The sequence below is a fragment of the Neolamprologus multifasciatus genome, chromosome 1 (genome assembly GCF_963576455.1).
Source record: "Neolamprologus multifasciatus chromosome 1, fNeoMul1.2, whole genome shotgun sequence".
Taxonomy (NCBI): Eukaryota; Metazoa; Chordata; class Actinopteri; order Cichliformes; family Cichlidae; genus Neolamprologus; species Neolamprologus multifasciatus.
Window position 1 is genome coordinate 17,084,491 of NC_140439.1, and position 56,903 is coordinate 17,141,393.

At 40.9% G+C, this 56,903-nt stretch overlaps 1 protein-coding gene across 1 annotated transcript; it reads left to right on the top strand.

The window, feature by feature from the left end:
* The first annotated feature begins 11,466 nt into the window (after positions 1 to 11,466).
* On the top strand, positions 11,467 to 54,474 carry acsf3 (acyl-CoA synthetase family member 3). The gene is given in 10 exon segments (XM_085158302.1): positions 11,467 to 13,939; positions 17,120 to 17,275; positions 21,035 to 21,189; positions 22,696 to 22,723; positions 22,725 to 22,842; positions 26,615 to 26,712; positions 27,226 to 27,352; positions 44,113 to 44,247; positions 44,477 to 44,588; positions 48,321 to 54,474. Coding segments are annotated over 10 exon segments (1,764 nt in total). The 5' UTR covers positions 11,467 to 13,219; the 3' UTR covers positions 48,436 to 54,474.
* Positions 54,475 to 56,903: the final 2,429 nt, after the last annotated feature.

Genomic DNA, 56,903 nt, shown 5'->3' on the forward strand with positions numbered 1-56,903 from the left:
CATCCAAAGAAGAGCTTTGAATGTCCTTCAAGAACCCTGGAGAACTATTCCTGAAGACTGCTTAAACAAATGATGAGAGTTCAGACTGTGTTGAAGGATAAAGGTACCAAAAAAGTACCATACCAAATATTGACTTTAAGCTTGCTAGAACTGGTTCTTGTCTTACATTCTGCATTTCCATGTTTGTACATGTTTCAATAAGTCATTGCATTTATTTCAGATTTTCTTAACAACATGTAAGGAAATTAGGGGTGTCACTCATGTAATTTTAAAAACATATGATTTAATTTTAACAGCAGTATTCAAACTTTGCTAAATAATAGAATGTGTGTAACTTATAGACTTATGAGTCCCCTGATTTTTGTCTCTTCCTAGACACACAAACACACATAGACTTGCCTTCCCCAATTATTTCTGCAGTATTGTTCTCAGTGGCTTTGTGCGTATCATTCAACTCCCCCCCCTCTCCACAATACATCTGCCAGTCCTGATCCATTGTCCCGAAGCGTGCCACACAAACAGGCCTCAATTAAGCAAGCTGTGCCGCCTTTCTGTAGCAACATGATTGTTTTGATCTCATCTCCATTGCAGCACCTGTCTCGGACATGTTGGAGTCCTTTGATGGGCCGTAACTTAACCCCTGTTCAAATCAAACAGGGTTAAAAATAGCACGTGCCACGCAGGTCACATTCAGCTAATGACTTGCACAGCTGATATCTCTTTACTGTACAAATTATTACTGAAATAATACTAGCGCCATTTTTTTTATTGACATCATCATACATGTCTGTTTGCACATATAAATTACTGCTGGTTTCAGGGCGCCTAATGAAAGCTATCATGTTATGGTCATACTCGATGTCCAATAGCTAATACCAGGCTAAAAATAATTATCACATAAGCCAGTCAATGTCCACAGCTTTAAAACAGAACCTTTAAGTAATCTGACCTCATTCCACTGTTATGCATCATCTAATCAATCATTACTGCCATTTTAAACATTTGGCAGACAAGAAATGGAGCGAAAGAGAAATGGGGGACTAGCGAATAGAAGACTGGGAGTAGCTAATTTACCTTAGTTCAGTTCTTTTGTGCCGACTGATAGAGTCTGTGTACTGTTAGCATGTGTAATTTCAGCTACTAGACAGCAGGAAACCTGGAATTAATTTTATAATGTCAATCTGTTTAAATAACATGGTTTAGTGTCATGGCTTTTTAAGGATGTGTGGCTGACCTGTAGTAATGTTCTCTTTTATCAGTACTTTAGGGACACTTTACGTCTTTATTAGCGAGCCTCCAGAAGAGACATGACAGGAAAGGATGGAGAAAAAAGGACTCAAACCAGAAGAAAATTACAATTCACGATCATTGCTTTACACCTCAGAGGAACCCGTTTCTCTGTAGATCTTAACAGAGGTAGATTTACTCTTTACTTGTGTTCATTAAATTGGCCTGTAAAAGTGTCAAGTCCCAGAAAAGTACATCTACTTCAGGCGCCTATTGTATGACCTGTGTTTAACAAGTGTTATAATGAAATTCAGCGGAGAAGAAGAGAAAAGATTGCTGACAACTGATATCATGTTCTGTTTTTTGCTGACAAAGCAAAAGATGATTTTAAATATCAGCAATATTTAAATCACAATATACCAAAACACAATTAATTCAACAAACTCGTACCATTACAGTTAAACAACCTCCTCTCTTCTTTATGCCATGTGAACATCTATAAGTTTTATTTATATAACAACTTTTCGAGGCACCTTTCAAAGACAGACATGATGAAACAGACTGTAATAAAAGTTTCAAAATTATACATCATAGGGAGGGGAAAACTAGCAGCACAAGCAATAAATAGACACATTTAAAATTAAAAACAAATAAAGTAAAAGCAACATGAAATAATTCAAAATAATCAGTAAGAAAAGATGATGAAACATAACAGGAGACAACATAAAAGTAGCTTAAACTGGAAGCACCAAGAAAACCGACTTTTAAAAATACGTCTTTTGGAGAGATATAAAAGATCACGGGGAACTTGTCGATGTGATCTCCCTGGGGAGCTTGTTTCAGAGAGTGGGTTCCCCAACAGAGAAGGCCGCTCACCCTTGATACTAACTGTCACCTGAATTATTTGGCCTAAATAGGACCATGCTATGTTACTTCGGGTTAATACATTTTCATTTTTTCTAAAAGAATATTTGCACTTTTCCAACTCAGAAGGCAGAAAGTGGATGGAGTGATTATATAGACTATAATAAAATACTGTCCTAAAATCCAGGAAAGTATGCTGCAACTCAAGGTTAAACTTTCACGAACACACGAAGCAATAAGAACTGCACTTCAGTTATTCCATGCTAGTATGTAAACCAGTCTCTAACCTGCACTTTGTTTTATTAATATGTATGTTTCCAACACTCAAAGGTCTGTACCTGAATCAAAATAGTCTTTTTAAACTGTAAAATGTCCACATTTTGATTTTGTTTGTAAACTCATTCAGGTAATTAAACCATACCTGAGTCTAGTTATTGCAAACCAGCATTTTAATATAAAAACATATGGAAATAAAAGCAAGCGAAAGACCAGACAGGAAACTAACTAAAACTGCTGTTTAAGTACTGTGGATCAAATAGCAGCTTGTGAGCATTTAATGCAAATTTCATGCAAAGCCACCCTGAAATACAGAAACACACAAATATAGAAATTATAGCAGCATCTCGGTGAAACAGAAGCCACTGCGTATTTCTCTTATGATTACATGACAGAAGCGCGAACACAAAATCAAATCTGTGTGTGTGTGTTTTTTATGTGTCAACATCTTCTGATGTGCATTTCATATATGCCTGCATAGATGGAGCACAAGTAAATATTATCTTGTGTACAAAAAGATACTGTTAATCTGTTCTCAAACTTCATGGTTTAAAAGAACCACAGCTAATTAACCGCACACCAGAACAGGAATACATTTTAATATTGATCCCCTTATGTCCCTGGTGCTTTGTCTGTGTGCATACGTGTGTGTGTGTGTGTGTGTGTGCGCGCGCGCGCGTGTGTATGCATGTGTGTGTGTATGTGAGTGCAGGCAAGAGTATGATTATGAATATTTTAAGAGCACATTTAACATGGCGAAGCCGAAGCAGGCTCGGTGAGGGATTTGCGCCTACTCTTCAGCTAATGACCCCAGGCGCTTCCAGCAAAGCTTCTTCATATTTTAAAGAAAGTCGATAGAGCTGCAGCCCAGTCAGCAGCATTAAGATTCATACAGACGCCACAGGGACCCTGAAAAAATTAATAACACGCGTGTCTAACAATCCTTCCTGCGATTTAGTGGAGCACCCAAGCTCTCTGCCTAAAATGCAAAGTAGTAATGAACACACAGATAAGATAAATTCTGAACACGCGTCCCCTACCCCTCAAGTCATTGCACAAACGCACTCTTACACCCACTCTTTCCTGCATTCCCTTTCAACAAACACACCCACCGCCACTTCTGACCAAAGGTATCCAAACACTCTTTCCACCGTGCTGCACTCTGTGATTTTACCATCTGTATTTCATCTGTCTCACCTTCACTTAGAAAGAGGAGAAAGCACAAATCCATTGGTTTTAAGAGACCCTGTGTGTCACAACTGAACTCTCTCAAGCTATAATGAATTTTCAAGACTTCTCATCTGCAGATGTGCAGAGGCATTGACAGGTGCTCTCACTTTAAGGTTAGTCATTGTCTAGACTCCATCTCAGCAGCTCTTTACCCCTAGAAGTGTTTGCTGTGCTGCTGGTAGCCCTTTTTATCATCCAGCAAGACAGAGACACACACATGTAGTGTGTTTCTACAGAACCTACTCCTTTTTTATTGTAAAATTGTAAAAATTGTACAAATAAAAATTCTGGTTGACATTAGATTTTTGGTGGGCTTTAAACTTAGCACTTTAGTAAAAGTACATAGGCTCACCATATAGTTTTCTTTATTTTTACCCTGCTTTGTTTTGTTTTTGTAAGTGTAAAAAAAAGTAAAGGCAAGTATATAAAGTAAATAACTAAAATAGAAGAAATCTGAAGGCGTTGATTATTTCCACAAGTATCAGAAACAGACTTCAACAAAAGCTAATGAGGCTGCCCTGCGTGGATCTCTTTTTTCTGTATGTATCGTGTGAGTTATTTTTTTTCTTTCTTGTAAAGATTGTAACAAAAACAAGTAGAATTTTCAAAGACAAACAGTTACAGAGCACTGAACACAAAAATAAATAAATAACAACATTAAGTGCTATAACAGCTAATAAAATGATACACTAAGACACAATGACATAAATAAAAGGAACATTATACTTTGTAAAAGAGTGCATTTGTTGTTTTAAATCATTTTCCCCTGAGTAAACTCCATAAAATTAACAACAAAATAAAAATCTTCACATTTACTTTGGTTAAAAGAAAGAAAACAAATTTTGTCATTGAGATAAACTCTAACACAATATCTCACATTTGCAGTCTCTGTGTAGACTTTAAGTTGAAAAATCTATTGAATGCACATAAATAGGCTGAGTTTCAGGACTACCGGTAGGTGAGGTGTTGCACTGCAGTGGGTTTCCCTAAGAGTCAGGACACACAGTACAGCGGCAGGCTCTGCCCTCCCTGGGAGGCTAGACAGCATATGGCACTGTCTCCCAGAGAACAACACACCACCCAAGCATCCTGGCAGCCTCCGTTTGTGCGTTTCTCCCTGTGTCTATGTTATGTGTGTAGGGCAAGTGAGGGTGTGTGTAGCTGCTTATGCTGTGCTATGGGCATGTTTGTAAGAGATGGAGCAAGACAGATGGCTGCCAAGTAGAAAAATGAATTCAAGGCAATTCTATTGGAAAGCATGTATTGGAAATCTTTCTCTTACTCAGTCACTTAAACCACACAGATATCAACATGGCAAACATTTTACAGACTTGAAACAATGCGAACAGCCACCTCCTGGTGTGAACTCTACTTTTATCCAAGTTTCCTTTTCAGCATGTTTCTAAACAAAAAGGTGACTGAAGAGAAAATGATTTCAGTTTACATCTGGTTGTAATACAGCACAACAGCATGCTACGCTTGTTTGAATGAGACGATTTAACACTTTGAATGTTCGCAGGCAGCGTAATGTTGACGATGCAGGACAGAGGGAGTGAGGTGAATGAGAAAGCCGGGCCGAGGCCCTGATTCTCCGTCTAGCAGAATAGTTTCCATTTCCATATGAGAGAGTTAAAAGGGAAAGAGGAGAATCAATAAGGCATTAGTGGAAAGCTATCAAAAAATTCTTGAGCAGTCTAAAGCCTATTACAGCCAGTAGGTCAGGAAGTTAGATAGAATTTATTTAGAGGGTGAGTAAGCTTAAGACTACAGTTAAATCAACTTTATTCTGTCCATTTGACCACGCCGTCTCCCTCGGTTATTCAGAAAACGTGTAAATTCCAGTTTCGGGCATTTTTATGTTCCCTTTTCTGTTCTACAGTGTTTGCCCCCCGGATGGAGCTCGATATTTTGAGTGAGAACATCTATGCAGACAAACATATCTGCTCTCCATGAGGCATGAGTCCAAGTCGTGGTGCCAAACCACACAATGCACATCCACCGCACACAGCCACTTTAAATCCTCTGGTGGAGATATCACTCTCTAAGGCCATGATGAGAGGCTCATATAAGCAGCTCATCAGCAGCCTGTTTGCCCATATGTGCCTCACACCCCTTAGTCCCCAGTGAGTCCTGGCTCTGTGCAATGAAACCATCTCATCTGCCAACATGGACAACTTGAAGGAAAAAAAACAATCCCTCTTCTACTTGGGCAATTTTGCCCTTAAATGGCTAGTGTTATAATCTGCATAGATAATGAAGTCAGTCCACCAAGTCAAGGGCCCACTCCAGAGCTGGCCAGCAGAAACAGAAGAAATATAAAACGTGCACATAGGGGTGGGCGGTATAAACGGTATACGGTAGAAATGATATAAATTTGGCCAACGGTAGAGATTTTGACTATACCGCTCTGCCATGTGATTGCATTTGCCCCTAACCTCCAGAAACTCTCACGTTAACTTTCATCGAGTGGAGAAAAGTTAGCGCTCATCCTCCAGCTTCACTGTGCTAATGTTATGCTAACATAGCTGTGTAGCTAGCGATCATATACCAGCTAGCCCAACTTTAGTAACCCTACAAACGTCACTGCTGTTTAATTTCCTGTCTTCATTTATGTTGGAAGTGATAGCAAAGCTGTACGTTTGAATTTTTCAGAAATCTCTCAGTCAGAACATGCTATATATATTTAGGTGGAAACTAGCGAGCTAACTTCCTTCTAACTCTGTTAAATGTAATAAATTCTGTTTTCATGGATGCCTGGATGTTAAACTTAATTGTTACACCTGGTAAAGCAGCAACGCTGATCATTTTATTAAAGATGAAAGAATTTAGACAGTTTTTAACTCTCAGCAATGATGCCAAAGTGTTCGTTTGACTTTGGGACCTGAAATGGACGGAGTTTTGGACCCAGATTACTCCGCGAGGCTCCTGACTACGGTAGCCGTAATACTCCAACAATCCATCAAGCGGTGCAGCTCCGTAGCTTACCAAAGTCGTACTAAAACATTTTTGACAGATTTCTGCGCGCTGTGTAGCACATAAAATCGGTTCGAGGTCAGTAAGCACAACCAGAATTCATACATAAGGCACACTGTCGATTTTTGAGAAAATTAAAGGATTTTAAGTGTGCCATATAGTGTGTAAAATACATTATACAGAAGAAAAGAATATATCGCGGTATATATCGTTACCGCACATGCTTCAAATTATACTGTGATATGGATTTTAGGCCATATCGCCCAGCCCTAGGTGCACATTCAATAAAAATTAGTTAATGAGACAGATGCAGACTCAGGATGACAAACTGAGGCCAGTATAGAAAAGAAGGATGCACAAATTAATTTCACGTCATCAGATAATCAAATCTGATGAAACACGTCTGACTCAGGGGAGGAAAAGAAGCAGAAGAAGCAGTGATGACATATGCTATGGGAAGCAGACAGACAGGAGAGCAGGGTCCAGTGTCATATCTGCAGAGTGTGTCTGCAGGTCCCGCGCGGCAATGGTTCGCTTATCCCCTTGCCACCACACATATGTTTGGGACATGGAACAGTTGGATGTGGCCGAGGGCAAAAATGGGTCAGACTGACACAGATGGAGAAAAAAACTCCCACTGGGTCACTGTCAGATGACTAACACCCACAGAAAAAAAAAGTGAGAATGTGTGTGTGTGTTTATATGTGTTCAAGTGAGTGATTTATTCAACTTTTGACAGATTTTAACAGCTTGCCAACAACGTTGCTCTCGAAACAAGGATGAAAAAATACTAACACAACAAGTTTTGAATTCAAATTGGGTCAGGCAGTTCTCGAGTAGCCGAGAGAAGAACATGAACCTGCAGAAAACGAGGGGATAGCAAGAATTCCTCGTGTTTCATTTGGCCTTTTGCCGTCTTAATGTCTCTTCCCTTCTCTGCCTGCCTTCACTTTACCTAATGTATAAACATAAACAAAAAATATGTGATCGATAACTTGACTGGGTGCCCATAATGTCATTAAAACTCAACAAGGCTCGTTGTAAACACAATGTAATTTATTTTTCTCCTTATTCTTTTTGGATCACTACTAACAGCCTTGGATGGAAGAAGAGCTGACATTTGGGATAAACTGAAACATTTGGGGTTTTGCCACGACGTGTTCAGCGCAAGAAAAATCAATTGAGACTTCAGGAAATCCCCCAAACCTTTCTGGAATGATGGAGAAGAGCTGGCATTAAATGCAGCTCAGCTATGAAACAGCAGACGATATGATTTGTGACAAGAGTTTAAAAAAAACTACAGAGCTTTAAACAAATTAACATCAGGGAATACTGTCTATCGGCTTTATGATCACATCTCCCAAAGATTTTATCGAAAATTCTTCTTCCATTTGGAGGTAATCTTCCTAACCTTTGCCATCAATCCATGATGTCACAGCTGAAATGAATTCAAAAAACCTCAGATAAATGCCCTCAGTTGTCAAAACCTCCATTAGAACTGGAATGTAAGGCGGTAATTGTAGAGTTGAAAGGTCCATTTGTTCATTATCAAAACGGTAGTGAGATTCCTTTCAGAGTAATCCTTGGCTTTTCGATTTGCCAATTCAACGCTATTTCCCAACACAATAAGACATGCTGATGCCGCTGTATGAAGATCACTAAGCTCAAATTCCTATGTCCTTCAGAAAGCTGTGTCGCTGCCTCTTAAATGTGTCTTTTTCTCAATTTGCTTTTTCTTATTTTGAAGCTTTCAAATCTGTTTTTGTCAAGCAAAAGCTTCCAGTTGCATCTGCTGCTTCTATCACAAGCCTTTAACTTTCCCTTAAAGTGAACCGCACCATCGCGCAAGGACACCCATGTCCCTTTGCGCAGGACACAAGCAACGTCGTCGACCGTGCATTAGCATTTGGGTGGCATGTGCTCCATGAGGCAGTCATATGTTTACATCCAATCTCTTGGATGAAAGTCAAGTTTGCAGCTGCAGCCTCGGAATAATTCATCGCTCGCCTTTTTTACCCAGGAGGAGCCACAGGTAGTTGATGAAGTGGCAGTGCCAAGACTCCCAACTGGCGAAGACGAAGCGCAGCTGCCAGGAGTCAGCGTGGCCAGATGCCGCTGCTGATGTACCATGTGTTCCAAGCAGGGCAACAGTGTGTTTGTGTGTGAGCTGGGGTGGGAGGGGAGAGAACGGCAAGCTTGCCAAGACATTCTCACATTGATGCCAACCTGACACATGCCTGGGTACTCCCCACGGTTTGTGTTACCATCTCAGCCACTCTCACAGATCTGTGGGGGGTCCCCTCTTTTCTCTTTTCCTCTGATGCCGTCCCTTGCCAAGATGAGAGTTGGCGCCTGCTTGCGGCCATCCTGCCCATCAGTGGCGAGATCCTTTAAGGTGTTCTTTTTTGAATGGCGCGCTGGCAGGAGGCCACCACAGCAGAATGCCAGCCTCTGCTTACTATATACTGCATCTAACCCTCGTTTTTTGCAATATAGCCAAAACCGTAACTCCTTACGATAGCCGTGTCTCGTCCTTACATGACAAGCGTGTCTTTATTATCCTCCCCTGTTCATCCATCCCTGCATGTCACAAGTAGCTGTAAATAAATCTCTGGCTCAGATTCCCGTCCCCACATAACGCACGTCAAAGACATGGCCAACTTCCAGGAAACAAATCCAAAAACACGGGTCTTCTGCGCCTTATTTCATTACATCAGAGATGACATTCGGTCATTTTTGAGTTGAATCCTTCGAAAATCTGGCAGCGCCATCTGCGTCAGAAAAACACTGAAGACTCCAAATTCCCTACAAATAAAGGATTCTCTGGAAATTACATAGTTGCTGGGGTAGCATAGCATTCCCTTCAATAGCATTTTCCCCGCGAATGGGAACGAGTGGTCTTTGCCACTATTCCTGAGAGTGGAGGGGAGCACTGAGAAACAAAGGCTCCAGTTTTTAGGAACATGCCATCCTCGTTTGCAGTGTAGGGGGTTTGGGGAGGGAAGTGAAAACTTTTTGAACGTGTGCCATGTCTGTACCATTCTCTTATCTGAGGCCCGCGACTGCCAGCTGGCGGCTGAATGTGCCCACTTGCACTGTGATGATGAAGCCAGCCAAGCTAGTTGGCACACTGCGTGGTGGGACTGGCACGTGATCTAAAACACAGCACTGTGTGGAGCGGCTGCGTATACGTCCCGCTCTCCCCTCCCGTGTCCTCCTCTCTGGCGAGCAGCTTCTCCACTGGATCTGCAGGTCCTCAGTAAAGTGGGTGGAGGTTATGCCAACAACTGCCAAGCTGAGTTAATAACCACGGGATGACAGAAAAACACAGCTCATGCTAGTTTGTTTATAATTAAGGATTTAGTTATCTGAAACTAGCTGTTTTTTGCCCCGATATTTAACTCATTCCTTATTATTGTTTTGCCCCTTTAATCATCAAAATGGGAAAATTAATTGAGTTTTAAAGCAGCAGTACAGTGATAGGCAGAGACAAGATCATAGGTTTTGCGTTGCTTTGAATTTGTGATTGTCATTTTATTTTATGTAAGTTTTTATTTTGTAGACTAATAAAGTAAGATCATTAAAATCATTTAAAACATTGTTCAAGGGTTATTAAAGCTGCGTATTTAAAGTGTCAACCACCCTGCAGAAACTGGCTTTGTGCTGTGTACTTACGAGACGGGAACTGTTTAAACCACTATTGTTTCAAACCGGACGCTTAATGCCGTGGCACTGTCCTTCACTCCAAGAAATGCCGACTGTTATTGTAGGTAAGGTGAAAGTGAAATAGTTCATAGAGAAAGGTGTAGACCGTGAAACTGGGTGTTATTTTACAAGATATCGTTGTGTTTGTAGCCGTCAAACGCGGAGGTGTACCGTTCATGTCATGGCTGATGTCCGGTCACCTGTCCTCGGTGAATAAAGTGAAAGTCAGAGACGTTCAAAGTCACCTGGACTGAACACAGTGGCGTTAAGATGAAGAGGTTATTTCGGTCGGTGGTCATCCTCATCATCGTCCGTCCTCCTGTAACTTCACGGTGTTGCTGTTTAAAGCTGTTTAAGTCGACAAGTGACTGAAAGATGTTAATGCTATTAAAGAGTCACGATGTTGTTAATCATCGATTAAAATAATGTTTAAAATAATAGTGCAATATATGGTAACTACTATAACAGTGAAATCTTAATTGACCGATTTTTTAGAATTTTAGAAAAATCCCCACCCTGGAGAAGTAATTTCTGTTGAAGTCAGGAGCATTTTCAAGCTTTTTCTTTCTACCAGTTGGAGCCATTTCAAATAGATGCATCTAGAGAATTCCTTGAGTAATTTTAAGTATTCGGTTAAATGTCCGCTACTGTGACGGAAAATCTGTGAAATCTGTAGCAAAGTTCAATATAAAACACCCAGGCCTTGAAATTGGGAACACTGATTTCCACATATGAGGTGCACTCTGTACTATGAAACTATTCAAATCATAATTTCTTGAAGATCAAATCAAAATCAGTTCTTTATGCTATTATGTCATTATTGTTGATGAATTTTCAACCATAGTTTTACAAAGAAAAAAAAGAAAAAAAATTGTTATTTTTTACGGAAGCGTAAAGCTGCCACCCAGGCAAAAGAAAAATACAAGTGTATCACGTTATAACGTGAAAAGTTTATTGTTCTAACAAGATACTTTTCCTGTTTGTACAATATACTATCATGTTTGTACAATATACTTTTCACGTTTGAACAACATAATATCACGTTATTACAATATACATAATTATCACGTTCGTACAATATATTTATATTGTACGAACGTGATAATTATATTGTACGAACTTGATAATTATATTGTGATACACTAGTATTTTTCTTTTGCCTGGGTGGCAGCTCTACGCTTCCGTAATTTTTAATTCCAGTTGTAGTTATTATTTATTTGCGTTCCTGAAAAGAAAAAAAAAATAGTTTTAGTGTGTGAATGTTCCATAATTTCTCTGACTTGGCTCATAGGGAAACATGAATTAGATTTTGTATTGCCTGATTAATAATAATATATTTTTCGTCATGTTTTCTTGTTTTTATGACAAAAAAAACAAGTTACTGTGATATTCCAAAAATATAAAACCACCTAAAAAAATCTAGAAAGGCTTTTGTCTTGTAGTAACATATCTAAAACTTGTGGTGGTGTTCAGCCCCCCTTCCCATAAATATTTTTTAGAAAGAGTCATATGTTTAGTTTAATATTAGTTTAATTCACATGTTTATTCATGATCCCAGAGTGTATATTCTTGTAGTTTAAAGTATTTGGCCAGCTGACATGGATTGACCCATAAAGCACTAACTATATAGAGTACAAAGGTTAATGTTCATTGTGTCTCAGACTGCTGTGTGAATGAGATAGATCCTTTATGAGTTATATTTTTTGCATTGCCACCACCCTCTCTTGGATGTTATAGTACCTGCTGTTACTGCTCTACCATGTGGTGAAGCAACCTGTCAGAAAGCTCTGAGTGGTGTCCCAGTACAAGTCCTTGAGGATTAAAGGCCTCAGGACAAAAGTCATTCAGAGCTTTTTTATAAGAGTGGTTGTGTTACTAGTCTCAGGTATTTGAAATTGTCCAGCGTCTGCGGTTTCACAGCGTGTTTTTCAGTACTCTACTTATTTTGAAATAATACATTAAAAAATGTATCTCACAAAATGGGTCAAAACTTCTCAGTTAAAGCATTTTTTTGTTTATTCACAGCATTTTACACGTCAAACCAACACCATTTGAAACTGTCTGATAGTGTCTGAGGCTGATGTCACTGTCACAGTTCTTGCACGGTACAATATTAAATAGCATTGTCTATGCTTAGATACTAAGGTTGCAGACACACTATCTAACACAGTGTGCTTGTTTACTGTAAATACCAGGCTGATAAGAAATCTCAGTGCAGCCAGTGTAAAAATGCCACGTTAAAATGTCAGCCAACACAGTGAAAAAAGGCGCGTTTCTCTGACAACAACCGATCCAACTGCCTAATTAATGATCTGAAGAAAATGTTGATGTCTCACTAAAAATTTCATTATCATCATTCACGGGTTCAATTTCTTATACGCTGGTGACAGATGTGCTAAAGTCCTGTGTGTTTTTTGAGTGATGCCACATGGTCTCACTCCCTTTCTTCCTCTATCCCAGATGTGTTCTGCTACCAAAATTTGGCACTGAGTGAAACGGTGCTCAGTAGTACTGATGTAATTCAGCCAGTGACTCTCTGCATCTCTGAGTGATTCCTGTAATTATTTTGGAAATAATATATGAAAAATTCAAACACTGGTGGAACCAGATCATCTTCTTTGTTGCTTAATTAAACAGTTATTTATTTTATCAAGCTGACCACATCAGTGTGCTCGTTTTGTATTCGTAACCATCAACCAGCAGATCTACAAAAACCCAAAACTAGTGGTTAATCGGGTGGTTAATTGTCACAGAAAGAATCCCTGGTGATCAAAGTTAATCATACAGATTTGGCTTTATGACTTTGTGTGTTGCTTCATCAAACTAAGCGCAAATGTTTTTCACTTCAACCCACAGATATTCACTATGAGCAGATGTAAGATACTGATGATGGAGCCGTAATGAGCTTTTAACTGTGGAGAGTATAAACAACTAAAAGTCAAACATGCTGCCAGGATGTATAACCGCTGCTTGCCACTATTTGAAGTGGGCTTTGCCGCACTGGAAACCTGCCTTTTCCTTAACTTATTGTCCATTAGAGCCAGGGCAATGGATTTTAAGACAGGCAGGTCTGAGAAGGGCTCATAGCTGGACTACAGCACCTTCATCAAGACTAAACCAGAAGCCGGTGTTTGCCAGAGCTCCAGTGTATGGAGAAAAGCTTGCAGTCATAGACAGCAGTGGTAGCCACAGCTACAAGCAGCTGTACTGCCGCAGTTTAGGTCTTGCAAGTAGAATCGGTACAGCTCTGAACTCAGACTTTGGAGGTCTGGAAGGAAAACGCGTCTCCTTCCTGTGTGCTAATGACGCCTCCTATACAGTAGCACAGTGGGCCACTTGGATGAGTGGTGGGACGGCGGTGCCACTATACCGAAAACACCCACCGGCAGAACTGGAGTACATCGTTTCTGATTCCCAGACTTCGCTGCTACTGGCAGCAGACCCCTACATTGAAACCCTCGAACCTCTGGCACAGAAGGTCGGGCTACCGTGTCTGAAGCTGCCCCCTACTTCTGAGCTGGATGCTTTATGTGAGGAAGATGCACAGGAGAAGGAGACAGCCATCACAGACTGGGCTGATCTACCAGCTATGATCATCTACACCAGTGGAACAACAGGGCGACCCAAAGGGGTTCTGCATACACATGGCAGCGTCCAAGCAATGGTAAATTATGTCTATTAATTACACTGGAGCCAAAGTAAATTAAGCTATTAGCTATTTTTTTATCATAGGGTTATGGGTCTCTTAAATTAGACCTTTAACAGTGCATTCATGGTTTGCTGTAAGCTATGTTAATGTATAACTAAAATCAGTTTATGTCAGTTATTTATTAAATGTTTAGATGGTTTTATTTGTGTTCTTCTAATGTATAAGTCCTAATAACAGTATTCAATAAAAAATAAGTCCTATCTTATTGTAAGATTTCATAATTGTTGCTTGGAAAGATTATTTTTTTAAGGAATGAAGGTTTTTGCTGGATTTCTGTTTACATTTTTATCTTTAGTAAAGTCAGTTATATTTATACAACTGAAAATTAGTCATTTTAAACAAAGAAAATGTTAATTAAGCTTCATTTATTGGGGAAAAAAATGACGAATCATTTTGTTTGGCATTAAACTACAGAAGTGCATCTGTTTAAATCATTTGATGTTTTTGGCCATCAATGTGATTTCATAGAAAATAAAAGTTTCTTTGAGGTGGGGAGACGTGAAGGTAAATTTCTGTTTATGTTATTTTGTACAGGCAACCAGATTCAGTGTTCTACATGCATGTTGGTGATGCTCATGTGCACAAATGTCAGAATTAATTTAATGATTCAAAGAGCCATAACACAAGCCAGCAGCCATGTACGACCGGGAGACGTCTTTTGTTTTTTGCCCTGATGGCATTTAGTTCTCTGACACTGTTCATGATGCTCATCTCTTTAAATACAATTATACTCAATATGTTGGACACAGCGCACCTTAATGATCACATTCACTGCAGGCATTTTTAAAAAAAACAACAACCTGACGTTACCTCTCAAAAAAACAAAAAAACAAAAACCAGACAGACTCACTTAATCATTCACTCACTCAGTTTTCCAGACTGACCAGATTCAAGCAAAGTTCTGCCTCCTTTTAGAGTGATTTAATTTTCCACACTGCCAGGCATGTAGGTCAGTTTCACTTAAAATTGCACAGAAAAACTTCAGGAGATCTTTAATGGCATAAATTAGTGATTATTCAGGAAGCGCAGTGGGGGAAAAACGAGGGTGATGCTAATCAGGGATTATGTCTCCTGGGGGTGTCTAAACAGTTCTTTAATTTAAGAAGAAAATCATAGATACAGTTTATAGATCTGTTAGTTTTGTGATGTTCTCACTGAGATTTGTGTCAATATAACCAATAATAGATAAGTGAATATGAAGTTAGATGTTTTTTACCTTAAAGATATTTAAGTCCTGGTTTCACAAAGTTTAGACCTTGAAACATTTGAACAAAATTAATAAATAATAATACTTTTATTGGTGGCATAGTTTAAAAATTGCGGGTGTGTATTGTTTACATGACTATGGCCATTTCTATCTAATGCTAAGCAGGTCCTTAGTCTGATGGTTTCATTACTAGAGTGATTGTAGGAAATGTTTTTGTCTTTCAGTTAGGGCTGTGCGATATGACCAAAATCTCATAAGAATTCTATCGTCCGATAACGATATAAATCACAAATATATAATATTTTCTGTAAGTTCTGTGAATCTCGGGCAGCTCGTCTTGCGGGAAGTGTTTCCAGCTGCGTGTCATGTAGCTGGAGTCGAGTGTTTTAACCGATGCATGAAACGATACATTTTTAGACATAAGTTGTAATTTTCTTTGTGAGTATTTATTACACGGCGTGCTGCGGGGAAAAGCCTGTTCTAACGTTTGAGTCTAAGGTTTATTTTTTAGCACCTGGTTTCTCTTTTTACTTCTCCTCCGTAAATAATCTGCACTTTCACGTGATTCAGTTTATTTTGAAAAGTCTCAACAGGATCTTGAGCTTTATTGTGAAAGCTTTATGTGGAACATAAGCGGACACGCGATGCTCTTACCGTCGTTGTTGCTAACGACAACGCATAAAAACAGGCGCTTGTCCGTCTGTAGTGTGGTTATATTAAATATAAGAGAAAGAGAGAACTTTAAGAAATTAATATAGCCACTACAGTGACCATCAAAACGATGAAAAAATATTGCCGTAAACAGTTTATTTTGTGACACCACGAAACAAACGATAGCGTAAAATGAAACGATAGACGTTTTTATATCGTCATCCGATATATATCGTTATATCGAACAGCCCTAGTTTCAGTGTTGAAGCATCATATAAGAAAAGGTTTCGTTCAAATGAAATGTTTTGAGCAAATCAAACTAAAAAGAGAATTATGGAAAGTAATAATCATTTTTATAGTTAGCTAAAGTTAATAGACTAAAAAAACTAGATGCTTTAACTTTTTTCAGAATTTAGTATTAATAAAGCTCAACACGGTGTTATGTCTGTTTGTCCACTTATATTTGAGTCACTGAAAATGGGGGACAGCAATACATTTAAAGATGAAAATCTGCACTTCAGTCTCATTTGTGGTCATCTGTGGTGATGTGAATAGACAAAAATTATAAAATTGTGTCAGTGTCAAAGAACTATGATAAACTTTAGAATATGTTGTTCTTTTTTGTGTTTTGTTTGCCCAGCACAGAGGGAGAAAATACTGTTGATGAGGTGTATACAGATTTCTACACCAGCAGCCACCTCAGTGGAGTGGAGTGGTGTTAGGTTATAATGATTTTTAGTATTATTGTGCTTTTTGGCTGTAACCAGGTTCACAGGGATCTCTTGACTTTGTCAGACCTCATACGTGCACAAGTGGAAGTTAGCTGGGTGCCAAAAGTTCAGCAAGTAAACAACATCACAAAAAATACAGTAAATCAGACACGTAATTTTATGTTATTTTTAATAAAATGCCTTTTTAAAAGTTATTTTTCCCAATTTTAATGCAGTAAACTAAACAAATACAATAAAAGGGATCAAGATCAAGGTTGTTAAAACACAGGGATCCTGATACTCCTGTTACTAACAGCAACATGTATGCTGAGGATAAAACCTTTTATTTGAACCTCGCTGTTGTTGGTCTCCTCTCGTTTAGCACACTGTAACAATGGGGAAGAATTCAAATAAGTTACAAAATCAATTTTGCCATCTGGAAGTGCACCAAACGACAGCTTAGGGGAGATCATTGTAACAAATGTCTGTAACAGTGAAAGCTGACTGAGGTAATTTATTGTAAAGACAATATGACATCTTAACAACCCGCTCCGGCCCACCCCTCAGGTCCGGTGTCTGGTTTCAGAATGGGCGTGGTCCAGAGATGATGTCATCCTGCACACCTTGCCTCTCCACCACGTTCATGGCGTCGTTAACAAGCTGCTGTGCCCACTCTGGGTGGGCGCCACCTGTGTCATGCTTCCCGAATTCCATCCTCAGAAGGTCAGAGATGCATTCTTCTTCTTCTTCTGTCTCTCGGCACAGTACACAGTATCTTTTATTATCCCCTGTGAACAAAAGTGGCTTTTTTTAGGGTTCCATCTAACTTAATCATAAGGCAAAGACAGTTTTCAGATTGAGAGGTCTTCTGCAGACAACCCTGATGGATTAAAAAAGACCATTACCTCTTTCCACATGAATCCCTCTTCCTCAGTTGGTGCTTCCCTTTCCCTTTGCTCTTTTGTTCTTGCTCCTCTCTTCTCGCTTCATCTCCCCTCCGTCTGCATCTCCCTCTCTTTTCCCCTCTCACACTGTCAAAACTAAGTGTTTGGGGCTCAGTGATGAATTGCCCTGTGTGGCTTTGTATCTGACCAATGCCGACACACGGCAGGGGCTTAAGCAGCAGATCAATCGATGAGCTGACATTGAAGGATGATAGTGCTTGTTTGGCCCTGAGAAGGGAGGGGAAGATGGGGTGCTAAGTGTGTGTATATAAGTGTAGCTGTATTGAAGTGTAAATGCACAATTTTTAATGTATATGTGTGTGTGTGCCTTTCTGTTTTTTGCTCTCTTTGTTTGTACGTCAGGAAGTCTACCACTTCATGACACTTAAGGTGAATGAAAAAGAAACGACCTTAAAGAAAATGTGTATCTGTCAACATGGGTATTGCTAGACTAATATAGCTATCAGTATTCAACTGTTATCCCTGACCTTGTGTGCCAAACCACAAAACCCTTTCTCTCATCTTCAGAGAAAAAAGAGAGCCTTTATTCTCCTCCTCCTGAAGTTACAGTACATTGATGAAGTGATCGATCGTCTTCTATCCCCTAAGATCTCTGAAGGGTACCCTAGGCACCAGAGGCCAGCATTGATTTCTTTTCTTCTGATTTTGCCTGGAGATAGTGTCGGGAATTTTCAGTGCAGGAATTGTGATCAAGTAAATCACAGATAAGTCTTTTTCAAGTATACTGTATTAGACTGACGGGAGCAGATAGCGTTCCTGGGTTTCAAACAGCATTGCTCGGATTTTTTTTTCTTTTTTTAATTTATTTGATTTCTTATTGACTGCTTCATCACAGCAACTACTCAAATGCAATATTACTGTCATTGTTTTTCCTCAAGAGGGATGGCTAAGGCATCAATTTTTAAATTCTAACAGGCAAGGGCATTTTTTTAAGTAGCCTGATTGATGGGAATGCTGCTTGGAAATACTCACAACTGCCTGTTCTGTAATTCAAAGTGAAATTGACTTTTTTGAAATAATGTTTCACGCACCAGTTGTCTAGTTCAGACAGATAAAACATTTTGAAAGTGTTTGGCTGTAAGAATCCATATGCCACTCTGTAAAGCAGGTTGCTCTCTGTTACAGTCAGCCTTCTCTAGGAAGAGTCAACTATTAGGATAAGTCTTATATAAGAACTGATACTACTTATCAATGTCAATAGCAGGAACTTTTATTATCTGCTCATTCAGACACACTGGCAACCTGAACACTGATGTTTTTCACCTCTGCTTCACATGAAGCATTTACGACACCGATAATGTGACACTGCTGTCAAGGACTGTGGTAATCTGCCTACAGCTGAAGCTATTATCCACGAGGAATATAAAAAAGCTGTCTGTTTGTAGGAACCTGCAAACACTAATTAAAAACTTAGCTAACTACATAGCTGATACTACTATGTTAATGACTTGGCTATTAAAACAAGGTCTACTCCACTGTAAGGTCAGTGAAATGCTCGAACATTAAAATACGATGCAGTTGCTTCTCTAAGATCACTGCTGATGTCTTCCCACCTTGGCATTGTGTTAACACACACCTGAGTGCTCCAGACCAGCAAGCTACCAAATGTCTGCTTAATCAAGTGCATTTGATTAGCAGCATCTGGCTGCTACTTACACTCTTAATTCCTGTGGTTTTGTAAGGCCGGGCTTAGTTTTTCGCACACTGATTCTGCTGTTTGGTTTTGTTTTGTTTTTTTTAAATGAAACAGTTGAAGATCATATATTGTTGCTCATCTGAGGTTTCATTTACCCAATTTTTAGCCCCACTAAGGACCAGATTATTTAAAATTTTTTCCCAGTACGTAAAACTTTAAAACTGAAAGACATGTTCTTTACTGAGACAGACGAGCTGAGTGAACTTACCTGACAGTTTTTAGGAATCAGCACTGCTGGCACATTGACATTCAACAATCGGGCCTTCTCGGGAAGAACTGTTTTCGGGTCTTACGTTGAGTGCAGGGCACATGAAGTTGTTTAGGATGCAGGCCATAGCTCTCGGTTCTCACCGCATCCTGTCCCCTAGGTGGAGGCCAGCTCTTTGACGGACATAAATTGCCTTCCTCTCCCGCCTAGAGTGGGCTTGGTGGGAGCGCTTCACTGCACTTGATAGACACCACCCAGTATGGTCAGGGCACGCTCAGCTAATCATCCTTTTCTCGCTTCAAACTTTTATTCTGTATCTCTTCGCGTGAACCGCAGGTTGCTTGCAATTTTTAGATCGGCCTGTAACGCTATTCTGGGAGACTGGATTGGGATTTGATTAAATTGTACTGTTGGCATATCTTAATCATCTTAGCTGTATTTGTCTGTGTGTTTGAATTGTGTTTTTATTAGAGGCAGAGGAAGTGATTGGAAGATAGTTTAGTAGATAATAGATTGGGTGAGTCTGTGATGTGAGGGTCACACAAAAGAGAAGTGGAAGGAAGAGTTTACAAATTGCTGGCACATTAAGAAGGATGTGGTGTTACTCCAGGTGAGCGCAATGATGGGAGAGAGTGCATTTTTCTGTGTGTGAGTATGTGTCTAGGTGTGTATGTGTCTGAGAGAGAGAGAGACTGCAGAGGCAGTGAAGCAGGAAATTACGAAATGGAGAGAGAAGGTAAGTGAATGTGAGATAGGGGGGTGAGAGACGAGGAGGGGGGGGGGGGGAGAGATGAAGGGAGGATGTGGGGTCAGAGATGAAAGTAGAGTGAAAACGGAGCACTTGGAAAATAGAGGCAGAATGAATGAAGAAGAAGTGAGATCGAGTAGCCTGAGAGGAGAGACAGCTTGGAGGGGGGCACTAGTGGTGGGTGGTGGTGCGGGGGGAGTGACTTAGAGAAGCCGTCGTTCACCTTCATTTAATTCATGATGTCGTCCTATCCTTCTGCCATCTACTGCAATGTGTGAGCGTGTGTGAGGAATGAGGTTGAGTGGGCGGGGCCGGGTGTGTAAAATGACTTTGTCCTTGAACAAGTGAGTTTATGTGATTTTCATACAGTATGTTTAGATGTGCATGTAGTTGGCGACACATGTTTGCGTCCATTAGTGCCCGCCTGTGTTGAAGGCAGGGCACGCTGACGCAGCTGAGGATGGGAGCGGCTCCTTTTGTGGCAGTCGAAAAGCACATTTGTCAAAAGTAGCTGCACACGAGGTCTTTTAACTGGCCGGCAATACCGCTCCAGTCCGGGGCAGCCGGCTATTTTCTTTCTCCTGACCTTTACAAATCTGGGCAGTTTTTGCTTGTCTTTTTTCTGCATTATGTTGACAGGTTTAATATGAGGCTGCTGTCTGGACTTTATTCTGCCATTTACATCAAATAAATGAAAAAATGTCACTTTTTTCCCCTCTAAAACTAATGGAATGAATCTGGATTTAATAATTTAGTCTGCAATGCCCCACTGTTAGATCTACTGCTTTTATTTTCCTTATCTCTCCTCCTCCTTCCTTCTTCAGTTATGTGTTGTGCTTATCTCTCTCCCTCTCTCCCCCCACAGGTGTGGGAGATGCTGTTGAGCTCCAAGGCTCCCATGGTTAATGTGTTCATGGCTGTGCCAACTATTTACTCTAAGCTGATCCAGTACTATGATCAGCACTTCACACAGCCTCGTGTGAAGGACTTTGTCAAAGCAGTCTGCAAAGAGAGAATAAGGTACTGGTTGTGGAATCTGTGCCACAAGATTTTACTCACAAGTAGCTGTATTTGTGAATACTTCCATGTGTGTATGAGTACATACTGATTGGTGGCAAAATGGTTAAGAACAGAGCAAATATAATGTAGCACTGAATGGTTTAATGCAGGGTTTTTATGCAGTGTTTCCTAAATGTCCTTTTCACAGGGATGTATAGAGCTTAATTAAAGTTAATATTAATGCATTTTGTCATCAGTTGGGAGATTATCATCTTTTTTAATCACCCAATAGTTGGATGCTTTAGGCAATTTAAAGAGGAAATTTAATGTTGCTATGGTGTTCGTTCATTTTGAGCTCTTCATCATTCCTTTTAGTATTTATGTATGTGCAGACAGCCGTGTCCAGATGACTTTGATGGAGAGTATTTTTGGTGAAAACTCCTTCAACTTGAAGTTGACTTTACCTGACAGAGCAGGATATGACAGCACAAACGTTTGAGTTTGGCTGTAAGCCAGTCTCTGGGCTCCAAACATCTGTATGTTAGTAGCTCAGCTAACTGACAGATGCATTAGTGATTAGCAATTGGGCCCATTGACCATCACCCTATCCTGGCAGTGTTTTCGGTTCACATTCAAAGAAGACAAAAAAGCAAAATTGGAAAATAAAGTTCATTTGTGAGACAAATTGAAGTTTTACAGTGCTTCAACTACCTCAGCAATTCTGTGTAACAATGACTGATGCAGCTGCAGCTGTTGACCGTGGAGGTGTCTAAACCAAATCTATGCATCAAACCACAGTTAACAATTTTGGCTGCTTTTGGAGCAACAGCAGGTACCTGTCCGACTCACCCCTCTTGCCATCTTTGCTCCTTTTACCGAGCTGAAAACCACATGAAGGTGTGGTTGACGTGCGTGTCAGACTGTGCTCCTCCCCAGAAGTGTTGAAGTGTTCAAACCTGAAGCAAAGTCAGTCCCAAGAAGCATTAAGCCTGTTTTTAAAAGTTTATTTTGGCCCTGAGACACTTGTAGTTCTTTTCATTTGTAATTTATTTGTCACCTTTCTGTGTGTATGCACTCGTGGCATGCATTATTATTACATTATTATGTTTTCTTGCTACTTGATAATCTTTTGACCTTTGTGGATGGTGTATTAATGTCACACCACATTTCCAGTACATGTTTTGCTTCTTAATAATTTTCACTGCCACAGTTTCTTTTACAAGAGTGTGCGGCATCTGTGTTTTTACTTTGCTTCCTTTGTGCTGCCAATCATCTCTCCCATGCTGCACTCTGTATATTTTCCATAAACAGTCTGCAGTTTATAGAATACTGTAAGGCACAACCCTATGCTTACTGACTCTCACAAATCAGGTCCTTGGAGATGTGTAAGAAGATGCACAAAAATTTATGTTTCTAATTAGCAAACAATTAGCCATTTACATGTTTCACACAGGTTTTTCAGGCAAAATATAAACTGCAGATGTGTTTTTTGGCGTGTGTCCCTCATGCCCGTCCCTTTCTCTCCAGGCTGATGGTTTCAGGCTCGGCTGCTCTCCCCGCTTCCCACTCTGCAGCGCTGGGAGGAGATTACCGGGCACACACTCCTCGAACGCTACGGCATGACTGAGATCGGCATGGCGCTGTCCAACCCTCTCAAGGGCCCACGCGTCCCAGGTTGAACTAAGTGGATGCACTTGTATTCTCACACCTTACACACATATGAGTAAGAAAGAATATGTTTTTTACATGTGTATGTGTGTTACTTATCTTAAAAAGGGAAGTCATGGGATCATTAGTTAACTTTCCGGCAAAGTATTTCACAAACAAGTCAGCAACTCGCTGCACGTTGCTTAACTTTGCACCACTATCTTCTTATCTGCCACGTGTCACTGTTGCAGAGTCTTGTAAACAATGGTTGGAGCCACTCAGCTAGATAAACGTGCATTGCACAATTTTAGCTTCATCCAAAAATCTGTATTCTGAATTATCTTCTAAAAAATTACCTAGAATGTCAAAGTCAGTATCGGATACATGTATAGTTTGGGTGACAGCTGCATATGTTTTTTTTTTTCAAAGTCCTTTATCCCTTTGCATAATGATAAAGTTGTGAAACCTCAGGTGTCAAAATACTAACTTGATAATAAAATGCAGGTCTTGGTGCTCTTCCAAGCAGAATATGGTCAGGTTACAAACCAGCTGCTGAAGCAATGGCAGGAAATGAGGCCATACAGATAACCTCTTAAAGATCGGTTTGGCATCTGATTATCAGCATTTTTCTCAAGCTTGAAAACCCTTAATGACAAACCAATGGCAGCGTTTTCTGCTCTCTTTTTAAATCAGGCCAAACCTCCACCAAAATTTGGTGCATTTATCTTTTGGTGCCAAATACTGAGATACTGTACAGCATAACTAGCCAAGCATACTGCCATCAGTGTGTCTATATTTGATTGGTTGGCAGTCAACCAAGGTTGCCTTTGTGGCTGTGGATGTTGTTCTCTTCTAAAACGAATGTCTCAGATTTGTAGGAAAGAGGGTAAATTATCTTTTTTTCCCTGTGTGTAGTAATTAAGCTCTACATTGAGTTGACATTGCTGTTTACAATTTGGTAACGTATGATTATCAATCAACAAACTTGCAATCACTCATTTCTGCCACTCTATGTTAAAATTATACACATATATATTAGAAATCTGTATCCTGGGAAACATAGAAAGGCAGTGTGGTTTAACAGAACGACATAAAATAACAATAATTTAAAAAGCAAACCTTTCTTAATTGAGCCAGTGTTCCTGGTTTATACTACACTTTGAAAATGCTCTCAAAAATTTTGTTCTTCTTCACATATAATCCAAAAACCTCTGATGTTGCTCGACCCTCCCTCATCAGTTTGAGTGAGTACTTCAACTTCACGCGTTGTGCTTTAATCAAAGGTAGTTGTCTCTGTCGTGATGTCAGGTAAAACCCCATGATCCCAACTACACCTCCCTCACACACGCAAAAACAAAAGCAAGGTCTGGAAATGAGGTCAGAGTAGTGGCGGTTGCCATCTTCTCCTGTCATCCCCTCTTCCTCTGTCTCTCTCTCTCTCTTTCCCTCTCTTTCTCTTCCACCGTCTTCTTCCTTTCCTGTTCCCCAGACAACACTTCCTCTTACAGGTAGAGCTAATTAGCTTGCAAGTGGATTTGGTAATCCTCTGCCTGCCTGTTTTGTCAGGGTATTGTTTTGTTTGTTGCTCACTGAATGTTTGGCATGAACCGAGCAGGCTGCGTTCGACTCCTCTCAGGTGATTATTAAGAATGACTTCAAGAGGTCTGTGTTTTTATTGATGTTTCCTCTCAGCATTTGTGTAAGTGTATGTGTATGTCTGCCTGTATGTGTGTATGACGGTATGAGCACATGTAGGCACGAGGCTGCGCCTGTTTGAGTCGGCATGTTCCTATCTTGCCTTTTAAGTAGGTTAAAATGGATCAATAGCAACCACAGGAAACACTCTCAGAAGAGCAGTGGAGTGGTATCTCTCTTTCACTCTCACCTTCTTCTCCCCCCCCCCTCCCCCCGCCCCACAGCAGCTAAACAGATAACATTTCAGCTCTTAATACAACTTATTGACAGCAGTTTCATTAGTAATTCTCTCCTGTATTTAGGCCACGTAACTATCCTGATTTTGCTGTGGTGCTTACACTTTGGGAGCTCTTCATATTAACAAAGCTGAGTGTCTTTCTAGGTCATATTGCCCTTCCTGAGATGTAAACATATGAGATTAGTTCATCCTCGTTTTTTTTTTTTCCATCTTATTATTATCTCACGCTGCTGCCCCTTTCATCTCTTTGATTCTTTTTTGTCCCACTTTTCAGGCTTTTTTTCCTGTATTTTCACAGAGAAAGTGTAGATACAGCAGTCTTATAAAAGCAGTTGTTCATAGCTTTTTCCCCACCTTAAAAAGCCAAAACAAAAGCTCTCACACCCCAGCCTTTTTTATCAATCAAAAGGATCCATTTTCAGTTTTAGTGAATTAAGGGTAATCGTGCTAGCATCTGAAAACTGTTATTTTAATAAACTATTCCCAATGACCATAAATCGGATAAGATAGTTAGAAAATGGGTGAAGTGATGATAAATAGGATGTAGTAGGATTCTCATTCTACCCGTGTAAGAAGTACAGAGTTACTTCACTTGCAGACATTTTCAAGGACAAAACGGATCTTGAGATAAGGAATTAATTTTTACAGGATTTTTCTCCTGATGCCCAACATTTAGATGCTATTATTAGATACCGCTGCAGTAATGTGATTACATTTAATAGGTTCAAATGGTGCACTTTTTCAGTGTTATAATTGCCCTTGGTGGGGGACAGATTGCAAAGTGTGGCTTTTTCCAAGCCAAAGTTCATACAGTTTGAATTGATAGAATCCTTCAAAACCTGACGGTGTTTTTATTGGGCAAATGTTAGTCTGCAAAATGACATAAAATATTCCGTTTATTTCATTTATTTATATAACACTAAGTCACAACAACAGTTGCCTCAAGGAGCTTCCTTTTGTAAGGCGAAGACCCAACAATAATCCAGAGAAACCACAACAATCACACAACACCCAAGTACTTGGCCACAGTGGGAAGGAAAAACTCCCTTTTAGCAGGAAGAAACCTCCAGGCTATAAAATAAAATATAGGTGCAAATATTAATGCACACAGAAGACCAATGAGAATTTTTTTTGTGCTTTAGTTATTTAACTTGCCAGGTGTCACTTGCACACACACATACAGTATGTGGAAACAGCAGGTGATGTCAGGAAATGTGGAAATCCTTTTTTAGTAACACAGTTTTCTCTTAAACGTTACTGCACCTCACAGTTATGAACACTGGATTTTTTTAACACAGACTTCTTACTGTATTTTAATACTTGTCAGCTCAGTTATAACATTTCATGCAGCTGTGCTTTATTAATAAAACATGTCAAGTGCTCAGCAGTAAATTAGACTGAAGGACTGAATCCTGCTGTACCCTTGAGTCCTTGTTTTTTCTTTGTTGTTTTTTTTGGAGGCTTCAGAAACAGGTTGAAAGTGCAAACAAACGCCTAAAAACAGTTCTATTACTTGACGTTTACTTGAAGTTTGTGAAAACGGCTGCCTCAGGCATTGCCCAGAAATCCCCATTACTGTCCGTGTAAGCTGGTTTGTGGTGACTGAGACGAATGGCTTTCAGTTTAGTGTTATACAAGCTCAGCAAGCCATTGGCCAGTTTTGGCCTGCAGATGGAGGCTAATGCTGTCTTGGAGAAGATGACTCTTGTGTTAAAAATCTCTCACTGAATGCTTTTGATGGCTTTTTCACTGATTATTGCCAGAATATGTGTTCCACTTCTGTAAAGGCCAAAAATCATCCCATTCTGCTTCGACAAAGTGTGTTCTCTTCTCTCTGTGTTCATGGGCTTTCTTTGTGTTTGACAGGAGCTGTTGGGTTGCCACTGCCTGGTGTGGAAGTTCGGATTGTTATGAATAACACAATTAATACAACCATTGTGGAAGGCACTCACAAAGAGACTCGGGTAATCCATAAGTTAAATATATATATGTTTCATCAGGTAAAATCATGTGAAAACAAAGGTTTAGCATCAGACTCAATGCAATCCTGTTCCTGTTGCTAATGAAATGCATTTGAATAACTGATGACTAACAAGTGTGAGACCCAAGGTCAGACTGTATGATGGATAAAGAAAAAGTACATCTCAGACTTTGCAGGCCTGACTTAGCATGTTAAATGTTAAAGTTCATGTCAGTAATATTAGGAAAAGACTGAACAAGTGTCGTTTGCTTGGAAGGATTGCCAGGAGAAAGCCACTTTTCTTTAAAAAGAACATGGCGGCACAGCTTATGTTACATCCAAGCAAATCATAACCCTTCTGGGAAAATGTCCTTTGGATAAACAAAATCAGTGTAGATTTTTACTGATAGTATATAAAACGAACACAGTATATCAGCACAAACATCTCATACCAGCTGTTAAGCACGGTGATGTATTTATCCTGATTTCTTCCTTTCTTTCCATGTATATGCATCAGGTACGACCAGGTATGGAGGGGAAAGAGGGGGAGCTTCTGGTTCGAGGGCCATCTGTTTTTAAAGAGTACTTTAACAAACCTCAGGAGACCAGAGAGTCTTTCACTGATGATGGCTGGTTCAAGACAGGTACCAAACCCTCATCTTCCTCAGCAGTATGCATGCATAGCGAGTGCATTTCACTACCATTTATGGTTTGTGCTGTCAGAGGGATTCACAGGAGATGAAAGATGTCATAAGATTTTTTCATCAGTGTTGCACACTGTACTTTCGGGGCACGATGACATGATTTTAAACACTTAAAAACCAGGAGTCCAATGCTGGAAGCACACACATAGTCACACATTCAGACAGTGTGTGTGTGCACGCGCACATTTTGGGGAACTATGAGGGAGTGATAAATGGACTATGTGTGTTTTTGGTGCTGCAGGGCATTTTTCCTCCTAAGTGGTTGTGACTGCTCCAGGTCCTGAAGAACCAACTATTGCTCTGTGTGTGTGTGTGTGTGTGTGTGTGTGTGTGTGTGTGTGTGTGTGTGGTAGCATAGAGGGAAGCTGTCATCAGAGGATGTTCCTCTCTCTAGCCGCCACTTCTCCCCTTGTGCCCCCCCCCCCCCTCCCCCAAACAGACCCATACTTTACCAGCGGGAGAGGCAGGCATTCGGTTAGTTTTGAGGGGGGGGCTGAGGAGTGCAGGAAGAAGGGCAGAAGCAATCAGAGCTTTGAATTGTCATGTAGACCACAGGAAATAAGAGGAAGAAGCAAAAGATTTGGGAAGGAGCTTGAAGTATTGAGCTTGGAGATGTGTTGGAGGGGGTTAGAAAGAGTCAGCTGCAAAGCTGAATCTGGGGACCAAGAAGGTAGCGATTGGGAGCTGCCGATGGTGGTGGAGGCGGGAGTGGGGAACAGCAAGGAAGGAGTGAGTGATGGAGAACGAAGCAGGGCAAGGCAGAGTGTGTTTAATTGGCTTTGCAGGCTGGAAGGACAGAGATCCAGAGCACAGCACGTTGCTGTCACACTCCATTACAACCACTGGCCACATAATGAGAGCCTGTGCAATCAGCTCCCCACAGACCAGTCCCTCAAGCCACACACACACTGTGGACTACTCTGTTGGAAGCTATCAAACACCTTACCTGCCCTGCCTGTGTTCGCTGATGCCAGTTTCAACACACATGCAGCTTTTTTTCCTTCAAATTTCAAGTTCAGATTTTCTTCAATTCTCCGGTGAATCGATGATTCAAACAGGAGCAACTGTGTCGGAAATTCACATTGTTTTGTTTTGCTTTCTTTGTTTTTTAACTCAGCTCGAGAACAAGCTCAAGCACATTTTTTTAAAAAATCCAGATTTTACCAATCAGTGTGTTCACAGGTCTTTGGCAGTAGAGCAGGGCGATATGACCAAAGTATTTATCATGATATGCATTTGAAAATTTGCGATAATGATATAACTGACGATATAATTGAGACTAGACAAAATACTTTACAACTTCTCAACTTTATTAATGCAAAAAAAAAAAAACCCTGTATTGTATTGTGTTGTAAAAATGTATTTTCACTCTAACAAGCAGCTTTTTATCTGCATTAAAATTTAACAGCACAAATGCAAATTCCTTGCTGGCAGTTTAACCAAAAGGCATTTCCAGTGAAAATTGGCTGACATATCCTCAGCATAACCATGTATAATATCCACAAAACTTAAAAAGAGGTTATACACACACACAATACGGTAATATTATGTTGAAGCACAGTACGTATCACTCCGCAAGGCTCCTCCCTATGATAGCCGTAATGTTCCGACAATCCATCAAGCGGTGCGGGTTTGTAGCTTAGCAAAGTCGTACTAAAACATTTGACAGGTTGTTGAGCGCCGTTTACCACATAAAATCGTTTCGAAGTCAGTAAACACAACCAAAATTTATACATAAGGCACACGGGATTATAAGGGGCACTGTCGATTTTCAGAAAAATCAAAGGATTGATTTTAAGTGAGCCGTATTTTCCAAAAAACACAGTAATAACGACGGCCCGCTAGCACGCTCTACCAAAAATAGTGCTTTGTTGTGTATCTGACGGATGAAAGCTAAACCAGTTCCACACCACTGAAGTTGCAGCATTTTTACGAACCAATTCTGGTTCATCAGTTTCATTCAACAATCTGCTTTCGCCCTTCTCATTCTGCGTCACCGCCATGCTTTTTCCGCCATGTGCATATGAAAACAAAGGCACAGCGGATGCGCGTTTTACCCATATTCTATCGCGATTTTCATTTCTTAACGTTGCCCAACATTATACCGGTATTACCGTGAACCGTATGATATGACCCAGCCTTATTTGGCAGCCCTCCTGCATGCATGACAAATGCCTTTGAAGCATTTTGTGGTTCCAGAGCTGATTGAAATCTGCAATATTAAAACAAGTCAAACAATTACAGTGGGGCAAAAAAGTATTTAGTCAGCCACCGATTGTGCAAGTTCCCCCACTTAAAATGATGACAGAGGTCAGTAATTTGCACCAGAGGTACACTTCAACTGTGAGAGACAGAATGTGAAAAAAAAATCCATGAATTCACATGGTAGGATTTGTAAAGAATTTATTCGTAAATCAGGGTGGAAAATAAGTATTTGGTCAATAACAAAAATACAACTCAATACTTTGTAACATAACCTTTGTTGGCAATAACAGAGGTCAAATGTTTACTATAGGTCTTTACCAGGTTTGCACACACAGTAGCTGGTATTTTGGCCCATTCCTCCATGCAGATCTTCTCAAGAGCAGTGATGTTTTGGGGCTGTCGCCGAGCAACACGGACTTTCAACTCCCGCCACAGATTTTCTATGGGGTTGAGGTCTGGAGACTGGCTAGGCCACTCCAGGACTTTCAAATGCTTCTTACGGAGCCACTCCTTTGTTGCCCGGGCGGTGTGTTTTGGATCATTGTCATGTTGGAAGACCCAGCCTCGTTTCATCTTCAAAGTTCTCACTGATGGAAGGAGGTTTTGGCTCAAATCTCACGATACTTGGCCCCATTCATTCTGTCCTTAACACGGATCAGTCGTCCTGTCCCCTTGGCAGAAAAACAGCCCCATAGCATGATGTTTCCACCCCCATGCTTCACAGTAGGTATGGTGTTCTTGGGATGCAACTCAGTATTCTTCTTCCTCCAAACACGATGAGTTGAGTTTATACCAAAAGGTTCTACTTTGGTTTCATCTGACCACATGACATTCTCCCAATCCTCTGCTGTATCATCCATGTGCTCTCTGGCAAACTTCAGACGGGCCTGGACATGCACTGGCTTCAGCAGCGGAACACGTCTGGCACTGCGGGATTTGATTCCCTGCCGTTGTAGTGTGTTACTGATGGTGACCTTTGTTACTTTGGTCCCAGCTGTCTGCAGGTCATTCACCAGGTCCCCCCGTGTGGTTCTGGGATCTTTGCTCACCGTTCTCATGATCATTTTGACCCCACGGGATGAGATCTTGCGTGGAGCCCCAGATCGAGGGAGATTATCAGTGGTCTTGTATGTCTTCCATTTTCTGATGATTGCTCCCGCAGTTGATTTTTTCACACCAACCTGCTTGCCTATTGTAGATTCACTCTTCCCAGTCTGGTGCAGGTCTACAATTCTTTTCCTGGTGTCCTTCGAAAGCTCTTTGGTCTTGGCCATGGCGGAGTTTGGAGTCTGACTGGTTGAGGCTGTGGACAGGTGTCTTTTATACAGATGATGAGGTCAAACAGGTGCCATTCATACAGGTAACGAGTGGGGGACAGAAAAGCTTCTTACAGAAGACGTTACAGGTCTGTGAGAGCCAGGGATTTTCCTTGTTTGAGGTGACCAAATACTTATTTTCCACCCTGATTTACTAATAAATTCTTTACAAATCCTACCATGTGAATTCATGGATTTTTTTTTTCACATTCTGTCTCTCACAGTTGAAGTGTACCTCTGGTGCAAATTACTGACCTCTGTCATCATTTTAAGTGGGGGAACTTGCACAATCGGTGGCTGACTAAATACTTTTTTGCCCCACTGTAAAACATTATAGATTTGTGTTTATTAGTGGGAATTAAATACTGGTAGGTTTATTATGAGCTTTACATTGAAACAGGCTTACCATTTTATCCTGGTGCCTGCTCGACTTAGGTGAATATTTATTGAATCGATATGAATCCCCTCATCAGTCATTAAGAGGTGTGCATTTAAAATGTTGGACAGTAACATTTTGTCTGTTTACATCAAAATGATTGTGAATGTTAGATCAGTTCGGTAATTATTCCCACTCACGCTTTTGCTTCTTTTCTGTTCTTCTCTTTAGTACTGAGGAATTTATTTAACACACCAAAGTGACATAAAAACATAAACTTATAATAGTGTTACTCTGTCTTGTGTTAATTTGTTTTCTTTTGGAACATTTGAAATATCAATGATAGAAATCTTTGAAATATGAATTTTTAGTAAGTAAAACTATATCCAAGATTTGGGTTTACTGAGCAGGTTTGAGGTCATACACATGCAGGCAGGGAGAAGTGGGAAAGACAAAGTCCAAAAATTTGATGCAGACCTTGCGCACTTCATCTTCCTTCCCAGCTTCTTAACTCATTTCTCATGGTGTCTCCTTTTTTACTCTTACACCTGCTCCACGTTTCACACAGCAACTTTTTTCTTTCACAGTTTCATTCTCACGCTCCATCTTTCACTTGCTAACAGTGGGCTGATCTCTTGCGGCCTTCACATGGAGATTTCTGTATCTCACTTTTTCTATATGCTCTGGGATTTAACTGCCTGGTTGGGGGAAAAGGTGGCTGCTTACCAAAATTTCTTACCAAAATTTTCTTTATGGAGTTGGGCTGTAGAAACGTGGATGTACAAACTTTTAAAGTGGATTGCAAATGGCAAATTTTAGAAGATGCAATCTGAGTAATCTGCTGCAGACAAAAAAGGAACAGAAAACCAGGTGTTTTATTTCGTCCTGTGAAATTTTCTTGCAAATGAAATGTGCACGCTACTTTTACACGTCCGGTGTGTGAAAGCCTTCATGCCTAAACTAATAAAAACTTATAAAAAATTAAATATTTTTCAAACAAAACGAAAATCCACTCTGGCAGCTAACTGAACCTGAACTGAAAATGTAATAAAATGAATAAGAAAATAGAAAATGATAATAACTTTGCATTAGGCTTTGTGTAGGTCGAAAGGCAATAGAGTTAATGTACAGTGTTTTGTTGGGTTCATTATTTTTAGATTAAATGTATCTCATTAGGAAAACTGTTAGGAAAAATACGCACACCAGCCCTCAATATTCATAATGAAAAAATGTGTTTTTTAGATTAGCCACAATTGCTTTGTGCAAGAGGAGAAAAAAAATTCTGTTTGAACTTTGCAAAAACAGTGCCAACAGGGGAGACTGACAAAAGCAAAGAGAGATGGGAAAAGAAATGTGAAATCTGAGAAGCAGAGAACGCGTGGGAGTTTAGATCAATAGGTTCTCAGCTGGCCAAAGGTGTCTTCTCCAGAGTTAACAGGTGCTGTGTAGCGTGATTGACAGCTCGATAGGGAAGCTGTCACCTAAGCGTTCTCTCTTTCCACTCATCTTCACAAACATCTCTGAGCACATTGATCCCTTCTCACTTTTTTTTTAGCCCTCCTTTTGTGCTCTACAATACAGTCTGTCTGCTGTCCAGCGCTAAAAAGAAAGCTCATCTTGACCCAGTAAGCCTGTAAGAGCATTTGCTGTTCCATCTATTGTACACATATAGATACAGCAAGGCAATGGAAGCAGTGAGAAGAGAGACTGAAGGCGTTGCTTCAGATTTGCTCGTTAGTTGTTAGTTGATGCCAACAAACAAAACCCAGAACTCCTTCAAGAGTAATTTATGAATGCATAAATTAGTCAGAACTCATGGGAAGAAAGAGAAGCTTAAGCATTAGCTGTTTTTGAATTTTTTATTTCACTAATAAGAAGTTTGGCTGTGCTGCAGAGAGCAGTTGGGATAAAACTGAGCCTGGAATCTGACTATTAGCCCCAGAGAGGTTAAATTATTTAATTACATAACTGTGTGAAAGGTGTTTATTAGGGCAACTTTCATGAGCTCCCAGCAGCTTTTCATAGTTACAAAAACAGATTTTTGTATGAATCGTTTTAAACATTGTGGCAGAAAACAAACACGCAGCTGCCATATCTAACCCAAATAGTAAAATAAAAACATCAAATTTTTAAAAAACTGTTGACTGAGCCCCTGGGCTGGATGAGATTTAGGTTTCTTCAGGCTCTGGATGCTGTAGGGCTGTCTTGGCTGACACACTGGAAAAGTGTGGCGTGCCCACTCGGGGTTGGGAATGAGTTGATGCCTCAGTGGAAGAGCGTCATAGGGCCTTGTTGACAAGTGAGACATCCACGAAGCAAGAATCTAACAGATTGATGTGGCATCTGTAGTAACATGGGTGATGTACCAGCCTGTTGCGGTGATCTGGATACGAGCTCTGAGTAGTGACCAAAAGAACAAGACCGCAGATACAAACCGTGGAAAGGAATTTAATCTAAAAGGTGTCTGGGCTTTCCCTTATAGATTGGGTCAGGAGCTTTGTCATGCGGGAAGGACTCAGTGTAGAGCCTCCACAAAAGGAAAGGAGACAATTAAGGTGTCTCAGGTATCTGACTAAGATGCTTTGTATGTGAGGTATTTCAGGCATATCCTGCTGGGAAGAAATCCCGGGGCAGTCCCAGGACACGCTGCAAAGATTGTATCTCTCAGCTGGCTTGGGAACGCCTTAAAGACAGGCATGAAGAGATGAATGGTTGAATGAATAAATGAGTCTATTCTGTTATTGATATGTTTTAGTGACTTTGACCCACCATATAGCGGATCATTCAGTCCAGCAGGTCTTTGTTTATTTCACTGTGATTTCTGAGGAGCTGAAACATTCAGTTTATCAAAGCTGTTTTTGTTCACAAGACTGGATTACTTGGAGATTTTCCAAGTCTGCCGTCAGCAGGTTCCACTTTTTGCAGCAAAGATTTTCCACCTCAAAATTAGCAGCTGAAGAATAACTGCAGAAACATCAGGGGGTTTTGAGAGAGGCTTTCTTTCATGATGGTCCTGTTGTGTTACTGCCTCTCAATCCTTTCATGAAGTCTGGTCTTTCATTTGGCAACATTAATGTGAAATTGCTTGAAACAAATGGTTTTAATGTGAGGTAAATGGCTCTTTTAAAAGCTGCAAATGTGGTTAAAATATGAATTTGGACTTGGTTGGGTTTTTTTTGGCTTCTACCATATTTGTATTATGATGCAGGGCTTCGTTTTTCAGAATCTCATTTCACCAAACATGAGTGTTAGGACACATTTGATTGAGTATGGGTGTGCGTGTGTGTTTGTGTGTGTTTGTGTGTGCTTGTGTGCAACCAAGAGAGATGTAACCTCAGCTTTAAAGGTGAGCTTTAGATCTGCGGGGGAAATTCTCAGCAGACAGACAAACAGGAGTGTGGCTCATATCCTGCAGAGCCTTCACTAGTCATTTGTGCATTGGTCTTTTGCTTCCAGCTGTTCTCTCCTCTTCCCTGCCTCCATCCCTCTCTGTGTTCCCAATGTCATATTTCACCCCAAGTTACATCGTGTCCTCCTAACTCCAATGTCAGTGCTCCCTACGGGATTCATCCAACGCCCCGCTCCCCGCAGCACTTTGATCAAACAGCCATCCGTGCAACTTTACAGCTGAGACGTCGACGCATGTTGGCCATTGTTTTATTAATACTAGTTGCAGGTAAATAAACACCATATCGTGTACAGGATGGTTTTTTTTCTGGGGTTTTTGGTAAACTGAAGATGCATAAAATATTTTTAAAGTTTCCTCCTGATTCTTTTTCTCACCTCGTTCACCTGTCTGTTCTGGGGAAAGGCAAAGAGGCAAGAGTTGGTATGAATCCAAAGTGGCAAAGGCAAAACTGTGTCTTGAATCAGACTAGATTTGTGTGACTCTGTGGAGTGTGGATGCTTGTAAACAGCGGTTAAATTTCCTTGATGAACGTGGCAGAACTGAGACAGACATCAATCCTCGACTTCAGCCTGTTATCTTCTTTGAGAAAGGCAGTCCAGCCAGGAATATAATCAGTAACATTAACATAAAGCAATTCAAGCTCTTTTAATTGCATTTTATTAAACAAATTAGATCACTCATCCAAGTGCAAAGTGCTTTCTTGTATGATATTAATTACTAAAAAAGGAGCTGTGACAAAAGTTAAGGATGATAAATAATGTCAGAGCTGAGATTTCGGTGCTTGGCTGTCTGTTATTTATCCTCATTAAGACTTCCATCTAGGCATCGGGGCTTTAATGTGGAACATTAATATTCATATATGCTAAGTGTTTACAGTCACTCTCTGAAGAGGCATGACACATTTAGACCTGTCTCATCTTGTGCAGATAAGGCTCTCCTCTCCACGGTGATGGAGGGCGCTTAGTTTTGACCCGCAGTGTGAGAGTTTAGGTTGTGCTGAATGGGTTGAAAGACCCTGACTCCACTTGTACCTTCCCGCAGAGGAGAAGCGTCTCCTCGTCAGGCTCATGTTCAGCACTTCAGCGATGCTCATGTAGAGGCATGTATAAACACTCTATGTCTGCCAAATAACAGCTCTACAAAAAAATGTCAGAAGGAAAAACACTTTTGGGTTTTGGAGTCTTTTTTGAAATTTTATATCTGTTTTTTGTTTTTGTTTTTTTTAAGTTTGCATCCACCTACATTGGTGTATTCAGAATTGATATACAGAGGACGGGACTATGCTGTAGATTGAAGGCGCTCAATTAAAATTAATTAGGTGTAACGCCTACAGAGCAGCCTGTCTAGTGGTTATTGGTGGCTGTAAATAGTGAAGATAGAAGGTCAAAGAGAGGGCAGCTAAAGACGTCACCTTTACAGCATGTGGAATTTTCAGCCATGAGGACATCGAGGTGAAATGTAAGTATTCTTATCACCTTAAACATCAGGCTTGAATCTGAGTTCATATCACTTACAGCATTAACTATCCCAACGGTTCACTTCTATATTTTGCGTAAATCTGGAATTACTGCCAAGATTTCTTAAAGCTGATAGGAACAAAACCATAACTCAAATAACGAGTTGTTGCTGCCAAGGTATGAAGAAGAGCACCTCTGAACCTTAAAACAGAGCAGCAGAAAAACAGGAAACTAAGAGTACAATTTGCACAAAGAAACCAATAATTGGACAACAGAAGACTGGGAAAGATTTTCCTTTTTCTGATGAGTCTGTCTGCTTTGACATTCAGATGATAGGCTCCGCATTTGAGCGTCATTTAAATGCCACAGTGTGCCTGAGTATTGTCGCTGACTGTGTCCATCCATTTATGACTTGGATGTTCATATTTAACATGACTAAAGTTTTTAATGTTGAAGTCAGTATTATGTTTACAAGTAAGTCCCTATCAGCCAGAAGCTCAGGCTGTTTGAGAGTGTGAATGTCTATAAGATTTATTTATTTATTCCATACCCTTCCCAAGGCTCACGTTCTGTTGTTGTTGTGTTTTTATACCTTTTTTAAAGCATAAACTACAAGCCAGAATGGGCTCAAATGTGAATGTGAACACATTTTCATCTTATCACTGAAAGTGTACACTTTACAGGAAGTGAAATGCCAGCCACATCTCCAGGGTTGAGTGGGGCATGCACACAAACACAAGTGCATGGTACTTAGATCAAGGTCGCACTCAAACCACACTGAATTACAAACACTTATTTCTGTGTGTTCCTGTAGCAGCAGAAATCTCTTATGGTGCTAGAAGGTGCTGGGAAGCTAAGAGATGACTTCTGTCACCTCTACAGAAACTGTTTTTGTGAAATTTTAGTTGTCTCTCTCTTTCATTCTTTCATTCCCCGGCACCTCTCGCAGTGAAGCTAGTGGCAGCAGACTGAACTGTTTCTGCAGTGTTGGCCTTTGTCATATGTCACACTCTGACCTTTTCTTTCGCACGTTTTTTGTCTTAGAAAAGTAACACGTCTAGACTTTGTCTGTGTGTCTTTGTGTCGTTCTGGATTGTTGTGTGGAAAAAATGGGCGTAATACAAGTGCATCATTTTTAAGGCACAGGCAGCATCGATGAGGGGGATTAATAATAATTTAGGACAAGTTTTAAAAATAGAAGACACTGTTGAATCTTGTCACATTTCCTGATGTAAGGAAGATGAGTGTGGAGCCCCTTTTCTACTTCCCTGTCATCACTGAGTGTTTGTTGAGTGGGTACTCTGCAAGAGAGGCAAACAGTTTGTTCGATGGGTTGAGACAACAACCCTGTGCAGGAGGGCCTTTCCTGTCCTTCCTGGACCAAAATTTAAGCTCCAGGCTGAGTAAACTGCATAAACTTCATTTTTAGTGAAACATAACTACTAGGGGTGCAACGATGCACAAAATTCACAGTTCGGTTCGGTTTGATACTTTGGTGTCACGGTTCGATATTTTTTCGATACAAAAAAATGTTCATGCTTTTTTAATTTGTCATTTATTAAAATTTTAAATATATATTTTAACTCAAAAGTACAGTTTTAAAATTTAATGTTGCTGAAACAACAAAGGGATAAAAAAAATTACTCATCTTTGGAAAAGAGAGTTTATTACAGAGAAATGTCTCTTTCCAAAATAAAAGCTATACTATACGCTTCTTCTGGGCTATATTCTCAGCAGCATATTAAACATATCAGGTCCCCATAAGGAGAATCATGTGCTAACGACTGTCTAAATGACTCGGGTAAAGTTTGTAGCATGCGTGCTTGTTGTTTTTGTCTGCTTCCACTTGTCTTTGCACTAGGATGATGTCGGAGTAAATGTGCAGTCATATTCGTTGTGTTCCCACTAGTGCTGTCAGCGTTAATCTGAAATGAGGCTAACGCCACAACACGGCAAATTTCCATTAACGAGCTACCACGGGTGGGGCTGGACGGCCAACACGTTAACAAGCTAACTGCGCTAACACACTAGTTCCCACCAATGTAATTGAGCATTGCGTGGCACATCTGACATACTGTTTTACTTTTGTCCATGACGCATGACGCACTTACCTTCAGGGTCATACGTCACATGAAGACCAAAATAATTCCAAAGGCCAGATCTGAATGAGGGTGGGGGAGGTTCAATTTGCCATGTTGCAAGGAGCTTAGCTTCTGTCTTCCTAGCTTGCGCTGCGCTCAGTGGATCTGCACTCGACAGTGCAGCCTAGGCGGAGTAGTCGAACGCAGATCCACTGAGCGCTCAACACAGACAGCATCGTCAGAAGAAAAGTTGATAAAATAAATAAAAAATGTTATATTGTTCGATACATATGCGTACCGAACCGAAAGCACTGTATTGAACGGTTCAATATTGATACGAGTATCGCTGCACCCCTAATAACTACGTCCTTGTGAATGTGCCCTTAATTTACTGCTTTGTCTTTCTTGAACTATAACAACATACAAAAAATATTTAGCCACCTACAGCAGCTTTTATGGCATCCCAATCTAAATTCATAGGCAAATTTGGATGTGACCCCCCTCCTCCTTTTGGATCTGTAACAGCTTCCCAATTCTGGGACACCATCCTGCTGGATTTTTTGAAATTTTCACAATGGCCTGGCTTGCATTCACCATTCTAGCCCCTTCCAAAGATGTTCGGTGCAGTTGCACAAGAGTCTGTGTGGGGCAGTAAAGTTCATCTTCTCCACCACACTCCAACCATACCTTTAAGGATTTTGCTTTGTGCACTGGGGCACACAATGTGTTCCAAATACCTCGGATTTCAGATGTTGAAACTCGGGAGTGACATCACTCCCAATTTAGCATGTTCCAGAAAAAGGAAGTAAAAGTAGGATTATAAAATCCTATATAAAAATAGGATCATAATACTTGTTTCTGTTCATACTTTTAATTTAAAAACTGCTGCAGCACATTATGGATGGAGGCTGGTCAGTGCGGTGTTTATTGCTTATTTAGGCAGTCTTAAATACACAATGCTGGCAGTGCAGATGAACAGTTGTATAGTTTTATGACTGTTCAGTGCCGCCATCTTGGATTGTTAACTCGGGGTTGCTGGGTCTTCTCCGACTTTCCTGGTGGGAAATCCGAGTCGAAGGGGAATTCCAGATTTCAGCTCTGACTGAGAACTCAGAAATTCCAACTTCCAACTTTTTTAGGAACACACCAACAGTCATACTGAGACAGAGAAGGGTAAACTGTTCTCATGAAGTTAGATACACAGAATTGTTTCGAATATCGTGGTAAGGCGTCAGGTAAGAGCTGTTGGCAACCACAACAGAAAAATGTGAATTCCCTAACAGGTTTGTAAGTGGCAGCCAGTGGTTACTGGCAGCTCTGTGAGGTCATTCATAAAGGTCTAAACAGATGTCAGTGAATCCCCGATTACTGCGGTTTATTAGTGAAACTGTGCTTTGAAACTGCTTTGTTCGGTAGCACATGATCACCTGCAGTTTGCATGGAAGATACCAACTGGTCTCAGTTTCATTACCACATAGTGCGTGGTAGTGAGAGTCTGAAAAGTGTGAGAATGCTTGCCTTCAAAGTGAAAGTTGCAGCTTTTCGCATGTGTTGGTTGTAGTGGTGAGGCACAACTTTTACTCTGAAGACAAAAACTTCCTCTGTTTTTGGTGTAATACACACTTTGCAGCCAATCACCTGGGAACAGCGAGCAGTCTCCAGGAAACACTTGCCAGCCAATCTCAGAATACACATTTTTCCCTAGCAACTGCAGGCCTATGTGACTGAACTAATGGGCCCCGACCAACCCCAGCCTGTCCATACAGTTATATCAGCTCTGTCAACTGTATCATACCGTCAAAAACATACACCAGCTTTTTTTTAGTTAACTTCACAAATGTTTGTTTCCCTTCATTTCTCCACTTTTTTTCCTACAGTTTGTTCAGTATAATTTGTATAAAGTATATATTGTATGTATATTAGTATAAAAGTTTTATTTTCCTGCATATGTCAAGGATATCACCGACAAAAGCTCATTTTTATTGTGCAAAAATATCACAGCAAGAGTGAAAGCGATTCATTTTTGTTAAAATAAATGAGTCACCTTCCAAAGGCAATGTCTGCTTTACTGTAATCTTGGTTAAATAGTTGGAAATATTGCAGCTGCTCGTAGCTTACCTCTCCTCACGATGCTGTTTTTCTTGTTATTGGTTTGAAATAATTTGATGTTTTCTTTTCTGCTTCTGCAAACCCCTCTAATGTCATTTTCCTGGTTTTCTGAAAGACACTCTGGAAGTTTCCTCTGACCCTCCATCCTCAGTTAAATTCTTGATCTATTTTTATTTCTTTTTTTCACACTGTGTGCCTTCACTTTCTTTAATGCCTCAGAATGAGATGAAAGCCCAGTGCAATTAGGCTTCTTATCGTTTTAATTAGGAAAGCCATTCGGCCATATCTGCCTCAGACGCCATAACACATAATGGTGGAGAGTCTCTGATGCCTGAAGTAGTGATTGTGTGCGTGTGTGTGCGTACGCATGTGTTGTGTGTGAGTACATACAGTACGCATGTGTGTATATTTGTGTGTGTAAATGTACGTCCTAGTAACACAGTTCCCAACAATCCCGCTCCCGCCCTTCTTTCCTCTTTTATCAGTCTGTGTTCTCCAATCGCTATTCCCACTTGTGCGTCTCTCCAAACATGTTGTTCTATCCCTCGTTACTTCCTTCCCCTCAAAGAGACAAGGTCAAAGAGTCCTGTATAAGTACTTCAAACTCAATTCAACTATGTTGTCTGAGTGTTCCTTTTCAAACCCTTTTGTCAGGGTTTGCTTCGTTAATGCAGCTTTTCTTCCTTGACGCTACAGCTAGATGTACTGATTTTATTGTATGTTTTTATCTGTTTCAATTTGCGCACACACACACGCCCACGCAGGATACACAAACAGTTTATCAGTGTGCATGTAAACTGCTCATTTCTCCATATCTGTTTGCATAAGATGAGAGAGCTACATGGCTGAAACCAAATTATTTCCTCACTTTTTTCTTCTTCTTTTGCCCCTCATCTTAAAGAGGGGAAACTGTAACTACCCTGATAGTGGTGTTAACACCAAACCAGCTCCTCTGCTCGCCTCTCTTCTTTCTCCCCCTCTCCCTCCATCCTCCCTTTCCTCCCTCCTGTTACCCTGGCCTATCAGTGCGGAGCAGTGGTCTGTGAAGAAATTCCCAATATCTAAATTTACACACTGTATCAATCTTGTTTAATAGACTGGAAAGCTTATAGCCGCTGTGGCAAGCCGGCAGAGAGGGCAGCGGTGATAAATTGTCGGTGTGCAGGCGACAGCCGCCCGTGATGTATAATGAAATATTTATGATTTATCCCAGCTAATAAACTGAAATGAAGTGCATGATGTATGGGAACAGATGGGCCCTCTATTGATGCTGAGGTGGAGAGGCAAGAGGGGGGAAGAGGAGACAGGAAGAGAGGTGGAGAGAAGGAAACAGAAGATGTGATGAGAGATGTTTGAGAGGTAGTTGGGAAAAAAATGAAGCATAAAAAAAGAAAACATAGTTTGTTTGTGTTTGTTTGGCACTGGAGCTGGAGAAGCTGAAAACATGGACGTATAGGTAAGACGGATGGAGGGATATGGGGTTAGCAGTACAGACTAAATGATGGAACAGAGGACAGGTGGAAGATGGCAGTGAAAACAGACCACCATCAAAATGTAATCCCTCTCCTACAATGCTTCGTGTTGATTCCAGGTGAGGCAGGTGCAGTTGTTTTCTTTTATTGACTCCATATTTTTCAGCTACAGTCTGCAAACACGCACAGCTTTACCTTAAATGTTCTTAACTGAGCAACACTGAGGTTTTTTGCAATGCTGAGGGGTGCTGTGTAAAGCTTACAAGTGCAACTATGTCCCTCAGAATTGTTCAGCATTTTGGGGAATAAACGTCCAACCATGCCTTTAAGGATTTTGCTTTGTGCACTTTTTTACTGAGAGTTAAACTGCTGACACAATTTTAATCAATATGTAGCTCCAGCCAGCAACCAGTTACTTTAACAGGAACAAAAGGAAAGGCTAACGTGTGATATCATGTGCAGTAACATCATATATGATTTGTGTGGCATCTTAAGGATAGGTTTATACTAACTTGCAAGCTGTGTACACAGTTGCTGTGAAGACTGAACAACTGGTGTCCAAGTTGTGTTTTTCCTAAGTCTCGGGTGCAGAGTACACCGGAAGGACATGTGTGTAGCGGGTATATCGTAGTATAGTATGCACAGAAAAGTAACACAAAAAAGCAATCACATGCAGGTTTTCAAGGCATGGCTGTATTACCTCTTTGTGATCAAATGTACCTGTAGATTCTTCCCTAACAACCTGTGGATGTTGGAGGGTTCACTGACCAAGCCCTGTGTGACTGAGGCTTTTGAAATTGGTTTCACAACAACTGCCAGCAACCACTTGCCAACCAGATGGAAACTACAGTTTTTTTCCTTAGCAACCCTGGTAGTTGCCAAGGTGTTCCCAGCCAAGTGTGACTAGGACACTAAACACATGAAAAGTAAATTAAAGATTTCTATGGCCATCATAACAATGTCCTTATAGAGAATTCTTTTGGTCATAATAATTATGTAGTGAAAATCTGAGCTCATGACATCCTCCGGACAAAGTGCTAAATCTGTTTATAAGCACCTCTAAAACTCACTAATGAATATGCTAATAGAAAAAATACAAATAAAATCAAGAGTGTAGCATTTTTACAGAGCATTTACTGAGAGGACTGTTTCTTGGCAGAAAGTAGAAAATTCCCAGAGTTTCTGTTTGCTTAGAAACTTCACAGGGACAGTTTTGAAATTATGAGATATTCAAGTAGTCACGTCAGTCAGTAGTGTGTTTAATGGAGGGCTGAGTGTATACATGGGTCTTTGTGTCTTTTGTTTGGAAGAGCAAACCAAAGACATGCGAGGAAAAGAGGCCAGGAGCCCAAAGAGAGAGAGAAATAACCCAGATGGCAGTTCTTTATGCACTTTGCTCTCTGCTCAGCCCAGATCTTGCTGGTTCATGCAAACAAGCTTCCCAACTCCACCTACCAACTTCCTGGATAGAGAAAAAACCCAGCTGAGCACAATGAAAACTGGAAGATGTGAAAAGTTGTCATAATAAATGTGTGAAAAAGAGTCAGATTTTCTAACATCACAGCTGGCTTTAAGACTTAAAGGTTCACTTTGCATATTTGAACAGTCCCTGACCTTCGCTGACCTTTTAACCTATTCATCCAACCTTAACTGCTATGCTTCACTTCATCACAGTGTCTCACACACTTACGTCCACTCTCTGTTTCAGCTGTGGACAGCCCCAATGTAATTCTGCTAAAGAATATATTCCTGATCCTTATTTTCAGGCTTCCTCTCCTTCCCTCCTCCATCCATTTTTCTCCCCCTAATCTCTCCCCACTGATCCATACTGACCCATTTCCCCAGCTCGTCATACACGAGCGCAGCTGCGCCCCTCATCCCACATACTGTACTCGCCTTCCCCCACACCTGTCCCCCAGAAACGTATGTATGAGTGTGCGTGGGTCTGTGGAGGATGTATGTCTGGAGGATGGGGCAACTTAAACACTCATCCATCCACTGTTATCTGACTTTCTGTGTCTCAAACACACACACTCTCTTACACACAGATACAAGTTTACATACCCTACATTCCCTATTCTTAGCTATAAAAAAATATTACTTAATTTTTTAATTGAGTTCATTATCAGCCTTGTTTTTAGGTGTGTATATATTGTAATTGGGCTTAATAACTTCTTGTTATAGAAATGGTGTTCCAGAAAATTATGACTGTATTTTTCCCTGTGTTTCCCTTACATCACATTGTCCTCCTTGTATGGGCCTGTCTGTATTCTAGGAGACACCGCTGTGTATAAAGACAGCGTATATTGGATCATGGGTCGCACCAGTGTCGACATCATCAAGAGTGGTGGCTACAAGATCAGCGCACTCGATGTGGAGCGTCACCTTCTGGCTCATCCAGACATCATGGGTAAGTGGAATGTCACCACTGTAAGACACATGTAATTAAAGCCCTGAATCAGCACCTCAACCATTTGATCACTGTTAATATCCAGCATTTATGTGCTGAAGGTAACTCATCAAAAATGAGTTTGGTGTCCTTTTGCTGTTGTAGAAAGACAAAAATAAAGGAGTAGCTGAATCTTACCTGCAGCTTGTCTGATTTTTATTATTATTATTATTATTATTTAATCTTGTAGATGTTGCTGTGATTGGAGCCCCAGATGCCACGTGGGGTCAAAAAGTCACTGCTGTAGTGCAGCTGAAGAGGGGCAAGAGTATGACTTTGCCAGAATTGAAGACCTGGGCAAGGTACTGTGACTTTCAGCTGAATAACCTTTGCTTTGTGCACTGTTTTTGGAACTTTCTAATGAATTTTGTCTCTTATTATGCACATACCAACCGGTGTAGTGGTTTATTCACCTAGCAAGTGAGCAAGCTCCGGTGAGGCGATACTGACACCTTTGAGCTTGAGTCAAGAAGGCATCCGGTTTAAAAAGTCTGCCAAATCAAACATGTAAGGCAGACAAAAGTAAGCATTATGTGCATAAAATCCATCCACTCTCTTACCCACTTATCCAATTCAGGTCATGGGGGGGGACTGGAGCCTATCCCAGCTGTCACAGGGTGAAAGTCACTGTGTGTATACCTGCTTTTATTTTGATATCCAGCAAATACATTGCTGTCGACAGGCTACATATAGGGATATTTTCCACATTTTTGCATAAACCTGTACTGTTCTATCAGGCTATGCTGATATTAACATCCACACTGCGTGAAAATGCATGCTGTATTTTCTTTCAGGCAAATATGTGAACTGTCAGAAAAGTTTAAGGTGGCTCTGCTTTTGCAGGAATGGACTCTGTTCATTAAACACGTCCAAGTGGAAGCAGACTTTATTAAAACATGGACTTTGCATTGTGAATATTCTAATTGTGCAGTTTTCTTTAACACTTGTCGAGACTGGTCTATTCAGGGTGATGATTTTTTTTTTCTCACAGCATTATAAATCACTGGGAAATGTGTTTTAGTGTCTAATAGAGCAAAATAATTCTATTCTGTTTTTTATACATATATCGAGATCCAGTTCACAGTAGCAGTTCAGTCTTACAATGTTTATATTGTAACACTGACACTGCAGTATTACAGAGAGAAACCCAGTCATATGAGAAAAAACATGGATTTATTGCTTTAAACTGGTGTTTCAACTGGTGTTGGACTTTAAACAGCAAAGCTTTGGGGTTTTTTTAAGCAAAGTGTTGCTTTTGAAAAAAACAGAGATGTAACACTACTAGCCACTGGACCACCTGCCACCTTTAAAAGTGCTTTGCAGCCCAGGGGGACTCCAAGCTCATACCACCAGTGGAGATTGTGACCTGAATAACTTACAACTAATCCATCATCCTGAATCCACAAAAACAAACTCCAAAAAGAGCATCGTATGCCATTATTATTACAGGACTGTGTTTTTGTTAAGTCTTCTTAAGCTGATTTAAAAGGACAATCTTCACAGCTCTTTGTCAGTTCTGCTCAGTGCTGGGGAACCTACTTTGAAGGCATAGCTTTGCAATTAACCTATTACTTCATACTAGAAGTAATTGATCTAAAATAAAACTACCCAACGAATAAATCTAGTTTTATAAAGCTGCTTTGAAGAAATAGTTCAAATAAAAAATATATAAAATATAACATTACAGTAACATTGTAGCAATAAAATCCTCCTAATTGGGCCTTCTCAGCTGAGGTAGTCAGTGTTATGCATTTGTGTGGCCATGGTGATTTGAGATTCGGGATGTTTTATGCATGATGACTTTGTCACTGTGTGAGCATAAGCAGTGCTAACGAATTAATCACCGTGCCTTTGCAGGAGATGAATAAACAGTGGGTGGGGCTTGTAAAAGGAGGTCCAATTACAGTAGAACAGCAATGTTAAAATAAAAGGTAAAAAATCCTTCATTTAATTAGAGAAAAGAATTGAACTGCTTTAATCACTCCCAAACTACAAGGGACCTCCTTAAAAAAAGAAGAACGGTTAGCATAAATGTTAACGTTCATGACAGTACAATTAGGAGCAAACTCAACAAGTATGGCACTGAGTCAACCATGAAAGTATGCTCGAATCAAATGTGAGGCCATCTGTCTGACAGCTTGGCCCATCCTGAGTCATGCAACAGGACAGGGATCCGGGCTCAGCAGCAAATCTACAACAGAATGACTGAAAAGCTCAAAGAAAGCATTGCAATGGTCCAACGTCCATACTTTGCCCTGGTTTAAAGACTGGGGTGGGAACTTAAGAGAGCTGTGCATGAATGAACGCTCACTGACCTCAATAAACTGAAGCAGCATTGTAAAGATGAGGGCTATGAGTTCTCCCACAATAATGTGAGAGGCTGATAAAGTCATACAGAAAACCATTGCTTCAGGTTATTGCACTTTATTTTTGCTAAATAAATAATGACATGGTGTAATATGTCATGTTTTGTTCTTCTTCTGACCTAATTTCAGGACCTGGAAAGGGCTGGATTTTTGTCTTGACTTGTGAGACCTTAGAACTGAAAGCTAAACTACTAGTTCAATTATATGTAGTTTAGTGGACCAAATAGAGGCACCTAATTCAGACTGTGTGGGTCTCTGAGCAGCACACACATCCCCAGTGACTGGCCTTCAAGTCCCCAGATCGATAGCAAAGGATGTGAGAGAAAGAAAGGCCAGAGATGGACTAATGAGGGAGATGAAAAAGAAGAAGATGTGGAGGAAGCGAACATTACAGAGGACTGTCCTGCTACCTAACAGTTTGGTTTTTTTCACCTCGCTTCCTAAATGTCAGCAGAGTTTATTTTGCCTGCTAGAGACAGTTACTGGTGACATTCACCCTCCACATTGCAGTGACACAAACAGTCTTTTTTTATCTCCTCCAGTCTGTTTTCATAAAAAATCTGCTCTCACTCTCTTTTACACCCTTTTCTTCACTTTCCAACCATCTGTTTTTGTCCTCCACACTTTCTACAACCCACCAGTGTCATTTATTTACATCACTGAATTCTTGTAGAGCGCAGTGTGTGTGTGAGTGTGTGTACTGCTGTGAGCTCCATATGGTGTATGGATGTTAGATCCCACTGCTATCGCCTGCTGGTCCAGTATGGTAGATTACAACTACTGCCTGTGACTCAGGTTAACACACACACACACACACACACACAGTGTTTGCAGCCAGGGGTCCTCCCAGAAGACAGACAGTTCCAGCACACAGCCCTCTGCTGAGGCCTGGGTGTAGGGGAGAGAGAGAAAGAGATAAAATGAGACATAAACAAGTAGATGGATGCTCACTCTTCAGTGCCCTGGCTTCAGCTGTCAGTCTGAATCTCTGTCTCACCCTCACTGCCTCACACTGCCTCGAACGCTCAGGCTTATGCACGCGCACCCGTGCACGCAGACACACAGGAACACGTTGCCCTGGAGAAATTGGCAACATAGGCACGCAAGCCCCCGTTACAGAGACGTGTACGTATCCGTGTATATTTACACTTCACTCACTCAGTCAGAAACACGCGGACATCTGCTGAAAGGAGTGTTTGATGGCGGTCATATCAGTCATTATGCTCGCACACACGCACAACTGGATTGCACACCAAAGCACACGCGCGTCCGCACAAACAAACAAACTAGGTTAGAAGATAATAAAAAAAGCTCCGGGCTTCAAGACTTGACGTAACAACCAGGCATTCAAAACGGAAAAAAATAAAACACTTTTAATTATCACAGCCTTCTGTTTTCCCTTTTTATTATTTGTTTATTTTTATTTTTTTATATCATCTTGCAGTGATTATATTGTTTTTGTACGAAGGGGGATTGTCTGTGTCTGGAAGGCGAATTGGGGATATTAAGGGAGAAGAACAGCAGAGTGTATGAAGGACGTTTCCTTATCTCGACTACTCCGCCACAGGGCTAGCCTTTGTTTTGCAGTTGTTTGCTGTTTTTTCTTTTTTTGTTGTTGTTGTTGCGTATTTGTGTGTGCATCCATATTAACAGTGGTGTTTGTTGCAGGGAGCACATGGCACCCTACACCATACCTACAGGCCTGGTGGTGGTAGAGGAGATGCCGAGGAATCAGATGGGCAAGGTCAACAAGAAGGACCTCCTGCGACTATTCTTTTCATGACTGGAAAACTTGCATGACAACATATAGGTGCCTGGATAAAAAACTGCAGGTGTACATCAGAAACACAACTGTTTCTCTCTGCACACAGGTAGACAGAGAGGAGGCAGAAAAGTAGATGAAGACATCATGGAACATCGTGGAAGCTAACATTTGAGGAAACTTATTCGCAACTATAAATACACTATAAATATAATTTATATCTAAAATGTAATACACAGCGGAGGGCACATCATAATCAAAGGTTTTGCGACTGTGTGCAATGAACTTGTGACCTCGTGACCTTGAACAGGTATGTAACCACTGCCATCTTCAAAACAACATTGGTGCATCAAGACTGATAAAATGGCAAATAAAAAGGAGACAGCCAGTTTCACAGTTTGCGAGTGAATGGGGTCAAGTTGGCAAATAAATGCAAAAATCAGATATATCAGGAAAAATTGTAAATACATTGCTGTCTTCAAACACAGAAAGCCAGATTACAGAAATTCACATTAACTTCTTACGTTAAGAAGTTAGCAGAACCTCGCAGGTTTGAAACAGAAATTCCTCCACAAAGTAGTTGTTGCTACGGTGATTTAACTATGTAACCAGAATACAGCCAGCTGGCAACCAGGCGACTCAAGTCCCCAGTTACAAAGAGTTTGTGCCCATTGGTGGAAACTGATGCAGATTGATTGCAATATGTTTGCACCCTGTTATTAATTATTTGCCAAGCTCTCTGAGAGTGAGTGCAGTCAGTCTATGATTGCTGGGAGACAGGTTTCCTCCCATTAGGAGGTCACTTGTGGAGTCACATTGCAATCTGTAACTAACTAAATGCAAGTAGTTGCAGTGAGCAAGTAGTACCATCGTTCAGTCACTGGGCAAACGTTTACTGTCTACCACTTTTTACTCTTCTGTGACAATGGAAAACTGTGGAAATCATCAGTCTGATATTTGTTTAGGGCAGTATTAAACAGAACTTCTGCAAGGAGACGGTGTTAGCGACACAATAATTAGCCATATTAGCTTCAAAAAGGTGTGGTATAAACAGTGTTTCTGTACATGTTTGCTGTTATCCAGGTCATGACTTAGGTCCAAGAGATTTGATTCAAACTTGAGGTAACTTCTTGTCTTCAGGAATCAAAAAGAAGACCCTTTGTCTTCTACTGAAGTACTTATCATATAAAAAAAAACCCAAACACTTCAATTGTGAGTGTGCTTTCAAATGATGCTACTTTCCCACAATGAAAGGTGCACAGAGGACCTTTTTAGAGCTAAAAAAAAAAAAAAATGTGAATCTGTTGCAAATGTTTGTGGCAGCTCTTGTTAAACAAAAAATAAATATGAAATTTCAAACACTTTGTGAAGTGTTTTGCACCCAGCGAAACTGAGGGGTCCGCTCTTCAATCTGCATTAATGAGAGGGGAACAGCTAGCTGTGGTGTGCATGCATCGTGATGACCAGGATTTTCAAATGCTCCACTAAAAAAATGCTCAAACTCAGAAGCAGCGTTTGGTAAATGTGCTCTTATTGAAATATTCTGATGTTTGATTAGTGAAAATGGTGTGATCAGAGAATGCACAATGACAGCTTTTTGTGGTAGAGTGGTGTAACCAGAATCAAGTATCATGGTTAATTAAACCTGCACTAAACAAAATGAAAGCCGGTGCGGTGGTAAATCAGGAGAAAGACGATGAACACTGTTGGGTTGATTTAGTTTTGTAAACACACTGATGCACTTGGAATAACAGTTTTCATATGAAAATTAAAAAGTTTTGGAAATTTTTAATTAAAAAGTGTTTTGGAAGTTGTTTTTTTTTCCCAAAGCTGTGGCTATGCAGGTGCAATGAGAGCCTGAAGGCGGATTCTCTAGCAAGGCACAACACCACAGCTGGATGCCCCGCACTCCATCTGACTAACCCTCTCGCTCCGCTCGCTCTTCTCACCTCTCATCGGTTCTCCTCTCCATTCCTACAATGTCTAACCTCTTCTGTCTTCATCACGAGTTACGACAAATTGCAGTGGTACCGGGACCGACTCGGCTGTGAGACTCTTCTCGGATGAACCCTGGCGTGCCGCCAGAGTGTGCAGAGAGCGTGTGAAGAGATGTACGTAAAGCCAGGAAAAGAAGACAAAAATACGATGCAGGACTGTCACAGTGATTGGATTCCTAACAACAGCTGTGAAAATGTGGGTGAAAGAAATTAATATGCAAAAAATAAGGTCAGCAAAGGGCATGAAGTAAGTGATACGGCCGGGGCAATAAGCAACGAGGAGAATGAGCCATGGCGATACGGTTGAGATAAACAGTCGTGGTGAAGAGTCAGAGGACTGAAGATAGAAAGAAATACAAGTGCAGCCCCCAGCTGATACAACCTTCTGTCCACACACAGAAACACACGCACACACGCACTCGTCCGCCCACAGTCACCAGAGACCTGATTAAGAGAGCAGAGCTATCGATCTGTGGGCTGGCAGGCTAGGATGGATGAGCAGGCAGGGCTGCAAGAGCACCAGAGGACAGCTTCAGTGCCCCCAAATCCCCACGCCACCCCACCCAACCACCCACGCCAGTGCCGGGAGTCAGCTGGGGCCACGGGCAAGAAGGCTGGGGCTGCCACACGGAGGCTGCAGCGAAGCAGCAGAGGGTCAAATTCAAACTGAAGAGCGCGTGTGGTGTGAAATAATCAGTGCACCGTACTGTGTGTATTCAGGCGAGCACCAAGGACAGGTCTCGGTGCTCACCTGGTGCACAAACGGGAGGGGCCGGGGAAGGTGGTGGCTATTCCCTGGACTCAACTTGATGGAGTACTCGTGCCCTTGAACTGTCTCTACCTCCCCTTTTTGCCTCTCTCTCTCACACACACAAACACAAACGCACTCGCCCATGTTTGCCGGAGCGTGGTGGAAGAGGTTGTCTGCAGATGGCTGCTTATTGGGCCCCAAGGTCCTGGAAGGTGGGTTATGGGGGACACCGATGAGACCGTTTGTGTATTTGAGATACAAACAGTGTTTGTGGCAAAGGTGATGGTATAAAGAAGCTAACACAGAGTTCATGTTATGCTGATTTTACCCTTTTTTTCACAGTTTCACTTTTTTATGTAAACCTATCTGCACATTTAGCTTCCTTTTCCTATTAACAGTAACTTTTCTTATTGCATCAGGTACACTAATCAAATGCCAAATGATTGAATCACTGCGTCATTTTCTGTGCTGGCCTTTCAGAAACCTATCCCAGCATGGTTCTCGTTGATGGCAGACAGTGTTAGCTTCACTTCAGGGTGGATGGAGACCTTTAAGCAATCAGTTGTGTCTTCTAAACCAAATCAAAAAACATAATCATGTATATTGAGACTTTCAAATTAAAAGTGACAAAGCTTTTCTTTTTCCAGAATTATAGCCATACTATGCTATAGCAGGTCAACATCAACTGCTCTCCATCATCTCACCTTTTAAGAGGGAATGAAACTGTTTTCATTCATAGAGGTGCTAAGTTAGTTTTTATCAAAACAGAGTGCAGCACATCACTGCTGATTTACTCCACTGCAATCTGTTAGAAACAGCAGATCATCTGCCTTCATCTCACCCTATCTTGAGCGTCGTCCTCCATCACACCAACTCTCTGCATGTCCTGCTTCACAGCATCCACAAACCCTGTGGTCTTCTCTTCTACCAGCAATATATTGTCCAATATATCCACTATCCCTTATTTACACATGTCCAAACCATCTCAGCCTTACCTCTCAAACTTTGTCCCTCTGATGTATTCATTTCTAGTCTTGCCCATCTTGTCCACTTGTTATGAAAGTCTTAACATTTTCAACTCTGCCACCTCCAGTCTTTTTGTTATTTAATGTCACGATCTCTAGACCTTTCCTTTCAATCCATTAGAAAGTGTTTGGGAAATGGGCTGATATGTGTTTGATATGATATGTGTTTGTTCCTAAGTCTAAGGTCAAAAGACAACATCCATTTCCATGTCTGTCTGCTCAGAATATAGACTGGAAAGAGAAGGAAACAGCTTCCCAGGATGTTGGTCAAGGCCGAGAAACAAGGTCTTTTTTACGCTTTTGGGCAGATCAAACATTATGTGATTACTTTATTCCAGATACAACTGTATCATATTTCTTTAAACATATTTCCGCAATATAAAACTATCATGATAGGCTGTGGCTCCTTGGTAAGATACTGAGCCCCATGGTGCTCCTTATGCATCCACTGGAGTTTGGAGTTTAAAGGCATAGAATAAAGTGCTATTTGAATGTGTGTGGGGAAAGCCACTTTATTAACAAAAATAATAAAAGCAAAGTAATGTGAGTATACAGAATTTAAAATTTTATATGAAAGATACTATAGAAAACTGTTCCAAAGTTTACTGGCAATGGCAGCAAATATACAGGGTGGGCCATTTATATGGCTACACTGTAATAACATGGGAATGGTTTGTGATATCAAAGTCCTGTTTGTGGCACATTAGTATATGTGAGGGGGCAAACTCCTCAAGATGGGTGGTGACCATGGTGGCCATTTAGAAGTCGGCCATCTTGGATACAACTTTTGTTTTTTCAATAGGAAGAGGGCCATGTGACACATCAAACTTATTGGTAATGTCACAGGAAAAACAATGATGTGCTTGGTTTCAACGTAATTTTATTCTTTCATGAGTTATTTACAAGTTTCTGACCACTTATAAAATGTGTTCAATGTGCTGCCCATTGTGTTGGATTGTCAATGCAACCCTCTTCTCCCACTTTTCACACACTGATAGCAACACCACAGGAGAAATGCCAGCACAGGCATCCAGTATCCGTAGTTTCAGGTGCTGCACATCTCGTATCTTCACACCATAGACAATTGCCTTCAGATGTCCCCAAAGATAAAAGTCTAAAGGGGTCAGATCGGGAGACCTTGGGGGCCATTCTGGCCCACGACGACCAATCCACTTTCCAGGAAACTGTTCATCTAGGAATGCTCGGACCTGGCACCCATAATGTGGTGGTGCACCATCTTGCTGGAAAAACTCAGGGAACGTGCCAGCTTCAGTGCATAAAGAGGGAAACACATCATCATGTAGCAAATATCCAGTGGCCTTGAGGTTTCCATTGATGAAGAATGGACCCACTATCGTTGTACCCCATATACCACACCAAACCATCACTTTTGTTGTTCCAACAGTCTTGGAGGGATCCATCCAATGTTGGTTAGTGTCAGACCAATAGGCGGTGGTTTTGTTTGTTAACTTCACCATTCACATAAAAGTTTGCCTCATCACTGAACAAAATCTTCTGCGTGAACTCAGGGTCCTGTTCCAATTTTTGTTTTGCCCTTTCTGCAAATTCTGTGCACCGATCTGGGTCATCCTCGTTGAGATGCTGCAGTAGCTGGAGTTTGTAAGGGTGCCATTTGTAAGTAGCTAATATCCGGCGAAGGGATGTTCGACTAATGCCACTCTCCAGTGACATGCGGCGAGTGCTACGCTGTGGGCTCTTGCTGAATGAAGCTGGGACAGCCACTGATGTTTCTTCATTAGTGACAGTTTTCTTGCATCCACATTTTGGCAAATCCAACACTGAACCAGTTTCACAAAACTTAGCAAGCAGTTTGCTAACTGTAGCATGGGAGATGGGTGGTCTCGTAGGGTGTCTTGCATTGAAATCTGCTGCAATGATCCGGTTATTGCATTCACCAGATATCAACACAATTTCGATCCGCTCCTCACGTGTTAACCTCTTTGACATGTCAATGGCTGTGAACAAAGAGAAACTTGTAAATAACTCATGAAATAATAAAGTTACGTTGAAACCAAGCACACCATTGTTTTTCTTGTGACATTACCAATAAGTTTGATGTGTCACATGGCCCTCTTCCTATTGAAAAAAACAAAAGTCCATGGCCGACTTCTAAATGGCCACCATGGGCACCACCCATCTTGAGGAGTTTGCCCCCTCACATATACTAATGTGCCACAAATAGGACTTTAATATCACCAACCATTCCCATGTTATTACGGTGTATCCATATAAATGGCCCACCCTGTACTATAATATACTGTATATATATAGCTTAACTTTATTAATTGTGTTGATAGTCTGAATCAGAGCGTTGGCATGCCAGATTTTTACAATAAGCAATGGATATTTGCTCTTTCTGACGCAACGCAGCATTTGCACATTGGTCAACACCGTATGCGCTCCGTGTACTTTGAGGATTGTGCATATGGTATCCTACTTTGACACATATCCTCTGTTACTCCGACTCCACAGAAGTCTCAGCCGCCATGCTGCTCTGAACATGAAAGCCATTCATCATGAATAAATCTGGAGGAGAAAGAAGTTCCTCCTTCTTTTCTCTCAACTCTGACTGCATAATAAACAGGTCAGACTGAAGCAGTGAGTCACACAAACACAATAGCCTCTGAATTCAAGGTAAAGTTGTTGTTTTTTTTGTTTAATTCGCTGCTCTTCTGTTCTGTATGCTGCAGACACAGACTGAAAATCGGGTTATAATTATACAGTCAAACATTCACGTGCACACTTTTGACAGTCACAAAAGTCTCTGGGCCTGCGGCTACTTGATCAACATGACAGGCTTATGGATGTAAGTGGGTAGAGAGACGAGTGATGGGAGGATGACAGGCAAGGCTTTCAGCCCCAGGGACGCCCAAATGTTCGCTACACACACATGAAAACACACATCAGTGAATCCAGAACCCCACCAGGCCTGTGTGGGTGCGTATCCGACGCTTGTAGTGGCAGGTTGTTGTTTACATGGAGCTCATGTTTATTCTGAAGCTACTTACACCTCACTGGCTCGGCCTCGGGCTTTGCTCCTGTGAAACTCCTGCCAACTTGCTGTTTTCTCTTTGCCCTTTTCTCTGCTGCCCTTATCCGCCCCTCTTTCTTATTCCGTTACAGTCACTTCCTTTCTATTCTTCTCTGCCCCTCGTTACTATCTGTTAATTATCTTAGTCTCACTGTGATGTTCCACAACATGTTTTCAGCCATACTGGCAGCGTGACTCAAGGGATTGTCTGTCCATCACGTCATTGACTGAATTATCCCAACAACTATTAAGTAGACTGTAATTTGTGAAGAACCAGGGGAGCTGATTTTCTGATTGTCCCACCAGCAAGACAAATCCCCTCCTCTGAAACAGGCCTTACTCCTCAAAAGAAGGATTTCCATCAGGTTATGTCCACAAACTCATTCTTTCCAGATGAAGAGAAATATGTTAATGTTCCAGCTGGCCACCTCCAACCACCAGCAATAGTCAGGTGTAGCGATAGCCCATGTGCACAGCTCCCTCAAGCTCACACTCTTCTGGTTAAATGAACACAAAACCACCTGTTTTGAATTATTTATACCACATAAACATGAAAAGCCAAGTGAACTCTTCTCTACATAAACAAACAGGTAGGGATAACTGTAATAAATGGTCAGGGTAACAAACCAGTAATGTTGAGGTGCATGTGAAGGTCAGCTAGCTTACCTAGCATGGGCTCCACAACACAGTTGTCTAATTAACACCGCCTATACAGTGCCAGATCTCCACTGCACTATATTTACTAATGTAGAAGTAGAAAAACTAAGTACATCTTTACAACTTCCATATGAATTAAGAGGGTAAGCAGCAGTCAGGTGCTGCTAATCAAATACACTTGATTAAATTATCATTAGCAAGTGTGAGTACCTCTATAAAACTAGAAGTTTGGGGATTTTTGCTGGTCAGGTGTGTGATGAGCAATGATCTTAGCGAAACAGTTGTTGCTGCTCATCCGTCTGGTAAAGGTTTTTAGGCCATTGCCGCACAGCAAGAAGGTCCTGAGTTCCATTCGACCATTAGGCCGAGGTCTTTCTGTGTGGAGTTTGCATGTTCTCCCTGTGTTTGCGTGGGTTCCCTCCGGGTACCCCGGCTTCCTCCCACCGTCCAAAAACATGCAATTTGTGGGGATAGGTTAATTGATTAATCTAAATTGCCCATAGGTGTGAATGCAGGAGTGAATGTGAGTGCGAATGGTTGTCTGTCTCTGTGTTAGCCCTGCAACAGACTGGCGACCTGTCCAGGGTGTACCCTGCCTCTCACCCTATGACAGCTGGGATAGGCTCCAGCGCCCCCGCATCCCTGAAAAGGATAAGCGGAAGGGAATGGATGGATGGAAGGTGTGTGATGAGCAATGATCTTAGCGAAATAGTTGTTGCTGCTCATCCTTCTGGTAAAGGTTTTTAGGCCATTTCCAAACAATTTGAATTCTGTCATTCTATAAGTAGAAAACAGTCAGGATAGATGCCAATCTTCCAAGGAGTGAACATCCCACCAAACATACCCTAAAGTCAGACTACGCAATGCTCAGAGAAACTGCAAAAAAAGAGCTATAACTCCGTCTCTGCAGACTTCAGTTAGCATGCTAAATATAAAAGTGAATGATGGTGCAATTAGAAAATAACTAAACAAGTATGATGTGTTTTGCAGCCTCCAGAACTGGGCAC